Source organism: Tursiops truncatus, unplaced genomic scaffold (assembly GCF_011762595.2).
Source record: "Tursiops truncatus isolate mTurTru1 unplaced genomic scaffold, mTurTru1.mat.Y mat_scaffold_168_arrow_ctg1, whole genome shotgun sequence".
NCBI lineage: Eukaryota > Metazoa > Chordata > Mammalia > Artiodactyla > Delphinidae > Tursiops > Tursiops truncatus.
This window is the reverse complement of record NW_022983219.1, coordinates 12,566-84,045: the sequence shown is the minus strand read 5'-3', so window position 1 is coordinate 84,045 and position 71,480 is coordinate 12,566. Positions and strand designations below refer to the sequence as shown.

Genomic DNA, 71,480 nt, shown 5'->3' with positions numbered 1-71,480 from the left:
GTGAGGGCGCGGGTTAGTGTTAGCGTACGGGTTAGGATTAGGGGACGGGTGAGGGTCAGGCTTCGGGGAAGGGTTAGGGTTAGGGTTCGGGCTAGGGTTAGGGTTAGGGGACGGGGACGGTTTAGGGTCCAGGGGAGGGTACGACAACGCTTTAGGGGGAGCGTACGTGTGAGGGCGCGGGTTAGTGTTAGCGTACGGGTTAGGATTAGGGGACGGGTGAGGGTCAGGCTTCGGGGAAGGGTTAGGGTTAGGGTTCGGGCTAGGGTTAGGGTTAGGGGACGGGGACGGTTTAGGGTCCAGGGGAGGGTACGACAACGCTTTAGGGGGAGCGTACGTGTGAGGGCGCGGGTTAGTGTTAGCGTACGGGTTAGGATTAGGGGACGGGTGAGGGTCAGGCTTCGGGGAAGGGTTAGGGTTAGGGTTCGGGCTAGGGTTAGGGTTAGGGGACGGGGACGGTTTAGGGTCCAGGTGAGGGTACGACAACGCTTTAGGGGGAGCGTACGTGTGAGGGCGCGGGTTAGTGTTAGCGTACGGGTTAGGATTAGGGGACGGGTGAGGGTCAGGCTTCGGGGAAGGGTTAGGGTTAGGGTTCGGGCTAGGGTTAGGGTTAGGGGACGGGGACGGTTTAGGGTCCAGGTGAGGGTACGACAACGCTTTAGGGGGAGCGTACGTGTGAGGGCGCGGGTTAGTGTTAGCGTACGGGTTAGGATTAGGGGACGGGTGAGGGTCAGGCTTCGGGGAAGGGTTAGGGTTAGGGTTCGGGCTAGGGATAGGGTTAGGGGACGGGGACGGTTTAGGGTCCAGGTGAGGGTACGACAACGCTTTAGGGGGAGCGTACGTGTGAGGGCGCGGGTTAGTGTTAGCGTACGGGTTAGGATTAGGGGACGGGTGAGGGTCAGGCTTCGGGGAAGGGTTAGGGTTAGGGTTCGGGCTAGGGTTAGGGTTAGGGGACGGGGACGGTTTAGGGTCCAGGTGAGGGTACGACAACGCTTTAGGGGGAGCGTACGTGTGAGGGCGCGGGTTAGTGTTAGCGTACGGGTTAGGATTAGGGGACGGGTGAGGGTCAGGCTTCGGGGAAGGGTTAGGGTTAGGGTTCGGGCTAGGGTTAGGGTTAGGGGACGGGGACGGTTTAGGGTCCAGGTGAGGGTACGACAACGCTTTAGGGGGAGCGTACGTGTGAGGGCGCGGGTTAGTGTTAGCGTACGGGTTAGGATTAGGGGACGGGTGAGGGTCAGGCTTCGGGGAAGGGTTAGGGTTAGGGTTCGGGCTAGGGTTAGGGTTAGGGGACGGGGACGGTTTAGGGTCCAGGTGAGGGTACGACAACGCTTTAGGGGGAGCGTACGTGTGAGGGCGCGGGTTAGTGTTAGCGTACGGGTTAGGATTAGGGGACGGGTGAGGGTCAGGCTTCGGGGAAGGGTTAGGGTTAGGGTTCGGGCTAGGGTTAGGGTTAGGGGACGGGGACGGTTTAGGGTCCAGGGGAGGGTACGACAACGCTTTAGGGGGAGCGTACGTGTGAGGGCGCGGGTTAGTGTTAGCGTACGGGTTAGGATTAGGGGACGGGTGAGGGTCAGGCTTCGGGGAAGGGTTAGGGTTAGGGTTCGGGCTAGGGTTAGGGTTAGGGGACGGGGACGGTTTAGGGTCCAGGTGAGGGTACGACAACGCTTTAGGGGGAGCGTACGTGTGAGGGCGCGGGTTAGTGTTAGCGTACGGGTTAGGATTAGGGGACGGGTGAGGGTCAGGCTTCGGGGAAGGGTTAGGGTTAGGGTTCGGGCTAGGGTTAGGGTTAGGGGACGGGGACGGTTTAGGGTCCAGGTGAGGGTACGACAACGCTTTAGGGGGAGCGTACGTGTGAGGGCGCGGGTTAGTGTTAGCGTACGGGTTAGGATTAGGGGACGGGTGAGGGTCAGGCTTCGGGGAAGGGTTAGGGTTAGGGTTCGGGCTAGGGTTAGGGTTAGGGGACGGGGACGGTTTAGGGTCCAGGTGAGGGTACGACAACGCTTTAGGGGGAGCGTACGTGTGAGGGCGCGGGTTAGTGTTAGCGTACGGGTTAGGATTAGGGGACGGGTGAGGGTCAGGCTTCGGGGAAGGGTTAGGGTTAGGGTTCGGGCTAGGGTTAGGGTTAGGGGACGGGGACGGTTTAGGGTCCAGGGGAGGGTACGACAACGCTTTAGGGGGAGCGTACGTGTGAGGGCGCGGGTTAGTGTTAGCGTACGGGTTAGGATTAGGGGACGGGTGAGGGTCAGGCTTCGGGGAAGGGTTAGGGTTAGGGTTCGGGCTAGGGTTAGGGTTAGGGGACGGGGACGGTTTAGGGTCCAGGTGAGGGTACGACAACGCTTTAGGGGGAGCGTACGTGTGAGGGCGCGGGTTAGTGTTAGCGTACGGGTTAGGATTAGGGGACGGGTGAGGGTCAGGCTTCGGGGAAGGGTTAGGGTTAGGGTTCGGGCTAGGGTTAGGGTTAGGGGACGGGGACGGTTTAGGGTCCAGGGGAGGGTACGACAACGCTTTAGGGGGAGCGTACGTGTGAGGGCGCGGGTTAGTGTTAGCGTACGGGTTAGGATTAGGGGACGGGTGAGGGTCAGGCTTCGGGGAAGGGTTAGGGTTAGGGTTCGGGCTAGGGTTAGGGTTAGGGGACGGGGACGGTTTAGGGTCCAGGGGAGGGTACGACAACGCTTTAGGGGGAGCGTACGTGTGAGGGCGCGGGTTAGTGTTAGCGTACGGGTTAGGATTAGGGGACGGGTGAGGGTCAGGCTTCGGGGAAGGGTTAGGGTTAGGGTTCGGGCTAGGGTTAGGGTTAGGGGACGGGGACGGTTTAGGGTCCAGGTGAGGGTACGACAACGCTTTAGGGGGAGCGTACGTGTGAGGGCGCGGGTTAGTGTTAGCGTACGGGTTAGGATTAGGGGACGGGTGAGGGTCAGGCTTCGGGGAAGGGTTAGGGTTAGGGTTCGGGCTAGGGTTAGGGTTAGGGGACGGGGACGGTTTAGGGTCCAGGTGAGGGTACGACAACGCTTTAGGGGGAGCGTACGTGTGAGGGCGCGGGTTAGTGTTAGCGTACGGGTTAGGATTAGGGGACGGGTGAGGGTCAGGCTTCGGGGAAGGGTTAGGGTTAGGGTTCGGGCTAGGGTTAGGGTTAGGGGACGGGGACGGTTTAGGGTCCAGGTGAGGGTACGACAACGCTTTAGGGGGAGCGTACGTGTGAGGGCGCGGGTTAGTGTTAGCGTACGGGTTAGGATTAGGGGACGGGTGAGGGTCAGGCTTCGGGGAAGGGTTAGGGTTAGGGTTCGGGCTAGGGTTAGGGTTAGGGGACGGGGACGGTTTAGGGTCCAGGGGAGGGTACGACAACGCTTTAGGGGGAGCGTACGTGTGAGGGCGCGGGTTAGTGTTAGCGTACGGGTTAGGATTAGGGGACGGGTGAGGGTCAGGCTTCGGGGAAGGGTTAGGGTTAGGGTTCGGGCTAGGGTTAGGGTTAGGGGACGGGGACGGTTTAGGGTCCAGGTGAGGGTACGACAACGCTTTAGGGGGAGCGTACGTGTGAGGGCGCGGGTTAGTGTTAGCGTACGGGTTAGGATTAGGGGACGGGTGAGGGTCAGGCTTCGGGGAAGGGTTAGGGTTAGGGTTCGGGCTAGGGTTAGGGTTAGGGGACGGGGACGGTTTAGGGTCCAGGTGAGGGTACGACAACGCTTTAGGGGGAGCGTACGTGTGAGGGCGCGGGTTAGTGTTAGCGTACGGGTTAGGATTAGGGGACGGGTGAGGGTCAGGCTTCGGGGAAGGGTTAGGGTTAGGGTTCGGGCTAGGGTTAGGGTTAGGGGACGGGGACGGTTTAGGGTCCAGGTGAGGGTACGACAACGCTTTAGGGGGAGCGTACGTGTGAGGGCGCGGGTTAGTGTTAGCGTACGGGTTAGGATTAGGGGACGGGTGAGGGTCAGGCTTCGGGGAAGGGTTAGGGTTAGGGTTCGGGCTAGGGTTAGGGTTAGGGGACGGGGACGGTTTAGGGTCCAGGTGAGGGTACGACAACGCTTTAGGGGGAGCGTACGTGTGAGGGCGCGGGTTAGTGTTAGCGTACGGGTTAGGATTAGGGGACGGGTGAGGGTCAGGCTTCGGGGAAGGGTTAGGGTTAGGGTTCGGGCTAGGGTTAGGGTTAGGGGACGGGGACGGTTTAGGGTCCAGGGGAGGGTACGACAACGCTTTAGGGGGAGCGTACGTGTGAGGGCGCGGGTTAGTGTTAGCGTACGGGTTAGGATTAGGGGACGGGTGAGGGTCAGGCTTCGGGGAAGGGTTAGGGTTAGGGTTCGGGCTAGGGTTAGGGTTAGGGGACGGGGACGGTTTAGGGTCCAGGTGAGGGTACGACAACGCTTTAGGGGGAGCGTACGTGTGAGGGCGCGGGTTAGTGTTAGCGTACGGGTTAGGATTAGGGGACGGGTGAGGGTCAGGCTTCGGGGAAGGGTTAGGGTTAGGGTTCGGGCTAGGGTTAGGGTTAGGGGACGGGGACGGTTTAGGGTCCAGGGGAGGGTACGACAACGCTTTAGGGGGAGCGTACGTGTGAGGGCGCGGGTTAGTGTTAGCGTACGGGTTAGGATTAGGGGACGGGTGAGGGTCAGGCTTCGGGGAAGGGTTAGGGTTAGGGTTCGGGCTAGGGTTAGGGTTAGGGGACGGGGACGGTTTAGGGTCCAGGTGAGGGTACGACAACGCTTTAGGGGGAGCGTACGTGTGAGGGCGCGGGTTAGTGTTAGCGTACGGGTTAGGATTAGGGGACGGGTGAGGGTCAGGCTTCGGGGAAGGGTTAGGGTTAGGGTTCGGGCTAGGGTTAGGGTTAGGGGACGGGGACGGTTTAGGGTCCAGGGGAGGGTACGACAACGCTTTAGGGGGAGCGTACGTGTGAGGGCGCGGGTTAGTGTTAGCGTACGGGTTAGGATTAGGGGACGGGTGAGGGTCAGGCTTCGGGGAAGGGTTAGGGTTAGGGTTCGGGCTAGGGTTAGGGTTAGGGGACGGGGACGGTTTAGGGTCCAGGTGAGGGTACGACAACGCTTTAGGGGGAGCGTACGTGTGAGGGCGCGGGTTAGTGTTAGCGTACGGGTTAGGATTAGGGGACGGGTGAGGGTCAGGCTTCGGGGAAGGGTTAGGGTTAGGGTTCGGGCTAGGGTTAGGGTTAGGGGACGGGGACGGTTTAGGGTCCAGGGGAGGGTACGACAACGCTTTAGGGGGAGCGTACGTGTGAGGGCGCGGGTTAGTGTTAGCGTACGGGTTAGGATTAGGGGACGGGTGAGGGTCAGGCTTCGGGGAAGGGTTAGGGTTAGGGTTCGGGCTAGGGTTAGGGTTAGGGGACGGGGACGGTTTAGGGTCCAGGTGAGGGTACGACAACGCTTTAGGGGGAGCGTACGTGTGAGGGCGCGGGTTAGTGTTAGCGTACGGGTTAGGATTAGGGGACGGGTGAGGGTCAGGCTTCGGGGAAGGGTTAGGGTTAGGGTTCGGGCTAGGGTTAGGGTTAGGGGACGGGGACGGTTTAGGGTCCAGGGGAGGGTACGACAACGCTTTAGGGGGAGCGTACGTGTGAGGGCGCGGGTTAGTGTTAGCGTACGGGTTAGGATTAGGGGACGGGTGAGGGTCAGGCTTCGGGGAAGGGTTAGGGTTAGGGTTCGGGCTAGGGTTAGGGTTAGGGGACGGGGACGGTTTAGGGTCCAGGGGAGGGTACGACAACGCTTTAGGGGGAGCGTACGTGTGAGGGCGCGGGTTAGTGTTAGCGTACGGGTTAGGATTAGGGGACGGGTGAGGGTCAGGCTTCGGGGAAGGGTTAGGGTTAGGGTTCGGGCTAGGGTTAGGGTTAGGGGACGGGGACGGTTTAGGGTCCAGGGGAGGGTACGACAACGCTTTAGGGGGAGCGTACGTGTGAGGGCGCGGGTTAGTGTTAGCGTACGGGTTAGGATTAGGGGACGGGTGAGGGTCAGGCTTCGGGGAAGGGTTAGGGTTAGGGTTCGGGCTAGGGTTAGGGTTAGGGGACGGGGACGGTTTAGGGTCCAGGGGAGGGTACGACAACGCTTTAGGGGGAGCGTACGTGTGAGGGCGCGGGTTAGTGTTCGCGTAAGGGTTAGGATTAGGGGACGGGTGAGGGTCAGGCTTCGGGGAAGCTTTAGGGTTAGGGTTCGGGCTAGGGTTAGGGTTAGGGGATGGGGACGGTTTAGGGTCCAGGGGAGGGTACGGCAACGCTTTAGGGGTGCGAACGTGTGAGGGCGCGGGTTAGTGTTAGCGTACGGGTTAGGATTAGGGGACGGGTGAGGGTCAGGCTTCGGGTAGGCTTAGGTTAGGGTTCGGGCTAGGGTTAGTGTTAGGGGACGGGGACGGTTTAGGGTCCAGGGGAGGGTACGACAACGCTTTAGTGGGAGCGTACGTGTCAGGGCGCGGGTTAGTGTTAGCGTACGGGTTAGGAGTAGGGAACGGGTGAGGGTCAGGCTTATGGGAAGGCTTAGGGTTAGGGTTCGGGCTAGGGTTAGGGGACAGGGACGGGACGGTTTAGGGTCCAGGTGAGGGTACAACAACGCTTCAGGGGGAGCGTACGTGTGAGGGCGCGGGTTAGTGTTAGCGTACGGGTTAGGATTAGGGGACGGGTGAGGGTCAGGCTTCGGGGAAGGCTTAGGGTTAGGGTTCGGGCTAGGGTTAGGGTTAGGGGACGGGGACGGTTTAGGGTCCAGGGGAGGGTACGGCAACGCTTTAGGGGGAGCGTACGTGTGAGGGCGCGGGTTAGTGTTAGCGTACGGGTTAGGATTAGGGAACGGGAGAGGCTCAGGCTACGGGGAAGGGTTAGGGTTAGGGTTCGGGCTAGGGTTAGGGTTAGGGTACGGGGACGGTTTTAGGGTCAAGGGGAGGGTACGGCAACGCTTTAGGGGGAGCGTAGGTATGAGGGCGCGGGTTAGTGTTAGCGTACGGGTTAGGATTAGGGGACGGGTGAGGGTCCGGCTTCGGGGAAGGGTTTGGGTTAGGGTTAGGGCTAGGGTTAGGGTTAGGGGACGTTGACGGTTTAGGGTCCAGGGGAGGGTACGGCAACGCTTTAGGGGTAGCGTACGTGTGAGGGCGCGGGTTAGTGTTAGCGTACGGGTAGGATTAGGGGACGGGTGAGGGTCAGGCTTCCGGGAAGGGTTAGGGTTAGGGTTCGGCTAGGGTTAGGGTTAGGGGACGGGGACGTTTTAGTGTCCAGGGGAGGGTACGACAACGCTTTAGGGGGAGCGTACGTGTGAGGGCGCGGGTTAGTGTTAGCGTACGGGTTAGGATTAGGGGATGGGTGAGGGTCAGGCTTCGGGAAGGCTTAGGGTTAGGGTTCGGGCTAGGGTTAGGGTTAGGGGACGGGGACGGTTTAGGGTCCAGGGGAAGGTACGGCAACGCTTTAGGGGGAGCGTACGTGTGAGGGCGCGGGTTAGTGTTAACGTACTGGTTAGTATTAGGGGACGGGTGAGTGTCAGGCTTCGGGGAAGGCTTAGGGTTACGGTTCGGGCTAGGGTTAAGTTTAGGGGACGGGGACGGTTTAGGGTCCAGGGGAGGGTACGGCAACACTTTAGGGGGAGCGTACGTGTGAGGGCGTGGGTTAGTGTTAGCGTACGGGTTAGGATTAGGGGACGGGTGAGGGTCAGGCTTCGGGGAAGGGTTAGGGTTAGGGTTCGGGCTAGGGTTAGGGTTAGGCGACGGGTACGGTTTAGGGTCCAGGGGAGGGTACGGCAACGCTTTAGGGGGAGCGTATGTGTGAGGACGCGGGTTAGTGTTAGCGTACGGGTTAGGATTAGGGAACGGGTGAGGGTCAGGCTTATGGGAAGGCTTAGGGTTAGGATTCGGGCTAGGGTTAGGGTTAGGGAACGGGGACGGTTTAGGGTCCAGGGGAGGGTACGACAACGTTTTTGGGGGAGCGTACGTGTGAGGGCGCGGGTTAGTGTTGCGTACGGGTTAGGATTAGTGGATAGGTGAGGGTCAGGCTTCGGGGAAGGGTTAGGGTTTGGGTTCGGGCTAGGGTTAGGGTTAGGGGACGGGGACGGTTTAGGGTCCAGGGGAGGGTACGAAAATGCTTTAGGGGGAGCGTACGTGTGCGAGCGCGGGTTAGTGATCGCGTACGGGTTAGGATTAGGGGTCGGGTGAGGGTCAGGCTTCGGGGAAGGGTTAGGGTTAGGGTTCAGGCTAGGGTTAGGTTTAGGGCATGGGGATGGTTTAGGGTCCAGGGGAGGGTACAACAACGTTTTAAGAGGGAGCGTACGTGTGAGGGCGCGGGTTAGTGTTAGCGTATGGGTTAGGATTAGGGGACGGGTGAGGGTCAGGCTTCGGGGAAGGGTTAGGGTTATGGTTCGGGCTAGGGTTACGGTTAGGGGACGGGGACGGTTTAGGGTCCAGGGGAGGGTACGGCAACGCTTAAGGGGGAGCGTAGGTGTGAGGGCGCGGGTTAGTGTTAGTGTACGTGTTAGGATTAGGTGACGTGTGAGGGTCAGGCTACGGGGAAGGGTTAGGGTTTGGGTTCGGGCTAGGGTTAGGGTTAGGGGACGGGGACGGTTTAGGGTCCAGGTGAGGGTAAGACAACGCTTAGGGGGAGCGTACGTGTGAGGGCGCGGGTTAGTGTTAGCGTACGGGTTAGGATTAGGGGACGGTTGAGTGTCAGGCTTCGGAGAAGGGTTAGGTTTAGGGTTCGGGCTAGGGTTATGGTTAGGGGACGGGGACGGTTTAGGGTCCAGGGGAGGGTACGACAACGCTTTAGGGAGAGCGTACGTGTGAGGGCGCGGGTTAGTGTTAGCGTACGGGTTAGGATTAGGGGACGGGTGGGGGTCAGGCTTCGGGGAAGGCTTAGGGTTAGGGTTCGGGCTAGGGTTAGGGTTAGGAGATGGGGACGGTTTAGGGTCCAGGTGAGGGTACGACAACGCTTTAGCGGCAGCGTACGTGTGAGGGCGCGGGTTTGTGTTAGCGTACGGGTTAGGATTAGGGGACGGGTGAGTGTCAGGCTTCGGGGAAGGGTTAGGGTTAGGGTTCGTGCTAGGGTTAGGGTTAGGGTTAGGGGACGGTTTAGGGTCTAGGGGAGGGTACGACAACGCTTTATGGGGAGCGTAGGTGTGAGGGCGCGGGTTAGTGTGCGCCTACGGGTTAGGATTAGGGGACGGGTGAGGGTCAGGCTTCGGGGAAGGGTTAGGGTTAGGGTTCGGGTTAGGGTTAGGGTAAGTGCTAGGGTTAGGGTTAGGGGACGGGGACGGTTTACGGTCCAGGGGAGGGTGCGACAATGCTTTAGGGGGAGCAGACGTGTGAGGGCACGGGTTAGTGTTAGCGTACGCGTTAGGATTAGGGGACGGTTGAGGGTCAGGCTTCGGTGTAGGGTTAGGGTTAGGGTTCGGGTTAGGGTTAGGGTTAGGGGACGGGGACGGTTTAGGGTCCAGGTGAGGGCACGACAACGCTTTAGGGGGAGCGTACGCGTGAGGGCGCAGGTTAGTGTTAGCGTACGGGTTAGGATTAGGGGACGGGTGAGGGTCAGGCTTCGGGAAGGGTTAGGTTTAGGGTTCGGGCTAGGGTTAGGGTTAGGGGACGGGGACGGTTTAGGGTCCAGGGGAGGGTACGGCAACGCTTTAGGGGGAGCGTATGTGTGAGGGCGTGGGTAAGTGTTAGCGTACTGGTTAGGAATAGGGGTCGGGTGAGGGTCAGGCTTCTGGGAAGTGTTAGGGTTAGGGTTCGGGCTAGGGTTAGGGTTAGGGGACGGGGGACGGTTTAGGGTCCAGGGGAGGGTACGACAACGCTTTAGGGGGAGCGTACGTGTGAGGGCGCGGGTTAGTGTTAGCCTACGGGTTAGGATTAAGGGACGGGTGAGGGTCAGGCTTCGGGGAAGGTTTAGAGTTAGGGTTCGGGCTAGGGTTAGGGTTCGTGCTAGGGTTAGGGTTAGGGGACGGGGACGGTTTAGGGTCCAGGGGAGGGTACGACAACGCTTTAGGGGAGCGTACGTGTGAGGGCGCTCGTTAGTGTTAGCGTATGGGTTAGGATTCGGGGACGGGTGAGGGTCAGGCTTCGGGGAAGGGTTAGGGTTAGGGTTCGGGCTAGGGTTAGGGTTAGGGGACGGGGACGGTTTAGGGTCCATGGGAGGGTACGACAACGCTTTAGGGGGAGCGTACATGTGAGGGCGCGGGTTAGTGTTAGCGAACGGGTTAGGATTAGGGGACAGGTGAGGGTCAGGCTTCGGGGAAGGGTTAGGGTTAGGGTTCGGGTTAGGGTTAGGGTTCGTGCTAGGGTTAGGGTTAGGGACGGGGACGGTTCAGGTTCCAGGGCAGGGTACGACAACGCTTTAGGGGGAGCGTACGTGTGAGGGCGCGGGTTAGTGTTAGCCTATGGGTTAGGATTAGGGGACGGGTGAGGGTCAGGCTTCGGGGAAGGGTTAGGGTTAGGGTTCGGGCTAGGGTTACGGTTAAGGGACGGGGACGGTTTAGGGTCCAGGGGAGGGTACGACAATGCTTTAGAGGGAGCCTACGTGTGAGGGCGCGGCTTAGTGTTAGCGTACGGGTTAGGATTAGGGGACGGGTGAGGGTCAGGCTTCGGGGAAGGGTTAGGGTTAGGGTTCGGGCTAGGGTTAGGGTTAGGGGACGGGGACGGTTTTGGGTCCAGGGGAGGGTACTACAATGCTTTAGGGGGAGCGTACCTGTGAGGGTGCGGGTTAGTGTTAGCGTACAGGTTAGGATTAGGGGACGGGTGAGGGTCAGGCTTCGGGGAAGTGTCAGGGTTAGCGTTCGGGCTAGGGTTAGGGTTAGGGGACGGGGACGGTTTAGAGTCCAGGGGAGGGTACAACAATGCTTTAGGGGGAGCGTACATGTGAGGGCGCGGGTTAGAGTTAGCGTACGGTTTAGGATTAGCGGACAGGTGAGGGTCAGGCTTCGGGGAAGGGTTAGGTTTAGGGTTCGGGCTAGGGTTAGGTTTAGCAGACGGGGACGGTTTAGGGTCCAGGGGAGGGTACGACAACGCTTTAGGGGGAGCGTACGTGTGAGGGTGCGGGTTAGTGTTAGCGTACGGGTTAGGATTAGGGGTCAGTTGATGTTCAGGCTTCGGGGAAGGGCTAGGGTTAGGGTTCGGGCTACGGTTAGTGTTAGGGGACGGGGACGGTTTCGGGTCCAGGGGAGCGTACGACAACGCTTTAGGGGGAGCGTACGTGTGAGGGCGCGGGTTAGTGTTAGCGTACGGGTTAGGATTAGGGGACGGGTGAGGGTCAGGCTTCGGGAAGGTTTAGGGTTAGGATTCGGGCTAGGGTTAGGGTTAGGGGACGGGGACGGTTTAGGGTCCAGGGGAGGGTACGACAACGCTTTAGGGGGAGGGTACGTGTGAGTGCGCGGGTTAGTGTTAGCGTACGGGTTAGGATTAGGGGACGGGTGAGGGTCAGGCTTCGGGGAAGGGTTAGGGTTAGGTTTCTGGCTAGGGTTAGTGTTAGGGTTTGAGTACGGTTTAGGGTCCAGGTGCAGGTACGAAAACGGTTTAGGGTGAACGTACGTGTGAGGGCATGGGTTAGTGTTAGCGTACGGTTTAGGACTTGGGAATGGGTTAGGGTAAGGCTTCGGGGAAGGGTTAGGGTGGATCATACTCTGGGTTCCACATGCATGTTTTAGCTGAAGGAAGAATCCCTTAAACCTGGAGAGTTGAGACCCGTGGAATGGGTACCATGCAATATGACTTCAAAGGGTCTTCATTTGCTCACCGAACCTCTCCAATCCTATCACTGCTGTGTTTATGCCCCTGTACACACGCTTGATTCTCTTTCGGAGACATAGCAATCCATAGGTTTTAAGATACTTACTAGTCAGGTACATTCTTAGGCGTTTAATATGGGGTGTTGAGTCCATTTCGTTGTTCCAAGGAGTAGCTCTTGTCTATTCCATATTTGGCTTAAGGAACTTTATCTGTGCTCATTTCAATCTCTGGTTTTATGCAGCACCCCAACTCACCTTTCCCCTTAAGCAAGCATAAGTTGGTTTTCTAAATTTGAGACCCTGTTCTGTTTTGTATTTCCGTTCCTGTGTAGCCAAGTTTACATTCCGTGTATTAGTGATATCTTATGATGTTTCTTTTTCTGTGTGACTTATTTCAGTTAGAATCATGATACCTGAATCCACTCATTATGCTGCTCCGGGCCTGATGACATAGATTTCATTGCTGAGTGATATTGCATTGTACGTAAGTACCACATCTTCTTTATCCATTTTTCGTTTACTGCGATATTGAACTTGTACCGTAAACGAGGTTCTTGTAAACAGAGCTGTCCCAAACTTTGGGGTGGCTGTGTCTTTTTGATTTTAATTTCCCTAAGCTATAGGACCATAAGTGGAAGTGCCCTAGGCTCTGTTGCTTTGTTTTTTAGATGTTTCAGGAAACACCATACACTTCTCCAGAGTGGCTGTTGGCAATTTACATCCCGCCCATCAGCATAACAAGGCTCCCAGTTCTCCATGGCCTGTCCTGCCTTTCTGGATTTTACACTCTTTTCAGATGGCCCTTTTGACCAGGAGGAAGTGAGACTTCGTTGTAGTGCAGATTTCCTTTGCAAGCTTGCTTGGTTGGCCAAAAAGGGCTTATGCGTTTTTTCCTGAATATATTCAGGAAAAAACGCATACGCCCTTTTTGGCCAAGTGCATCATTGTCGAGGTTCTGACTTTCTTCATATGTTTTCAGTGCAATTCCAGTCTACCTCCTGAAATCGGTTTCCTGCAATTCTGCCTTGCTTTCAATGCTTCTTCATAGCCTTACCTCAATATATTTTTTGAAAATAGTTGGCCTTTATAACTCTGCAGGTTTTTGAATTGCAGTGGCCCTTAGTTCCATTTTTCAGCTCTTATTTTTGTGATCTTGCCCCATAACCACAGGATTCCTTGAAGCTCTATTCTTCTTCTGGGGCACCTTGCTGTGCCTTTGGTTAATTCTTCTTAGTGATGTGAAATTAGAGTGACATGTGCCCATTGAAACCGCTACAGCTAGTTTCTCACGGGTTCCCCCTATTCCCATTCATCCTCTGCACTAACTGCAGACTGTGCGATACCAGAACTTAAAGGCATTGACTCCATGTGGGGATGTTGTTAGTAAAGCGGCTGGAATGTCGATCCGGAGCCCCAGGAGAGGAAAAATGAGGTGTGCTTTAGAAACCTTTCCCGATCATATGGTATACCAGTCGCTGGGTTTCCCAAGCATGGTTTAGCTGTAGGAAGATTCCCTTCAACCTGGAGTGTTGGGACCCTTGGACTGAGTAGCATGAAGTATTGCATTAAACTTTCAGCAGTTGCTCACCAAAGCTCACCAATCCTCTCAGCCCCAAGTGTCCAGCCTTATGTCTTATCCAGCTGTGGGTTTATATGTGGTCAATCCAGGTTGCATCACAGCCCCTGAGCGAATTTTGTAAGAATTTTTCTCTCTTTCATTGTTTCAGCGTTTTGTTTTTAAAATTTATTTCTATAATGGGGTTTAGCTCATTTTCACTGCTGTGTTTGTGCCGCTCTGCACACACTTGATTCCCTTATGGAGATATATCAATACATGGGTTTTAAGATTCTTATTACTCAGATATATTTCTCTGCGGTGTATAGGGTGTGTTGAGGCCAGTTCATTGAGCAAGGTGTAGATCTTGTCTAATACCTATTTGGTTTATTGAACGGTATCTGTGCTAATTTCAAACTCTGGTTTTATGCATCACCCCACCTCTCCTTTCCCCTTAAGCTGACATAAGTGTGTTTTCTAAATGTGAGACACTGTTCTGTTCTGTAATTCATTTCTTGTGCAGCCATATTTACCCTCCCTCTATAAGTGATATCTTATGATATGTTTCTTTTTCTGTTTGACTTATTTCAAGTAGTATTATCGGACCTAAATCCACTCTTTATCCTTCTACTAGCCTTATTACATTGATTTCATGGTGAAGAGATATTCCATTGTACATAAGTACCACATCTTCTTTATCCATTGTTCTCTTTCCTGGGATATTTAAGGTGTACTGAAGTTGAGGTTCTTGTAAACAGAGTAGCCCTAAACTGTGGTGTGCTTGTGTCTTGTTGATTTTTAGACTTCCCTAGATATACTCCCATGATTGGAAGTGTCCTATGCTCTGTAGCTCTGTTTTTTAGATGATTTAGGAACCACCATACACTTCTCCAGAGTGGCTCTCGGCAGTTCACACACTGCCCATCAGCGTATAAAGGCTCCCTGTTACTCCATGGCCTGTCCTGCATTTCTGGTTTTTACAATTTTTTAGGATGGCCCTTTTGACCGGTGGGAAGTGAGACTTCTTTGTTGTGCACATTTGCATTGCTTGCTTGCTTCGTTGCCCATAAAGTGCGTATGCGTTTTTTCCTGGATATAATCAGGAAAAAACGCATACGCCCTTTTGGGCCAACTGCATCATTGTCGAAATTCTGCCGCTTTTCATGTGCGTTAAAGACGAGTCCAATCTATCTCTTGAAATCTGTTTCTTGCAATTCTGTCTTGCATTCAGATCCTCTTCTTTGCCTTACCTCAACATATTTTTGGACGTTAGTTTTCATTTATAACTCTGCAGGTTTGTGAATTGCAGTGACCCTGAGCTCCATTTTTTAAGTTGCTCTTTTGTGAGCTGGCCTCAAACCCGCAGGATTGCTTCAGGCCCTATTTTGGCTCCGGCGAGGCAGGGCTGAGCCTTTCTTTAATTCTTATTCTTAATGGGAAATTAGAGTGATATGTGCCCGTCCAAACCCCTACAACTATTCTCTCATTGGTTCCCCCTCTTCCCGTTCATCCTCCTCACAATTTGCAAAATGTGTGAAACAGAAGTTTAAATGTGCTGATTCTCCAAGTGGGGAGATTCTAAGTAGCGTGGCTGGAATGGTGAACAGGAGCACCAGGAGAGGATAAATGAGGTGCATTTTAGACACATCTCCCGATCACATGGTGTACAGTCCTCTGGGTTTTCCATGCATGTTTTAGCTGTAGGAAGATCCCTTGAACCTGCAGATTTGGGACCCATTGAATGGGTACCAGGTAGTATTACTTTAAAGGGTGTGCATTTCCTCACCCAACCTCACATTTCTCTTAGCGCAAACAGTTTCCAGCCTTATGTCTCATCCTGCTGTGGGTCTAGATGTGTTCAATCCATGTTGCATCACCGTCCCTGAGGAAAAGTTGTAAGAGGTTTTCTCTGTCTCTCTGTCGTTTATTTTTTTCAATTTATTACTATATTGGTTACAGCTGATTTTCAAAGCTCTGTTTCTTGCTGCTGTACATCCACTTGATTCACGTACAGAGAGACATCAGTAAATTCTTTTTCAGATTCTTACCAGTCGTATATATTCTTTTCCGGTGACTTGAGTGTGCTGAGTGCAGTTCTTTTAGCTACCGTGTAGGCCTTGTTGATTATCAGTTTGGTATTTGGAATGGTATCTTTGCTAATTTCAACCTCCTGGATGATGCCTCACCCCTCCCCACCTTTCCCGTTTAGCAGCCTTATGCGTGTTTTCTACATATTTGACTATGTTTTTGTTTTGTAATTTATTTCATGTGTAGCCATTTTGGATTCCACCTTTAAGTGATATCTTATGATATGTGTCTTTTTCTTTTTGAATTATGTCACTTAGAATGATCATACGTAACTCCTCCGGAGTTGTTACAACTGGCCATATTTCATTGATTTCCAGGCTGAATAATATTCCACTCTACCTAAGTACCACATCTCTATCCATTTTTTCCCTCCAGAGACATTTAAGTTATATCCTAGTCGAGGATCTTTTAAACAGAGAGGGGGTAAACATTGGGGTGCCTGTGTCCTCTCGATTTTTGTTTTTCCCAAGATATACGCCCATGAGTGCAAGTGCCCTATGCTCTGTAGCTCATTTTTTAGATGCTTTAGTAAACACAATACACTTCTCCAGAATGGCCGTTGGCAATATACATTTCCACTATAAGTCTCACAGGGCTCCCTCTTCTCGTTGCCCTGTCCTGCATTTCTGTTGTTTACGCTTTATGAGGATGGCTCTTCTGACTGATGCGAAGTGATATCTTTTGTAGTATTGACTTCCAGTGCCCACCTGTTTGGTTGGCTAAAAAAGTGTATGCCCTTTTCTTGAATATATACAGAAAAAAACGCATACACCCTTTTTGGCCAACTGCAATGTTGGCAATGTTCAGCTCCTTTTCTTGTGCTTAATGGCGAGTCCTTTCTACCTCCTCAAATCCCTTTCCTGCCATTCTCCCTTGCTTACAAGTCCTTTTCTCTGACTTTCCTCAAGACATTTTTCAGTGATGGATATTTTCAACTCTGCAGTTTTGTGAATTTTACTGCCCCTGAGTTCCATTGTTCAACTTGTGTTTATGGGAACTGGCCACAAAGCAGCGGGATTTCCTCAAGCCCTATACTGTTTCCATGGGCAACCCTAGCCTTTGGTCAATTCGTCTTCCTGATTGGAAATTAGAGTGACATGTGCCTGTCTGAACACCTAGGACTTGTCTCTCATTGTTCCTCATCCTTCCGCTTCATCCTCTGGACAAATTCCAAACTGTACGCAACAGGATGTTGACAGTGCTGACATCTCCAAGTGGGGAGACTGTTAGTAAAGACGCTGGAGGGGTGAACCCGAGCACCAGGAGATGAGGAGATGAGATGCCTTTTCCAAACTCTTCCCGATCAGACGGTATACCATCCTCTGGGTGTGACAGACATGTTTTAGCAGTAGGAAGAGTCCCATTCATGTAAGGAGAACACCAGGGCTTTTTCAAAATCAGTGTCTCCCCGAAACCCAAACTGGGGAAGTTTTTAAGCTACGGCTACACATATGTTCATTAAGGGCCTTGGGAAGTAGGCAGAGTCCAAACTTTAGATGATTGAAGTCTTCAGGGTCAGAAGCACTCACCACCAGCTTCCCTTAGGCTACACTTTAACTGTCATTGATAGATGATGTCAATAAAAATATCTATTCTTTTTCAGATTATTTCCCCTTATAGGTTATTGCAAAATGTTGAGTGTAGTTCCCTGTGCTATACAGTAGTTCCTTGTTGATGATCTATTTTATACATAGCAGTGTGTATGTGTTAATCCCAAACTGTTAATTTATCCCTCCTCCCACCTTTCCCCTTTGGTAATAATAAATTATAAGATTTTATACTTCTCAGAAATGGGGGAGCTGAAAGAGAGGTATCATTTTCAATGGAAAAGCATTTAAAACAAGATTGAAGGTTTAACCAAGATTATTAGATGTACATCCTTGGAAAGAAATCACTTCGTTTCTCTAATATTGACCTGACAAATAAGACAAACCCTTTCACTGAACTTGCTTATAATAAAGTGATGGAAATATCAAATGGAAGTGTTAGAAACATCTTATTTTACCCGAGCCTTATACACTGTTCTATGTTAACTACAGTTTGGCTCACACATCTGTTCATTGAGGTTACAATAGTCTCAATTTCTGTTACTGATCCTCCAGAGTGGACCCCAACAAGTGTCCCCCTGCCCAGTGTCATTGGGGCCAACAGATCGAGACTGAGTTTGGTTCACAAGCAAAGGAAACTTTATATTTTGATCAGAGAATGGAGAGGTGAGAGCATGCACTACCCCGTGGGCTGTGGGCTGGGCTGCTGTGTAGAGATCCTGTCAGAGTCAGTGGGAGGGAGGGGGCGGAGCTCTCGAGGGCCGGGTTGGCTGTAGCTCAGGCTCTATATCGCGGAGTCTGCACTGGGCCCCAGGAGCTGAGGTGTCGACCCAGCCATTCTGCACTAGGAAATCTGGTCTGAAGTGCCGGGTGTGGAACCTCTGCATGCGGGACCCTAGGAGCACAGTGAAATTAGACAAAGCACAAAGGATAAAAAAGGTTAGACTTGACTTTATTGCCCAGATTCTATTTTTATCTCCCAGGGATTTTTAATGGGCTTTGCTGGGGACAAACCCCTCCTCTGCCTTTTGTCCCGTTCCTCATTCTTGGAGTGCTGAGGGTGCAGACCCTTCTTCTGTAACTGCTGAGTGCTGAGTTGGGAGCCCTCATACCCTGGGGCGAGGGTCAGAGCTTCTCCCCAGCAGCCTCCAGGTGACGTTGATTGTCCCCAGGACCCCTGCCTCCCTGCTCGTCCACCTGAGCACCAGCATTGGAAGTGTTATAGATTCTAATGACCTTTAAGGGTCCAGGAAAGAGATGTGCAGAGACGCTGTGGGGGCCGGTTTCACCCCGCCCCACATTTGTTCGGCCACCTTAGGCTGACCGTTTCTGCCAGCCTAGATGCTCTGACCAGTAGTCTGCGCTTTCTTCAATTAGGCCCCTGAATTAACTGTACAAACAGCACCAGGTGTCAGAGCCCTGCCCGCTCAACTCCCAGACAGTCCAGGGTCAGTGGTGATCAAGGACCATGATGGCTACTGAGTCAACAGCCTTTTGAAGTAAACAGGAGTCCAGCCGGTCTTATTGGCCACCATCATCACGGTGTCTGTAGGCTTTTCTATGGTGACAGTGTGGTATACTGTTCCCCCGCCAAGATTATTAGCTCCCCTCTGGGTGCAGTAAGTCCTGCAAGCAGTAGTCTACTCTTTTGGGACACACTCTTGTTGTTTTATGAGAGAAACTCCAGGTCAAGTGATGTTCACACAAGTCGTCATGGTGCCCTGTTGCCCCCGGTTATCTCTCTGGATGTTGGAGTTGGAGGGCCTCCTCACTCGAGGTCGGTGTGCCCACGGAGCGAACCCTGCAACTTCAGGGCATGGTTGGTGGTTAGGATCACCACGTGGGGTCCTTTTCCCTTAGGAGGGAGGTGGCCTTTTGGGCTGCTGATTTCCAGGTTTTTAGATACCGCCAGTATCTTGGCCAGATGTGGCAGTGGGCCAAGCCCCTTGGTGACCGTAGTTTATCCTACCTGGATGGCATTCTTGCATTGTTCCATTTCAAGTGGTCCCAGTTTTTGCACTAATTCTCCAATGGCGATTCACCTTTCACCGGGAATGTAAAGGTCAAAGGGTTTAGCTAAATTAGGGAGTTCCAGGGCAAGGGTCTGAATTGACTGCTCTTTCCATTCTTGAAAGGCCACTTCTGGATTCTATTCAAAAGGATCATCATCTTTTCCTTTCAGTGTTTCATATAGAGGCCCAGCTAGTAGACTGTAGTTAGGGATCCAGAAGCAGCAAACCCTGGCCTCCCCAGGAACCCCTAAGCTGTCTTCTAGTTTTAGAAAGGGGTAAGGCTGAAAATGGTTTCTTCCCTTTCCTGGGATGGGCTTCTCTGACCTTCTGTGAGAATGAAGCCCAGGCAGGATCACCGCAGTCTGTGATATTTGAGCTTTTTCTTGGACAACTTCTATCCTTTATTGGCTTGGTAGTTCAGAGGCCTCCTTAGTAGGGCTGGCGATCAGAATGTCGTCTGCATATTGAAGGAGGGTTTCCTTTTCCAGAGGTAGAACTTTTAGGTCTTTAGCTAAGCTTTCCCCAAAGATGGTGTGGGAATTTTTGCACCCTTGGGGCCAGACGGCCCGGAAGTATTGTTTTAGTTGTATGTTGAGTCCTGCCACTCACAAGCCAAAATTTCTTGTGACTCTGGGACTAATGGAATACAAAAGAAGGCATCATTGAAGACTAATACAGAATACCATGTCCTGGTGGTTGGTAGAATGACCAGCAGGGTGTAGGAATTAGGAGCAACTGGAGGTATATCCTCGGTGGCTTCACTGACTGTCCTGACATCCTTTACCAGGTCCCCAGCAGCCCATGGGGCTCTCGTGGTCAGACCAATCCCAGAATATGGAGCTCACCTGGGCAGGTACCCCACCCCCACCCCAGCCCACGGGGCTCTCGTGGTCAGGCCCCTCCCAGGATACAGAGCTACCCTTGCAGGTACCGTGGCAGGGCTGGGCACACAGGAACCGTGCACATAGCCCTCATTGCAGAGCACCCCCAGCTCACCTGTCGCTCAGAGCTGACACAGAGCACCTCAGAGCAGGACTTGAACTAACAAACAGCAGCTGCGACAGGTCTGTGACCCTGGGCATCACTCCGTGAGGCCTCCCTCCACCTGGTCTTCCAGAGACTTCCACTGCACCCGGGGCACCAGGCCTCTGTCTCCAACCACCACCCACCCCTCCTCTCCCTGACTCCTGGGTTCCTCTCATTAGGAGAGTGTTTTCTTGAAGTTGTCTCCCACTCATGGGCCAGATAAAATGATTAGAAAACAAGCCAAAGCTGCAGCCCCTTGTCTATCCTGACTCTCAGGAGCCCACACCTGTTCCTTGGACCTGGCCGGTTCAGCAAGTTCCATTTTCTGCAACTGTGAGCCCCTGAGGGGTGATGATTGGCTGACCTGGGCAGCCTTACCGTGCCGGCCAGCCCTCCCCAGGTGTGCCTGGGTTGAGATCAATATAAATACCACTCCAGGCAGCAAGAGCCCCTGCAGCCGTGCCTGACGCCATTTTCTCTGCCCTGTCAGCAGTCTCGGGGCTGGGCTGGTGGGAGGGAGTGAGAGGCCACGGCTTTGTGGGTGGCCCAGTGTGAGTGGGGCTCTGCTGGACTTTCTGCAGCAGTTGCCAGGCTGCCACCTGCTAAAGAAGAGGATGTGTCACCCATACCTGCTGCTGGAATTTCTCCCTGGGCAGAGGTGAGGAAGGAAAAAAGCAGTGGGGGCAGGGACAGGACGGGTATCTCAGGCAGGGAAATGGAAATCTTCCAGAAGAGCACCCAGGGCCAGGACCATCCTGGCTGGCCTGCAGGCACCAAGTCGGCCGGCATGCTGTCACTCGTGTGGCTCTATGGCCCTTCCTCTAGGCTTTCAAGTCCTTGTATATATTCAGGTGTTTTACCTGGGACGGGTGGGAATAGTTCAGCAGCAACTGGCCTGGGGCTCAGCTCACGTTTACTCACAGATGCCTCGGCACGGTGCCCCAGCTTTGCAATGAGGACGCTTGTTGCGTGGGGGCTGCTGGCTGAATGGGAGACGATTCCCCACCACTGACCAACTTCAGAATTGTTTACAACTGGAGCAAGTGCCCTGATACGGTTTTCCTCTGTGGAACTGGTGGGTTCTGTGTTTTTTTTCTCTTTTTCGTTTTTGGTTCAAGGTAGATTTTATTCCTCTTTTTTGTATTTACAGATATAAGCATGGAAATAATTTATTCATATAAATACATGTATGTGCAGGGAATAATTGTTTTTTCTGTTTTATTTTTTAAATTTTATTTCTTTTTAATTTTGAATTTTATTTTATATTTTTATACAGCAGGTTCTTATTGGTTATCTATTTTATACATATAAATGTATACATGCCAATCCCAGTCTCTCAACTCCTCCCACCACCACCCCCCCAACAGCTTTCCCCCCTTGTTGTCCATACGTTTGTTGTCTACATCTGTTGCTCTATTTATGCCTTGCAAAATGGTTAATCTGTACAGTTTTTCTAGGTTCCACATATATGCATGAATATACAAGATTTGTTTTTCTCTTTCTGACTTACTTCACTCTGTATGACAGTCTCTAGATCCATCGACGTCTCTACAAATGACCCAATTTCATTCCTTTTCATGGCTTAGTAATATTCCATTTTATATATGTACCACAGCTTTATGCATTCGTCTGTCTGTGGGCATTTAGGTTGCTTCCATTACCTCGATATTGTAAATAGTGATGCAATGAACATTGCGGTGAATGATCTCTTTTTGATTTATGGTTTTGTCTGGGTATATGTCCAGTACTGGGATTGCTGTATCATATGGTAATTCTATTGTTAGTTTCTTAAGAAATTCCATATTGTTCTCCATAATGACTGTATCAATTTATATTCCCAACAATAGTGGAAGAGGGTTCCTTTTCTCCACACCCTTTCCAGCATTTTTTGTTTGTAGATTTTCTGATGATGCCCATTCAATCAGATGTGAGGTGATACCTCATTGTTGAGTCCATTTCGTTGAGCAAGGGGTAGGTCTTGTCTATTACATATTTGGCTTATGGAACGGTATCTGTGCTAATTTCAAACTCTGCTTTTATGCAGCACCCCAACTCACCTTCCCCCTTAAGCAAGCATAAGTTGGTTTTCCAAAATTGAGACCCTGTTCTGTTTTGTAATTCAGTTCATGTGTAGCCAAGTTCACATTCCATGTATTAGTGATACCTTATGATGTTTCTTTTTCTGTGTGACTTATTTCACTTAGAATCATCGTGCCTCAATCCACTATTATGCTGGTACGGGCCTGGTGACATAGATTTCATTGCTGAGTGATATTGCATTGTACGTAAGTACCGCAACTTCTTTATCCATTATTTGCTCTCTGGGATATTTAACTTGTGCTGCAGAAGAGATTCCTGTAAAAAGAGCCGTCCCAAACTTTGGGGTGGCTGTGTCTTTTTGATTTTAATTTCCCTAAGCTATAGGACCATAAGTGGAAGTGCCCTAGGCTCTGTTGCTTTGTTTTTTAGATGTTTCAGGAAACACCATACACTTCTCCCGAGTGTCTGTTGGCAATTTACATCCCGCCCATCAGCATAACAAGGCTCCCAGTTCTCCATGGCCTGTCCTGCCTTTCTGGATTTTACACTTTTTTCAGATGGCCCTTTTGACCGGGGGGAAGTGAGACTTCATTGTAGTGCAGATTTCCTTTGCAAGCTTGCTTGGTTGGCCAAAAAGGGCGTATGCGTTTTTTCCTGAATATATTCAGGAAAAAACGCATACGCCCTTTTTGGCCAAGTGCATCATTGTGGACGTTCTGCCTCTTTTCCTATGCTTTCAATGCAATTCCAGTCTACCTCCTGAAATCGGTTTCCTGCAATTCTGCCCCGCTTTCAAGTCCTCTTGGCAGCCTTACTTCAGTATATTTTTGGACGATAGCTGTCATTTATAACTCTGCAGGTTTGTGAATTACAGTGCCCCTGAGCTCCTTTCTTCAACTCGCTTTCTTGTGAGCTGGCCGCAACACCGCAGGATGGCTTCAGGCCCTAATCTGGTTCCGGCACGGCACGCTGAGCCTTTGGTTAATTCCTCTTCCTGGTGGGAAATGAGAGTTAAATTTGCCCGTCCAGACACCTCCAGCTAGTCTCTCATTGGTTCTCCCTATTCCTGTTCATCTTCCGCAGAAATTGCAAACTGGGCCAAACAGGAGGTTAAAGGCACTGACTCTCCAAGTCGGGAGAGTGTTAGTAAAGCGTCTGGAATGTTGCACCCGAGTACCAGGGGACGAAAACTGAGACATATTTGAACACGTCTCCCGATCACACGGTTGATCATACTCTGGGTTCCACATGCATGTTTTAGCTGAAGGAAGAATACCTTAAACCTGGAGAGTTGAGACCCGTGGAATGGGTACCATGCAATATGACTTCAAAGGGTCTTCATTTGCTCACCGAACCTCTCCAATCCTATCACTGCTGCGTTTATGCCCCTGTACACATGCTTGATTCTCTTTCGGAGACATAGCAATCCATAGGTTTTAAGATACTTACTAGTCAGGTACATTCTTAGGCGTTTAATATGGGGGTTGAGTCCATTTCGTTGAGCAAGGAGTAGCTCTTGTCTATTCCATATTTGGCTTAAGGAACTTTATCTGTGCTCATTTCAATCTCTGGTTTTATGCAGCACCCCAACTCACCTTTCCCCTTAAGCAAGCATAAGTTGGTTTTCTAAATTTGAGACCCTGTTCTGTTTTGTAATTCAGTTCCTGTGTAGCCAAGTTTACATTCCGTGTATTAGTGATATCTTATGATGTTTCTTTTTCTGTGTGACTTATTTCAGTTAGAATCATCATACCTGAATCCACTCATTATGCTGCTACGGGCCTGATGACATAGATTTCATTGCTGAGTGATACTGCATTGTACGTAAGTACCACAAGTTCTTTATCCATTTTTCACTTTCTGTGATATTGAACTTGTACGGTAAACGAGGTTCTTGTAAACAGAGGCGTCCCAAACTTTGGGGTGGCTGTGTCTTTTTGATTTTAATTTCCCTAAGCTATAGGACCATAAGTGGAAGTGCCCTAGGCTCTGTTGCTTTGTTTTTTAGATGTTTCAGGAAACACCATACACTTCTCCCGAGTGTCTGTTGGCAATTTACATCCCGCCCATCAGCATAACAAGGCTCCCAGTTCTCCATGGCCTGTCCTGCCTTTCTGGATTTTACACTTTTTTCAGATGGCCCTTTTGACCGGGGGGAAGTGAGACTTCATTGTAGTGCAGATTTCCTTTGCAAGCTTGCTTGGTTGGCCAAAAAGGGCGTATGCGTTTTTTCCTGAATATATTCAGGAAAAAACGCATACGCCCTTTTTGGCCAAGTGCATCATTGTGGACGTTCTGCCTCTTTTCCTATGCTTTCAATGCAATTCCAGTCTACCTCCTGAAATCGGTTTCCTGCAATTCTGCCCCGCTTTCAAGTCCTCTTGGCAGCCTTACTTCAGTATATTTTTGGACGATAGCTGTCATTTATAACTCTGCAGGTTTGTGAATTACAGTGCCCCTGAGCTCCTTTCTTCAACTCGCTTTCTTGTGAGCTGGCCGCAACACCGCAGGATGGCTTCAGGCCCTAATCTGGTTCCGGCACGGCACGCTGAGCCTTTGGTTAATTCCTCTTCCTGGTGGGAAATGAGAGTTAAATTTGCCCGTCCAGACACCTCCAGCTAGTCTCTCATTGGTTCTCGCTATTCCTGTTCATCTTCCGCAGAAATTGCAAACTGGGCCAAACAGGAGGTTAAAGGCACTGACTCTCCAAGTCGGGAGAGTGTTAGTAAAGCGTCTGGAATGTTGCACCCGAGTACCAGGGGAGGAAAACTGAGACATATTTGAACACGTCTCCCGATTTACATGGTTGATCATACTCTGGGTTCCACATGCATGTTTTAGCTGAAGGAAGAATACCTTAAACCTGGATAGTTGAGACCCGTGGAATGGGTACCATGCAATATGACTTCAAAGGGTCTTCATTTGCTCACCGAACCTCTCCAATCCTATCACTGCTGCGTTTATGCCCCTGTACACACGCTTGATTCTCTTTCGGAGACATAGCAATCCATAGGTTTTAAGATACTTACTAGTCAGGTACATTCTTAGGCGTTTAATATGGGGTGTTGAGTCCATTTCGTTGAGCAAGGAGTAGCTCTTGTCTATTCCATATTTGGCTTAAGGAACTTTATCTGTGCTCATTTCAATCTCTGGTTTTATGCAGCACCCCAACTCACCTTTCCCCTTAAGCAAGCATAAGTTGGTTTTCTAAATTTGAGACCCTGTTCTGTTTTGGAATTCAGTTCCTGTGTAGCCAAGTTTACATTCCGTGTATTAGTGATATCTTATGATGTTTCTTTTTCTGTGTGACTTATTTCAGTTAGAATCATCGTACCTGAATCCACTCATTGATGCTGCTACGGGCCTGATGACATAGATTTCATTGCTGAGTGATACTGCATTGTACGTAAGTACCACAAGTTCTTTATCCATTTTTCACTTTCTGTGATATTGAACTTGTACGGTAAACGAGGTTCTTGTAAACAGAGGCGTCCCAAACTTTGGGGTGGCTGTGTCTTTTTGATTTTAATTTCCCTAAGCTATAGGACCATAAGTGGAAGTGCCCTAGGCTCTGTTGCTTTGTTTTTTAGATGTTTCAGGAAACACCATACACTTCTCCCGAGTGTCTGTTGGCAATTTACATCCCGCCCATCAGCATAACAAGGCTCCCAGTTCTCCATGGCCTGTCCTGCCTTTCTGGATTTTACACTTTTTTCAGATGGCCCTTTTGACCGGGGGGAAGTGAGACTTCATTGTAGTGCAGATTTCCTTTGCAAGCTTGCTTGGTTGGCCAAAAAGGGCGTATGCGTTTTTTCCTGAATATATTCAGGAAAAAACGCATACGCCCTTTTTGGCCAAGTGCATCATTGTGGACGTTCTGCCTCTTTTCCTATGCTTTCAATGCAATTCCAGTCTACCTCCTGAAATCGGTTTCCTGCAATTCTGCCCCGCTTTCAAGTCCTCTTGGCAGCCTTACTTCAGTATATTTTTGGACGATAGCTGTCATTTATAACTCTGCAGGTTTGTGAATTACAGTGCCCCTGAGCTCCTTTCTTCAACTCGCTTTCTTGTGAGCTGGCCGCAACACCGCAGGATGGCTTCAGGCCCTAATCTGGTTCCGGCACGGCACGCTGAGCCTTTGGTTATTTCCTCTTCCTGGTGGGAAATGAGAGTTAAATTTGCCCGTCCAGACACCTCCAGCTAGTCTCTCATTGGTTCTCGCTATTCCTGTTCATCTTCCGCAGAAATTGCAAACTGGGCCAAACAGGAGGTTAAAGGGACTGACTCTCCAAGTCGGGAGAGTGTTAGTAAAGCGTCTGGAATGTTGCACCCGAGTACCAGGGTACGAAAACTGAGACATATTTGAACACGTCTCCCGATCACATGGTTGATCATACTCTAGGTTCCACATGCATGTTTTAGCTGAAGGAAGAATACCTTAAACCTGGGTAGTTGAAACCCGTGGAATGGGTACCATGCAATATGACTTCAAAGGGTCTTCATTTGCTCACCGAACCTCTCCAATCCTATCACTGCTGCGTTTATGCCCCTGTACACATGCTTGATTCTCTTTCGGAGACATAGCAATCCATAGGTTTTAAGATACTTACTAGTCAGGTACATTCTTAGGCGTTTAATATGGGTGTTGAGTCCATTTCGTTGAGCAAGGAGTAGCTCTTGTCTATTCCATATTTGGCTTAAGGAACTTTATCTGTGCTCATTTCAATCTCTGGTTTTATGCAGCACCCCAACTCACCTTTCCCCTTAAGCAAGCATAAGTTGGTTTTCTAAATTTGAGACCCTGTTCTGTTTTGGAATTCAGTTCCTGTGTAGCCAAGTTTACATTCCGTGTATTAGTGATATCTTATGATGTTTCTTTTTCTGTGTGACTTATTTCAGTTAGAATCATCGTACCTGAATCCACTCATTGATGCTGCTACGGGCCTGATGACATAGATTTCATTGCTGAGTGATACTGCATTGTACGTAAGTACCACAAGTTCTTTATCCATTTTTCACTTTCTGTGATATTGAACTTGTACGGTAAACGAGGTTCTTGTAAACAGAGGCGTCCCAAACTTTGGGGTGGCTGTGTCTTTTTGATTTTAATTTCCCTAAGCTATAGGACCATAAGTGGAAGTGCCCTAGGCTCTGTTGCTTTGTTTTTTAGATGTTTCAGGAAACACCATACACTTCTCCCGAGTGTCTGTTGGCAATTTACATCCCGCCCATCAGCATAACAAGGCTCCCAGTTCTCCATGGCCTGTCCTGCCTTTCTGGATTTTACACTTTTTTCAGATGGCCCTTTTGACCGGGGGGAAGTGAGACTTCATTGTAGTGCAGATTTCCTTTGCAAGCTTGCTTGGTTGGCCAAAAAGGGCGTATGCGTTTTTTCCTGAATATATTCAGGAAAAAACGCATACGCCCTTTTTGGCCAAGTGCATCATTGTGGACGTTCTGCCTCTTTTCCTATGCTTTCAATGCAATTCCAGTCTACCTCCTGAAATCGGTTTCCTGCAATTCTGCCCCGCTTTCAAGTCCTCTTGGCAGCCTTACTTCAGTATATTTTTGGACGATAGCTGTCATTTATAACTCTGCAGGTTTGTGAATTACAGTGCCCCTGAGCTCCTTTCTTCAACTCGCTTTCTTGTGACCTGGCCGCAACACCGCAGGATGGCTTCAGGCCCTAATCTGGTTCCGGCACTGCACGCTGAGCCTTTGGTTATTTCCTCTTCCTGGTGGGAAATGAGAGTTAAATTTGCCCGTCCAGACACCTCCAGCTAGTCTCTCATTGGTTCTCGCTATTCCTGTTCATCTTCCGCAGAAATTGCAAACTGGGCCAAACAGGAGGTTAAAGGGACTGACTCTCCAAGTCGGGAGAGTGTTAGTAAAGCGTCTGGAATGTTGCACCCGAGTACCAGGGTACGAAAACTGAGACATATTTGAACACGTCTCCCGATCACATGGTTGATCATACTCTAGGTTCCACATGCATGTTTTAGCTGAAGGAAGAATACCTTAAACCTGGGTAGTTGAAACCCGTGGAATGGGTACCATGCAATATGACTTCAAAGGGTCTTCATTTGCTCACCGAACCTCTCCAATCCTATCACTGCTGCGTTTATGCCCCTGTACACATGCTTGATTCTCTTTCGGAGACATAGCAATCCATAGGTTTTAAGATACTTACTAGTCAGGTACATTCTTAGGCGTTTAATATGGGGTGTTGAGTCCATTTCGTTGAGCAAGGAGTAGCTCTTGTCTATTCCATATTTGGCTTAAGGAACTTTATCTGTGCTCATTTCAATCTCTGGTTTTATGCAGCACCCCAACTCACCTTTACCCTTAAGCAAGCATAAGTTGGTTTTCTAAATTTGAGACCCTGTTCTGTTTTGGAATTCAGTTCCTGTGTAGCCAAGTTTACATTCCGTGTATTAGTGATATCTTATGATGTTTCTTTTTCTGTGTGACTTATTTCAGTTAGATTCATCGTACTTAATCCACTCATTATGCTGCTACGGGTCTGATGACATAGATTTCATTGCTGAGTGATATTGCATTGTACGTAAGTACCACAACTTCTTTATCCATTTTTCACTTTCTGCGATATTGAACTTGTACCATAAACGAGGTTCTTGTAAACAGAGCCGTCCCAAACTTTGGGGTGGCTGTGTCTTTTTGATTTTAATTTCCCTAATCTATAGGACCATAAGTGGAAGTGCCCTAGGCTCTGTTGCTTTGTTTTTTAGATGTTTCAGGAAACACCATACACTTCTCCAGAGTGGCTGTTGGCAATTTACATCCCGCCCATCAGCATAAGAAGGCTCCCAGTTCTCCATGGCCTGTCGTGCCTTTCATGGATTTTACACTTTTTTCAGATGGCCCTTTTGACCAGGTGGAAGTGAGACTTCATTGTAGTGCAGATTTCCTTTGCAAGCTTGCTTGGTTGGCCAAAAAGTGCGTATGCGTTTTTTCCTGAATATATTCAGGAAAAAACGCATACGCCCTTTTTGGCCAAGTGCATCATTGTCGAGGTTCTGACTCTCTTCATATGTTTTCAATGCAATTCCAGTCTACCTCCTGAAATCGGTTTCCTGCAATTCTGCCTTGCTTTCAATGTCTCTTCATAGCCTTACCTCAATATATTTTTTGAAAATAGTTGGCCTTTATAACTCTGCAGGTTTTTGAATTGCAGTGGCCCTTAGCCCCATTTTTCAGCTCTTATTTTTGTGGTCTTGCCCCATAACCACAGGATTCCTTGAAGCCCTATTTTTCTTCTGGGGCACCTTGCTGTGCCTTTGGTTAATTCTTCTTACTGATGTGACATTAGAGTGACATGTGCCCATTGAAACCGCTACAGCTAGTTTCTCACTGGTTCCCCCTATTCCCATTCATCCTCTGCACTAACTGCAGACTGTGCGATACCAGAACTTAAAGGCATGGACTCCATGTGGGGATGTTGTTAGTAAAGCGGCTGGAATGTCGATCCGGAGCCCCAGGAGAGGAAAAATGAGGTGTGTTTTAGAAACCTTTCCCGATCATATGGTATACCAGTCGCTGGGTTTCCCAAGCATGGTTTAGCTGTAGGAAGATTCCCTTCAACCTGGAGTGTTGGGACCCTTGGACTGAGTAGCATGAAGTATTGCATTAAACTTTCGGCAGTTGCTCACCAAAGCTCACCAATCCTCTCAGCCCCAAGTGTCCAGCCTTATGTCTTATCCAGCTGTGGGTTTATATGTGGTCAATCCAGGTTGCATCACAGCCCCTGAGCGAATTTTGTAAGAATTTTTCTCTCTTTCATTGTTTCAGCGTTTTGTTTTTAAAATTTATTTCTATAATGGGGTTTAGCTCATTTTCACTGCTGTGTTTGTGCCGCTCTGCACACACTTGATTCCCTTATGGAGATATATCAATACATGGGTTTTAAGATTCTTATTACTCAGATATATTTCTCTGCGGTGTATAGGGTGTGTTGAGGCCAGTTCATTGAGCAAGGTGTAGATCTTGTCTAATACCTATTTGGTTTATTGAACGGTATCTGTGCTAATTTCAAACTCTGGTTTTATGCATCACCCCACCTCTCCTTTCCCCTTAAGCTGACATAAGTGTGTTTTCTAAATGTGAGACACTGTTCTGTTCTGTAATTCATTTCTTGTGCAGCCATATTTACCCTCCCTCTATAAGTGATATCTTATGATATGTTTCTTTTTCTGTTTGACTTATTTCAAGTAGTATTATCGGACCTAAATCCACTCTTTATCCTTCTACTAGCCTTATTACATTGATTTCATGGTGAAGAGATATTCCATTGTACATAAGTACCACATCTTCTTTATCCATTGTTCTCTTTCCTGGGATATTTAAGGTGTACTGAAGTTGAGGTTCTTGTAAACAGAGTAGCCCTAAACTGTGGTGTGCTTGTGTCTTGTTGATTTTTAGACTTCCCTAGATATACTCCCATGATTGGAAGTGTCCTATGCTCTGTAGCTCTGTTTTTTAGATGATTTAGGAACCACCATACACTTCTCCAGAGTGGCTCTCGGCAGTTCACACACTGCCCATCAGCGTATAAAGGCTCCCTGTTACTCCATGGCCTGTCCTGCATTTCTGGTTTTTACAATTTTTTAGGATGGCCCTTTTGACCGGTGGGAAGTGAGACTTCTTTGTTGTGCACATTTGCATTGCTTGCTTGCTTCGTTGCCCATAAAGTGCGTATGCGTTTTTTCCTGGATATAATCAGGAAAAAACGCATACGCCCTTTTGGGCCAACTGCATCATTGTCGAAATTCTGCCGCTTTTCATGTGCGTTAAAGACGAGTCCAATCTATCTCTTGAAATCTGTTTCTTGCAATTCTGTCTTGCATTCAGATCCTCTTCTTTGCCTTACCTCAACATATTTTTGGACGTTAGTTTTCATTTATAACTCTGCAGGTTTGTGAATTGCAGTGACCCTGAGCTCCATTTTTTAAGTTGCTCTTTTGTGAGCTGGCCTCAAACCCGCAGGATTGCTTCAGGCCCTATTTTGGCTCCGGCGAGGCAGGCTGAGCCTTTCTTTAATTCTTATTCTTAATGGGAAATTAGAGTGATATGTGCCCGTCCAAACCCCTACAACTATTCTCTCATTGGTTCCCCCTCTTCCCGTTCATCCTCCTCACAATTTGCAAAATGTGTGAAACAGAAGTTTAAATGTGCTGATTCTCCAAGTGGGGAGATTCTAAGTAGCGTGGCTGGAATGGTGAACAGGAGCACCAGGAGAGGATAAATGAGGTGCATTTTAGACACATCTCCCGATCACATGGTGTACAGTCCTCTGGGTTTTCCATGCATGTTTTAGCTATAGGAAGATCCCTTGAACCTGCAGATTTGGGACCCATTGAATGGGTACCAGGTAGTATTACTTTAAAGGGTGTGCATTTCCTCACCCAACCTCACATTTCTCTTAGCGCAAACAGTTTCCAGCCTTATGTCTCATCCTGCTGTGGGTCTAGATGTGTTCAATCCATGTTGCATCACCGTCCCTGAGGAAAAGTTGTAAGAGGTTTTCTCTGTCTCTCTGTCGTTTATTTTTTTCAATTTATTACTATATTGGTTACAGCTGATTTTCAAAGCTCTGTTTCTTGCTGCTGTACATCCACTTGATTCACGTACAGAGAGACATCAATAAATTCTTTTTCAGATTCTTACCAGTCGTATATATTCTTTTCCGGTGACTTGAGTGTGCTGAGTGCAGTTCTTTTAGCTACCGTGTAGGCCTTGTTGATTATCAGTTTGGTATTTGGAATGGTATCTTTGCTAATTTCAACCTCCTGGATGATGCCTCACCCCTCCCCACCTTTCCCGTTTAGCAGCCTTATGCGTGTTTTCTACATATTTGACTATGTTTTTGTTTTGTAATTTATTTCATGTGTAGCCATTTTGGATTCCACCTTTAAGTGATATCTTATGATATGTGTCTTTTTCTTTTTGAATTCTGTCACTTAGAATGATCATACGTAACTCCTCCGGAGTTGTTACAACTGGCCATATTTCATTGATTTCCAGGCTGAATAATATTCCACTCTACCTAAGTACCACATCTCTATCCATTTTTTCCCTCCAGAGACATTTAAGTTATATCCTAGTCGAGGATCTTTTAAACAGAGAGGGGGTAAACATTGGGGTGCCTGTGTCCTCTCGATTTTTGTTTTTCCCAAGATATACGCCCATGAGTGCAAGTGCCCTATGCTCTGTAGCTCATTTTTTAGATGCTTTAGTAAACACAATACACTTCTCCAGAATGGCCGTTGGCAATATACATTTCCACTATAAGTCTCACAGGGCTCCCTCTTCTCGTTGCCCTGTCCTGCATTTCTGTTGTTTACGCTTTATGAGGATGGCTCTTCTGACTGATGCGAAGTGATATCTTTTGTAGTATTGACTTCCAGTGCCCACCTGTTTGGTTGGCTAAAAAAGTGTATGCCCTTTTCTTGAATATATACAGAAAAAAACGCATACACCCTTTTTGGCCAACTGCAATGTTGGCAATGTTCAGCTCCTTTTCTTGTGCTTAATGGCGAGTCCTTTCTACCTCCTCAAATCCCTTTCCTGCCATTCTCCCTTGCTTACAAGTCCTTTTCTCTGACTTTCCTCAAGACATTTTTCAGTGATGGATATTTTCAACTCTGCAGTTTTGTGAATTTTACTGCCCCTGAGTTCCATTGTTCAACTTGTGTTTATGGGAACTGGCCACAAAGCAGCGGGATTTCCTCAAGCCCTATACTGTTTCCATGGGCAACCCTAGCCTTTGGTCAATTCGTCTTCCTGATTGGAAATTAGAGTGACATGTGCCTGTCTGAACACCTAGGACTTGTCTCTCATTGTTCCTCATCCTTCCGCTTCATCCTCTGGACAAATTCCAAACTGTACGCAACAGGATGTTGACAGTGCTGACATCTCCAAGTGGGGAGACTGTTAGTAAAGACGCTGGAGGGGTGAACCCGAGCACCAGGAGATGAGGAGATGAGATGCCTTTTCCAAACTCTTCCCGATCAGACGGTATACCATCCTCTGGGTGTGACAGACATGTTTTAGCAGTAGGAAGAGTTCCATTCATGTAAGGAGAACACCAGGGCTTTTTCAAAATCAGTGTCTCCCCGAAACCCAAACTGGGGAAGTTTTTAAGCTACGGCTACACATATGTTCATTAAGGGCCTTGGGAAGTAGGCAGAGTCCAAACTTTAGATGATTGAAGTCTTCAGGGTCAGAAGCACTCACCACCAGCTTCCCTTAGGCTACACTTTAACTGTCATTGATAGATGATGTCAATAAAAATATCTATTCTTTTTCAGATTATTTCCCCTTATAGGTTATTGCAAAATGTTGAGTGTAGTTCCCTGTGCTATACAGTAGTTCCTTGTTGATGATCTATTTTATACATAGCAGTGTGTATGTGTTAATTCCAAACTGTTAATTTATCCCTCCTCCCACCTTTCCCCTTTGGTAATAATAAATTATAAGATTTTATACTTCTCAGAAATGGGGGAGCTGAAAGAGAGGTATCATTTTCAATGGAAAAGCATTTAAAACAAGATTGAAGGTTTAACCAAGATTATTAGATGTACATCCTTGGAAAGAAATCACTTCGTTTCTCTAATATTGACCTGACAAATAAGACAAACCTTTTCACTGAACTTGCTTATAAAAAGTGATGGAAATATCAAATGGAAGTGTTAGAAACATCTTATTTTACCCGAGCCTTATACACTGTTCTATGTTAACTACAGTTTGGCTCACACATCTGTTCATTGAGGTTACAATAGTCTCAATTTCTGTTACTGATCCTCCAGAGTGGACCCCAACAAGTGTCCCCCTGCCCAGTGTCATTGGGGCCAACAGATCGAGACTGAGTTTGGTTCACAAGCAAAGGAAACTTTATATTTTGATCAGAGAATGGAGAGGTGAGAGCATGCACTACCCCGTGGGCTGTGGGCTGGGCTGCTGTGTAGAGATCCTGTCAGAGTCAGTGGGAGGGAGGGAGGCGGCGGAGCTCTCGAGGGCCGGGTTGGCTGTAGCTCAGGCTCTATATCGTGGAGTCTGCACTGGGCCCCAGGAGCTGAGGTGTCGACCCAGCCATTCTGCACTAGGAAATCTGGTCTGAAGTGCCGGGTGTGGAACCTCTGCATGCGGGACCCTAGGAGCATGTGAAATTAGACAAAGCACAAAGGATAAAAAAGGTTAGACTTGACTTTATTGCCCAGATTCTATTTTTATCTCCCAGGGATTTTTAATGGGCTTTGCTGGGGACAAACCCCTCCTCTGCCTTTTGTCCCGTTCCTCATTCTTGGAGTGCTGAGGGTGCAGACCCTTCTTCTGTAACTGCTGAGTGCTGAGTTGGGAGCCCTCATACCCTGGGGCGAGGGTCAGAGCTTCTCCCCAGCAGCCTCCCGGTGACGTTGATTGTCCCCAGGACCCCTGCCTCCCTGCTCGTCCACCTGAGCACCAGCATTGGAAGTGTTATAGATTCTAATGACCTTTAAGGGTCCAGGAAAGAGATGTGCAGAGACGCTGTGGGGGCCGGTTTCACCCCGCCCCACATTTGTTCAGCCACCTTAGGCTGACCGTTTCTGCCAGCCTAGATGCTCTGACCAGTAGTCTGCGCTTTCTTCAATTAGGCCCCTGAATTAACGTACAAACAGCACCAGGTGTCAGAGCCCTGCCCGCTCAACTCCCAGACAGTCCAGGGTCAGTGGTGATCAAGGACCATGATGGCTACTGAGTCAACAGCCTTTTGAAGTAAACAGGAGTCCAGCCGGTCTTATTGGCCACCATCATCACGGTGTCTGTAGGCTTTTCTATGGTGACAGTGTGGTATACTGTTCCCCCGCCAAGATTATTAGCTCCCCTCTGGGTGCAGTAAGTCCTGCAAGCAGTAGTCTACTCTTTTGGGACACACCCTTGTTGTTTTATGAGAGAAACTCCAGGTCAAGTGATGTTCACACGAGTCGTCATGGTGCCCTGTTGCCCCCGGTTATCTCTCTGGATGTTGGAGTTGGAGGGCCTCCTCACTCGAGGTCGGTGTGCCCACGGAGCGAACCCTGCAACTTCAGGGCATGGTTGGTGGTTAGGATCACCACGTGGGGTCCTTTTCCCTTAGGAGGGAGGTGGCCTTTTGGGCTGCTGATTTCCAGGTTTTTAGATACCGCCAGTATCTTGGCCAGATGTGGCAGTGGGCCAAGCCCCTTGTGACCGTAGTTTATCCTACCTGGATGGCATTCTTGCATTGTTCCATTTCAAGTGGTCCCAGTTTTTGCACTAATTCTCCAATGGCGATTCACCTTTCACCGGGAATGTAAAGGTCAAAGGGTTTAGCTAAATTAGGGAGTTCCAGGGCAAGGGTCTGAATTGACTGCTCTTTCCATTCTTGAAAGGCCACTTCTGGATTCTATTCAAAAGGATCATCATCTTTTCCTTTCAGTGTTTCATATAGAGGCCCAGCTAGTAGACTGTAGTTAGGGATCCAGAAGCAGCAAACCCTGGCCTCCCCAGGAACCCCTAAGCTGTCTTCTAGTTTTAGAAAGGGGTAAGGCTGAAAATGGTTTCTTCCCTTTCCTGGGATGGGCTTCTCTGACCTTCTGTGAGAATGAAGCCCAGGCAGGTCACCGCAGTCTGTGATATTTGAGCTTTTTCTTGGACAACTTCTATCCTTTATTGGCTTGGTAGTTCAGAGGCCTCCTTAGTAGGGCTGGCGATCAGAATGTCGTCTGCATATTGAAGGAGGGTTTCCTTTTCCAGAGGTAGAACTTTTAGGTCTTTAGCTAAGCTTTCCCCAAAGACGGTGTGGGAATTTTTGCACCCTTGGGGCCAGACGGCCCGGAAGTATTGTTTTAGTTGTATGTTGAGTCCTGCCACTCACAAGCCAAAATTTCTTGTGACTCTGGGACTAATGGAATACAAAAGAAGGCATCATTGAAGACTAATACAGAATACCATGTCCTGGTGGTTGGTAGAATGACCAGCAGGGTGTAGGAATTAGGAGCAACTGGAGGTATATCCTCGGTGGCTTCACTGACTGTCCTGACATCCTTTACCAGGTCCCCAGCAGCCCATGGGGCTCTCGTGGTCAGACCAATCCCAGAATATGGAGCTCACCTGGGCAGGTACCCCACCCCCACCCCAGCCCACGGGGCTCTCATGGTCAGGCCCCTCCCAGGATACAGAGCTACCCTTGCAGGTACCGTGGCAGGGCTGGGCACACAGGAACCGTGCACATAGCCCTCATTGCAGAGCACCCCCAGCTCACCTGTCGCTCAGAGCTGACACAGAGCACCTCAGAGCAGGACTTGAACTAACAAACAGCAGCTGCGACAGGTCTGTGACCCTGGGCATCACTCCGTGAGGCCTCCCTCCACCTGGTCTTCCAGAGACTTCCACTGCACCCGGGACACCAGGCCTCTGTCTCCAACCACCACCCACCCCTCCTCTCCCTGACTCCTGGGTTCCTCTCATTAGGAGAGGGTTTTCTTGAAGTTGTCTCCCACTCATGGGCCAGATAAAATGATTAGAAAACAAGCCAAAGCTGCAGCCCCTTGTCTATCCTGACTCTCAGGAGCCCACACCTGTTCCTTGGACCTGGCCGGTTCAGCAAGTTCCATTTTCTGCAACTGTGAGCCCCTGAGGGGTGATGATTGGCTGACCTGGGCAGCCTTACCGTGCCGGCCAGCCCTCCCCAGGTGTGCCTGGGTTGAGATCAATATAAATACCACTCCAGGCAGCAAGAGCCCCTGCAGCCGTGCCTGACGCCATTTTCTCTGCCCTGTCAGCAGTCTCGGGGCTGGGCTGGTGGGAGGGAGTGAGAGGCCACGGCTTTGTGGGTGGCCCAGTGTGAGTGGGGCTCTGCTGGACTTTCTGCAGCAGTTGCCAGGCTGCCACCTGCTAAAGAAGAGGATGTGTCACCCATACCTGCTGCTGGAATTTCTCCCTGGGCAGAGGTGAGGAAGGAAAAAAGCAGTGGGGGCAGGGACAGGACGGGTATCTCAGGCAGGGAAATGGAAATCTTCCAGAAGAGCACCCAGGGCCAGGACCATCCTGGCTGGCCTGCAGGCACCAAGTCGGCCAGCATGCTGTCACTCGTGTGGCTCTATGGCCCTTCCTCTAGGCTTTCAAGTCCTTGTATATATTCAGGTGTTTTACCTGGGACGGGTGGGAATAGTTCAGCAGCAACTGGCCTGGGGCTCAGCTCACGTTTACTCACAGATGCCTCAGCACGGTGCCCCAGCTTTGCAATGAGGACGCTTGTTGCGTGGGGGCTGCTGGCTGAATGGGAGACGATTCCCCACCACTGACCAACTTCAGAATTGTTTACAACTGGAGCAAGTGCCCTGATACGGTTTTCCTCTGTGTAACTGGTGGGTTCTGTGTTTTTTTCTCTTTTTCGTTTTTGGTTCAAGGTAGATTTTATTCCTCTTTTTTGTATTTACAGATATAAGCATGGAAATAATTTATTCATATAAATACATGTATGTGCAGGGAATAATTGTTTTTTCTGTTTTATTTTTTAAATTTTATTTCTTTTTAATTTTGAATTTTATTTTATATTTTTATACAGCAGGTTCTTATTGGTTATCTATTTTATACATATAAATGTATACATGCCAATCCCAGTCTCTCAACTCCTCCCACCACCACCCCCCCAACAGCTTTCCCCCCTTGTTGTCCATACGTTTGTTGTCTACATCTGTTGCTCTATTTATGCCTTGCAAAATGGTTAATCTGTACAGTTTTTCTAGGTTCCACATATATGCATGAATATACAAGATTTGTTTTTCTCTTTCTGACTTACTTCACTCTGTATGACAGTCTCTAGATCCATCGACGTCTCTACAAATGACCCAATTTCATTCCTTTTCATGGCTTAGTAATATTCCATTTTATATATGTACCACAGCTTTATGCATTCGTCTGTCTGTGGGCATTTAGGTTGCTTCCATTACCTCGATATTGTAAATAGTGATGCAATGAACATTGCGGTGAATGACTCTTTTTGATTTATGGTTTTGTCTGGGTATATGTCCAGTACTGGGATTGCTGTATCATATGGTAATTCTATTGTTAGTTTCTTAAGAAATTCCATATTGTTCTCCATAATGACTGTATCAATTTATATTCCCAACAATAGTGGAAGAGGGTTCCTTTTCTCCACACCCTTTCCAGCATTTTTTGTTTGTAGATTTTCTATGATGCCTATTCTACCAGGTGTGAGGTGATACCTCATTGTTGAATCCATTTCGTTGAGCAAGGGGTAGGTCTTGTCTATTACATACTTTGGCTTATGGAACGGTATCTGTGCTAATTTCAAACTCTGCTTTTATGCAGCACCCCAACTCACCTTCCCCCTTAAGCAAGCATAAGTTGGTTTTCTAAATTTGAGACCCTGTTCTGTTTTGTAATTCAGTTCATGTGTAGCCAAGTTCACATTCCGTGTATTAGTGATACCTTATGATGTTTCTTTTTCTGTGTGACTTATTTCACTTAGAATCATCGTGCCTCAATCCACTCATTATGCTGGTACGGGCCTGGTGACATAGATTTCATTGCTGAGTGGTATTCTGTTGTACATAAGTACCGCAACTTCTTTATCCATTATTTGCTCTCTGGCATATTTAACTTGTGCCGCAGAAGAGATTCCTGTAAAAAGAGCCGTCCCAAATTTTGGGGTGGCTGTGTCTTTTTGATTTTAATTTCCCTAAGCTATAGGACCATAAGTGGAAGTGCCCTAGGCTCTGTTGCTTTGTTTTTTAGATGTTTCAGGAAACACCATACACTTCTCCAGAGTGTCTGTTGGCAATTTACATCCCGCCCATCAGCATAACAAGGCTCCCAGTTCTCCATGGCCTGTCCTGCCTTTCTGGATTTTACACTTTTTTCAGATGGCCCTTTTGACCGGGGGGAAGTGAGACTTCATTGTAGTGCAGATTTCCTTTGCAAGCTTGCTTGGTTGGCCAAAAAGGGCGTATGCGTTTTTTCCTGAATATATTCAGGAAAAATATGCATACGCCCTTTTTGGCCAAGTGCATCATTGTGGACGTGCTGCCTCTTTTCCTGTGTTTTAAATGCAATCCAATTCCGATTCCTCCTGAAATCGGTTTCCTGCAATTCTGCCCCGCATTCAAGTCCTCTTGGCAGCCCTACTTCAGTATATTTTTGGACAATAGCTGTCATTTATAAATCTGCAGGTTTGTGAATTACAGTGCCCCTGAGCTCCTTTCTTCAACTCGCTTTCTTGTGAGCTGGCCACAACACCGCAGGATTGCTTCAGGCCCTAATCTGGTTCCGGCACGGCATGCTGAGCCTTTGGTTTATTCCTCTTCCCTGTGGGAAATGAGAGTTAAATTTGCCCGTCCAGACACCTCCAGCTAGTCTCTCATTGGTTCTCCCTATTCCTGTTCATCTTCCGCAGAAATTGCAAACTGGGCCAAACAGGAGGTTAAAGGCGCTGACTCTCCAAGTCGGGAGAGTGTTAGTAAAGCGTCTGGAATGTTGCACCCGAGTACCAGGGAACGAAAAGTGAGACACATTTGAACACGTTTCTCGATCACACGGTGGATCATACTCTGGGTTCCACATGCATGTTTTAGCTGAAGGAAGAATCCCTTAAACCTGGAGAGTTGAGACCCATGGAATGGGTACCATGCAATATGACTTCAAAGGGTCTGCATTTGCTCACCGAACCTCACCAATCTTATGAGCCCCAAGTGTCCAGCCTTATGTGTCACCCAGCTCTGGGTGTAGATATGGTAAATGCAGGTTGCATCAGAAGCCTTGAATGAATTACTTAAGTATTGCTCTCTATTTCACTGTCATTGTGTTTTGTTTAAGAAATTTATTTTTAATATGGGATTTAGCTGATTTTCACTGCTTTAATGCCGCTGTACACACTCTTGATTCTCTTACAGAGATATATAAATCCATAGCTTTTATGATTCTTACTAGTCAGGTATATTCCTAGGCGTTGAATATGGGGTGTTGAGTCCATTTCGTTGAGCAAGGAGTAGCTCTTGTCTATTCCATATTTGGCTTATAGAACTTTATCTGTGCTCATTTCAATCTCTGGTTTTATGCAGCACCCCAACTCACCTTTCCCCTTAAGCAAGCATAAGTTGGTTTTCTAAATTTGAGACCCTGTTCTGTTTTGGAATTCAGTTCCTGTGTAGCCAAGTTTACATTCCGTGTATTAGTGATATCTTATGATGTTTCTTTTTCTGTGTGACTTATTTCAGTTAGATTCATCGTACTTAATCCACTCATTATGCTGCTACGGGCCTGATGACATAGATTTCATTGCTGAGTGATATTGCATTGTACGTAAGTACCACAACTTCTTTATCCATTTTTCACTTTCTGCGATATTGAACTTGTACCGTATATGAGGTTCTTGTAAACAGAGCCATCCCAAACTTTGGGGTGGCTGTGTCTTTTTGATTTTAATTTCCCTAAACTATAGGACCATAAGTGGAAGTGCCCTAGGCTCTGTTGCTTTGTTTTTTAGATGTTTCAGGAAACACCATACACTTCTCCAGAGTGGCTGTTGGCAATTTACATCCCGCCCATCAGCATAACAAGGCTCCCACTTCTCCATGGCCTGTCGTGCCTTTATGGATTTTACACTTTTTTCAGATGGCCCTTTTGACCAGGGGAAAGTGAGACTTCATTGTAGTGCAGATTTCCTTTGCAAGCTTGCTTGGTTGGCCAAAAAGTGTGTATGCGTTTTTTCCTGACTATATTCAGGAAAAAACGCATACGCCCTTTTTGGCCAAGTGCATCATTGTCGAGGTTCTGACTCTCTTCATATGTTTTCAATGCAATTCCAGTCTACCTCCTGAAATCGGTTTCCTGCAATTCTGCCTTGCTTTCAATGCTTCTTCATAGCCTTACCTCAATATATTTTTTGAAAATAGTTGGCCTTTATAACTCTGCAGGTTTTTGAATTGCAGTGGCCCTTAGCTCCATTTTTCAGCTCTTATTTTTGTGATCTTGCCCCATAACCACAGGATTCCTTGAAGCTCTATTCTTCTTCTGGGGCACCTTGCTGTGCCTTTGGTTAATTCTTCTTACTGATGTGAAATTAGAGTGACATGTGCCCATTGAAACCGCTACAGCTAGTTTCTCACTGGTTCCCCCTATTCCCATTCATCCTCTGCACTAACTGCAGACTGTGCGATACCAGAACTTAAAGGCATTGACTCCATGTGGGGATGTTGTTAGTAAAGCGGCTGGAATGTCGATCCGGAGCCCCAGGAGAGGAAAAATGAGGTGTGTTTTAGAAACCTTTCCCGATCATATGGTATACCAGTCGCTGGGTTTCCCAAGCATGGTTTAGCTGTAGGAAGATTCCCTTCAACCTGGAGTGTTGGGACCCTTGGACTGAGTAGCATGAAGTATTGCATTAAACTTTCGGCAGTTGCTCACCAAAGCTCACCAATCCTCTCAGCCCCAAGTGTCCAGCCTTATGTCTTATCCAGCTGTGGGTTTATATGTGGTCAATCCAGGTTGCATCACAGCCCCTGAGCGAATTTTGTAAGAATTTTTCTCTCTTTCATTGTTTCAGCGTTTTGTTTTTAAAATTTATTTCTATAATGGGGTTTAGCTCATTTTCACTGCTGTGTTTGTGCCGCTCTGCACACACTTGATTCCCTTATGGAGATATATCAATACATGGGTTTTAAGATTCTTATTACTCAGATATATTTCTCTGCGGTGTATAGGGTGTGTTGAGGCCAGTTCATTGAGCAAGGTGTAGATCTTGTCTAATACCTATTTGGTTTATTGAACGGTATCTGTGCTAATTTCAAACTCTGGTTTTATGCATCACCCCACCTCTCCTTTCCCCTTAAGCTGACATAAGTGTGTTTTCTAAATGTGAGACACTGTTCTGTTCTGTAATTCATTTCTTGTGCAGCCATATTTACCCTCCCTCTATAAGTGATATCTTATGATATGTTTCTTTTTCTGTTTGACTTATTTCAAGTAGTATTATCGGACCTAAATCCACTCTTTATCCTTCTACTAGCCTTATTACATTGATTTCATGGTGAAGAGATATTCCATTGTACATAAGTACCACATCTTCTTTATCCATTGTTCTCTTTCCTGGGATATTTAAGGTGTACTGAAGTTGAGGTTCTTGTAAACAGAGTAGCCCTAAACTGTGGTGTGCTTGTGTCTTGTTGATTTTTAGACTTCCCTAGATATACTCCCATGATTGGAAGTGTCCTATGCTCTGTAGCTCTGTTTTTTAGATGATTTAGGAACCACCATACACTTCTCCAGAGTGGCTCTCGGCAGTTCACACACTGCCCATCAGCGTATAAAGGCTCCCTGTTCTCCATGGCCTGTCCTGCATTTCTGGTTTTTACAATTTTTTAGGATGGCCCTTTTGACCGGTGGGAAGTGAGACTTCTTTGTTGTGCACATTTGCATTGCTTGCTTGCTTCGTTGCCCATAAAGTGCGTATGCGTTTTTTCCTGGATATAATCAGGAAAAAACGCATACGCCCTTTTGGGCCAACTGCATCATTGTCGAAATTCTGCCGCTTTTCATGTGCGTTAAAGACGAGTCCAATCTATCTCTTGAAATCTGTTTCTTGCAATTCTGTCTTGCATTCAGATCCTCTTCTTTGCCTTACCTCAACATATTTTTGGACGTTAGTTTTCATTTATAACTCTGCAGGTTTGTGAATTGCAGTGACCCTGAGCTCCATTTTTTAAGTTGTTCTTTTGTGAGCTGGCCTCAAACCCGCAGGATTGCTTCAGGCCCTATTTTGGCTCCGGCGAGGCAGGCTGAGCCTTTCTTTAATTCTTATTCTTAATGGGAAATTAGAGTGATATGTGCCCGTCCAAACCCCTACAACTATTCTCTCATTGGTTCCCCCTCTTCCCGTTCATCCTCCTCACAATTTGCAAAATGTGTGAAACAGAAGTTTAAATGTGCTGATTCTCCAAGTGGGGAGATTCTAAGTAGCGTGGCTGGAATGGTGAACAGGAGCACCAGGAGAGGATAAATGAGGTGCATTTTAGACACATCTCCCGATCACATGGTGTACAGTCCTCTGGGTTTTCCATGCATGTTTTAGCTATAGGAAGATCCCTTGAACCTGCAGATTTGGGACCCATTGAATGGGTACCAGGTAGTATTACTTTAAAGGGTGTGCATTTCCTCACCCAACCTCACATTTCTCTTAGCGCAAACAGTTTCCAGCCTTATGTCTCATCCTGCTGTGGGTCTAGATGTGTTCAATCCATGTTGCATCACCGTCCCTGAGGAAAAGTTGTAAGAGGTTTTCTCTGTCTCTCTGTCGTTTATTTTTTTCAATTTATTACTATATTGGTTACAGCTGATTTTCAAAGCTCTGTTTCTTGCTGCTGTACATCCACTTGATTCACATACAGAGAGACATCAATAAATTCTTTTTCAGATTCTTACCAGTCGTATATATTCTTTTCCGGTGACTTGAGTGTGCTGAGTGCAGTTCTTTTAGCTACCGTGTAGGCCTTGTTGATTATCAGTTTGGTATTTGGAATGGTATCTTTGCTAATTTCAACCTCCTGGATGATGCCTCACCCCTCCCCACCTTTCCCGTTTAGCAGCCTTATGCGTGTTTTCTACATATTTGACTATGTTTTTGTTTTGTAATTTATTTCATGTGTAGCCATTTTGGATTCCACCTTTAAGTGATATCTTATGATATGTGTCTTTTTCTTTTTGAATTCTGTCACTTAGAATGATCATACGTAACTCCTCCGGAGTTGTTACAACTGGCCATATTTCATTGATTTCCAGGCTGAATAATATTCCACTCTACCTAAGTACCACATCTCTATCCATTTTTTCCCTCCAGAGACATTGAAGTTATATCCTAGTCGAGGATCTTTTAAACAGAGAGGGGGTAAACATTGGGGTGCCTGTGTCCTCTCGATTTTTGTTTTTCCCAAGATATACGCCCATGAGTGCAAGTGCCCTATGCTCTGTAGCTCATTTTTTAGATGCTTTAGTAAACACAATACACTTCTCCAGAATGGCCGTTGGCAATATACATTTCCACTATAAGTCTCACAGGGCTCCCTCTTCTCGTTGCCCTGTCCTGCATTTCTGTTGTTTACGCTTTATGAGGATGGCTCTTCTGACTGATGCGAAGTGATATCTTTTGTAGTATTGACTTCCAGTGCCCACCTGTTTGGTTGGCTAAAAAAGTGTATGCCCTTTTCTTGAATATATACAGAAAAAAACGCATACACCCTTTTTGGCCAACTGCAATGTTGGCAATGTTCAGCTCCTTTTCTTGTGCTTAATGGCGAGTCCTTTCTACCTCCTCAAATCCCTTTCCTGCCATTCTCCCTTGCTTACAAGTCCTTTTCTCTGACTTTCCTCAAGACATTTTTCAGTGATGGATATTTTCAACTCTGCAGTTTTGTGAATTTTACTGCCCCTGAGTTCCATTGTTCAACTTGTGTTTATGGGAACTGGCCACAAAGCAGCGGGATTTCCTCAAGCCCTATACTGTTTCCATGGGCAACCCTAGCCTTTGGTCAATTCGTCTTCCTGATTGGAAATTAGAGTGACATGTGCCTGTCTGAACACCTAGGACTTGTCTCTCATTGTTCCTCATCCTTCCGCTTCATCCTCTGGACAAATTCCAAACTGTACGCAACAGGATGTTGACAGTGCTGACATCTCCAAGTGGGGAGACTGTTAGTAAAGACGCTGGAGGGGTGAACCCGAGCACCAGGAGATGAGGAGATGAGATGCCTTTTCCAAACTCTTCCCGATCAGACGGTATACCATCCTCTGGGTGTGACAGACATGTTTTAGCAGTAGGAAGAGTCCCATTCATGTAAGGAGAACACCAGGGCTTTTTCAAAATCAGTGTCTCCCCGAAACCCAAACTGGGGAAGTTTTTAAGCTACGGCTACACATATGTTCATTAAGGGCCTTGGGAAGTAGGCAGAGTCCAAACTTTAGATGATTGAAGTCTTCAGGGTCAGAAGCACTCACCACCAGCTTCCCTTAGGCTACACTTTAACTATCATTGATAGATGATGTCAATAAAAATATCTATTCTTTTTCAGATTATTTCCCCTTATAGGTTATTGCAAAATGTTGAGTGTAGTTCCCTGTGCTATACAGTAGTTCCTTGTTGATGATCTATTTTATACATAGCAGTGTGTATGTGTTAATCCCAAACTGTTAATTTATCCCTCCTCCCACCTTTCCCCTTTGGTAATAATAAATTATAAGATTTTATACTTCTCAGAAATGGGGGAGCTGAAAGAGAGGTATCATTTTCAATGGAAAAGCATTTAAAACAAGATTGAAGGTTTAACCAAGATTATTAGATGTACATCCTTGGAAAGAAATCACTTCGTTTCTCTAATATTGACCTGACAAATAAGACAAACCTTTTCACTGAACTTGCTTATAAAAAGTGATGGAAATATCAAATGGAAGTGTTAGAAACATCTTATTTTACCCGAGCCTTATACACTGTTCTATGTTAACTACAGTTTGGCTCACACATCTGTTCATTGAGGTTACAATAGTCTCAATTTCTGTTACTGATCCTCCAGAGTGGACCCCAACAAGTGTCCCCCTGCCCAGTGTCATTGGGGCCAACAGATCGAGACTGAGTTTGGTTCACAAGCAAAGGAAACTTTATATTTTGATCAGAGAATGGAGAGGTGAGAGCATGCACTACCCCGTGGGCTGTGGGCTGGGCTGCTGTGTAGAGATCCTGTCAGAGTCAGTGGGAGGGAGGGAGGCGGCGGAGCTCTCGAGGGCCGGGTTGGCTGTAGCTCAGGCTCTATATCGTGGAGTCTGCACTGGGCCCCAGGAGCTGAGGTGTCGACCCAGCCATTCTGCACTAGGAAATCTGGTCTGAAGTGCCGGGTGTGGAACCTCTGCATGCGGGACCCTAGGAGCACGTGAAATTAGACAAAGCACAAAGGATAAAAAAGGTTAGACTTGACTTTATTGCCCAGATTCTATTTTTATCTCCCAGGGATTTTTAATGGGCTTTGCTGGGGACAAACCCCTCCTCTGCCTTTTGTCCCGTTCCTCATTCTTGGAGTGCTGAGGGTGCAGACCCTTCTTCTGTAACTGCTGAGTGCTGAGTTGGGAGCCCTCATACCCTGGGGCGAGGGTCAGAGCTTCTCCCCAGCAGCCTCCCGGTGACGTTGATTGTCCCCAGGACCCCTGCCTCCCTGCTCGTCCACCTGAGCACCAGCATTGGAAGTGTTATAGATTCTAATGACCTTTAAGGGTCCAGGAAAGAGATGTGCAGAGACGCTGTGGGGGCCGGTTTCACCCCGCCCCACATTTGTTCGGCCACCTTAGGCTGACCGTTTCTGCCAGCCTAGATGCTCTGACCAGTAGTCTGCGCTTTCTTCAATTAGGCCCCTGAATTAACGTACAAACAGCACCAGGTGTCAGAGCCCTGCCCGCTCAACTCCCAGACAGTCCAGGGTCAGTGGTGATCAAGGACCATGATGGCTACTGAGTCAACAGCCTTTTGAAGTAAACAGGAGTCCAGCCGGTCTTATTGGCCACCATCATCACGGTGTCTGTAGGCTTTTCTATGGTGACAGTGTGGTATACTGTTCCCCCGCCAAGATTATTAGCTCCCCTCTGGGTGCAGTAAGTCCTGCAAGCAGTAGTCTACTCTTTTGGGACACACCCGTGTTGTTTTATGAGAGAAACTCCAGGTCAAGTGATGTTCACACGAGTCGTCATGGTGCCCTGTTGCCCCCGGTTATCTCTCTGGATGTTGGAGTTGGAGGGCCTCCTCACTCGAGGTCGGTGTGCCCACGGAGCGAACCCTGCAACTTCAGGGCATGGTTGGTGGTTAGGATCACCACGTGGGGTCCTTTTCCCTTAGGAGGGAGGTGGCCTTTTGGGCTGCTGATTTCCAGGTTTTTAGATACCGCCAGTATCTTGGCCAGATGTGGCAGTGGGCCAAGCCCCTTAGTGACCGTAGTTTATCCTACCTGGATGGCATTCTTGCATTGTTCCATTTCAAGTGGTCCCAGTTTTTGCACTAATTCTCCAATGGCGATTCACCTTTCACCGGGAATGTAAAGGTCAAAGGGTTTAGCTAAATTAGGGAGTTCCAGGGCAAGGGTCTGAATTGACTGCTCTTTCCATTCTTGAAAGGCCACTTCTGGATTCTATTCCAAAGGATCATCATCTTTTCCTTTCAGTGTTTCATATAGAGGCCCAGCTAGTAGACTGTAGTTAGGGATCCAGAAGCAGCAAACCCTGGCCTCCCCAGGAACCCCTAAGCTGTCTTCTAGTTTTAGAAAGGGGTAAGGCTGAAAATGGTTTCTTCCCTTTCCTGGGATGGGCTTCTCTGACCTTCTGTGAGAATGAAGCCCAGGCAGGTCACCGCAGTCTGTGATATTTGAGCTTTTTCTTGGACAACTTCTATCCTTTATTGGCTTGGTAGTTCAGAGGCCTCCTTAGTAGGGCTGGCGATCAGAATGTCGTCTGCATATTGAAGGAGGGTTTCCTTTTCCAGAGGTAGAACTTTTAGGTCTTTAGCTAAGCTTTCCCCAAAGACGGTGTGGGAATTTTTGCACCCTTGGGGCCAGACGGCCCGGAAGTATTGTTTTAGTTGTATGTTGAGTCCTGCCACTCACAAGCCAAAATTTCTTGTGACTCTGGGACTAATGGAATACAAAAGAAGGCATCATTGAAGACTAATACAGAATACCATGTCCTGGTGGTTGGTAGAATGACCAGCAGGGTGTAGGAATTAGGAGCAACTGGAGGTATATCCTCGGTGGCTTCACTGACTGTCCTGACATCCTTTACCAGGTCCCCAGCAGCCCATGGGGCTCTCGTGGTCAGACCAATCCCAGAATATGGAGCTCACCTGGGCAGGTACCCCACCCCCACCCCAGCCCACGGGGCTCTCGTGGTCAGGCCCCTCCCAGGATACAGAGCTACCCTTGCAGGTACCGTGGCAGGGCTGGGCACACAGGAACCGTGCACATAGCCCTCATTGCAGAGCACCCCCAGCTCACCTGTCGCTCAGAGCTGACACAGAGCACCTCAGAGCAGGACTTGAACTAACAAACAGCAGCTGCGACAGGTCTGTGACCCTGGGCATCACTCCGTGAGGCCTCCCTCCACCTGGTCTTCCAGAGACTTCCACTGCACCCGGGGCACCAGGCCTCTGTCTCCAACCACCACCCACCCCTCCTCTCCCTGACTCCTGGGTTCCTCTCATTAGGAGAGGGTTTTCTTGAAGTTGTCTCCCACTCATGGGCCAGATAAAATGATTAGAAAACAAGCCAAAGCTGCAGCCCCTTGTCTATCCTGACTCTCAGGAGCCCACACCTGTTCCTTGGACCTGGCCGGTTCAGCAAGTTCCATTTTCTGCAACTGTGAGCCCCTGAGGGGTGATGATTGGCTGACCTGGGCAGCCTTACCGTGCCAGCCAGCCCTCCCCAGGTGTGCCTGGGTTGAGATCAATATAAATACCACTCCAGGCAGCAAGAGCCCCTGCAGCCGTGCCTGACGCCATTTTCTCTGCCCTGTCAGCAGTCTCGGGGCTGGGCTGGTGGGAGGGAGTGAGAGGCCACGGCTTTGTGGGTGGCCCAGTGTGAGTGGGGCTCTGCTGGACTTTCTGCAGCAGTTGCCAGGCTGCCACCTGCTAAAGAAGAGGATGTGTCACCCATACCTGCTGCTGGAATTTCTCCCTGGGCAGAGGTGAGGAAGGAAAAAAGCAGTGGGGGCAGGGACAGGACGGGTATCTCAGGCAGGGAAATGGAAATCTTCCAGAAGAGCACCCAGGGCCAGGACCATCCTGGCTGGCCTGCAGGCACCAAGTCGGCCGGCATGCTGTCACTCGTGTGGCTCTATGGCCCTTCCTCTAGGCTTTCAAGTCCTTGTATATATTCAGGTGTTTTACCTGGGACGGGTGGGAATAGTTCAGCAGCAACTGGCCTGGGGCTCAGCTCACGTTTACTCACAGATGCCTCGGCACGGTGCCCCAGCTTTGCAATGAGGACGCTTGTTGCGTGGGGGCTGCTGGCTGAATGGGAGACGATTCCCCACCACTGACCAACTTCAGAATTGTTTACAACTGGAGCAAGTGCCCTGATACGGTTTTCCTCTGTGTAACTGGTGGGTTCTGTGTTTTTTTCTCTTTTTCGTTTTTGGTTCAAGGTAGATTTTATTCCTCTTTTTTGTATTTACAGATATAAGCATGGAAATAATTTATTCATATAAATACATGTATGTGCAGGGAATAATTGTTTTTTCTGTTTTATTTTTTAAATTTTATTTCTTTTTAATTTTGAATTTTATTTTATATTTTTATACAGCAGGTTCTTATTGGTTATCTATTTTATACATATAAATGTATACATGCCAATCCCAGTCTCTCAACTCCTCCCACCACCACCCCCCCAACAGCTTTCCCCCCTTGTTGTCCATACGTTTGTTGTCTACATCTGTTGCTCTAGTTATGCCTTGCAAAATGGTTAATCTGTACAGTTTTTCTAGGTTCCACATATATGCATGAATATACAAGATTTGTTTTTCTCTTTCTGACTTACTTCACTCTGTATGACAGTCTCTAGATCCATCGACGTCTCTACAAATGACCCAATTTCATTCCTTTTCATGGCTTAGTAATATTCCATTTTATATATGTACCACAGCTTTATGCATTCGTCTGTCTGTGGGCATTTAGGTTGCTTCCATTACCTCGATATTGTAAATAGTGATGCAATGAACATTGCGGTGAATGACTCTTTTTGATTTATGGTTTTGTCTGGGTATATGTCCAGTACTGGGATTGCTGTATCATATGGTAATTCTATTGTTAGTTTCTTAAGAAATTCCATATTGTTCTCCATAATGACTGTATCAATTTATATTCCCAACAATAGTGGAAGAGGGTTCCTTTTCTCCACACCCTTTCCAGCATTTTCTGTTTGTAGATTTTCTATGATGCCTATTCTACCAGGTGTGAGGTGATACCTCATTGTTGAATCCATTTCGTTGAGCAAGGGGTAGGTCTTGTCTATTACATATTTGGCTTATGGAACGGTATCTGTGCTAATTTCAAACTCTGCTTTTATGCAGCACCCCAACTCACCTTCCCCCTTAAGCAAGCATAAGTTGGTTTTCTAAATTTGAGACCCTGTTCTGTTTTGTAATTCAGTTCATGTGTAGCCAAGTTCACATTCCGTGTATTAGTGATACCTTATGATGTTTCTTTTTCTGTGTGACTTATTTCACTTAGAATCATCGTGCCTCAATCCACTCATTATGCTGGTACGGGCCTGGTGACATAGATTTCATTGCTGAGTGGTATTCTGTTGTACATAAGTACCGCAACTTCTTTATCCATTATTTGCTCTCTGGGATATTTAACTTGTGCCGCAGAAGAGATTCCTGTAAAAAGAGCCGTCCCAAATTTTGGGGTGGCTGTGTCTTTTTGATTTTAATTTCCCTAAGCTATAGGACCATAAGTGGAAGTGCCCTAGGCTCTGTTGCTTTGTTTTTTAGATGTTTCAGGAAACACCATACACTTCTCCCGAGTGTCTGTTGGCAATTTACATCCCGCCCATCAGCATAACAAGGCTCCCAGTTCTCCATGGCCTGTCCTGCCTTTCTGGATTTTACACTTTTTTCAGATGGCCCTTTTGACCGGGGGGAAGTGAGACTTCATTGTAGTGCAGATTTCCTTTGCAAGCTTGCTTGGTTGGCCAAAAAGGGCGTATGCGTTTTTTCCTGAATATATTCAGGAAAAAACGCATACGCCCTTTTTGGCCAAGTGCATCATTGTGGACGTTCTGCCTCTTTTCCTATGCTTTCAATGCAATTCCAGTCTACCTCCTGAAATCGGTTTCCTGCAATTCTGCCCCGCTTTCAAGTCCTCTTGGCAGCCTTACTTCAGTATATTTTTGGACGATAGCTGTCATTTATAACTCTGCAGGTTTGTGAATTACAGTGCCCCTGAGCTCCTTTCTTCAACTCGCTTTCTTGTGACCTGGCCGCAACACCGCAGGATGGCTTCAGGCCCTAATCTGGTTCCGGCACGGCACGCTGAGCCTTTGGTTATTCCTCTTCCTGGTGGGAAATGAGAGTTAAATTTGCCCGTCCAGACACCTCCAGCTAGTCTCTCATTGGTTCTCCCTATTCCTGTTCATCTTCCGCAGAAATTGCAAACTGGGCCAAACAGGAGGTTAAAGGCGCTGACTCTCCAAGTGGGGAGAGTGTTAGTAAAGCGTCTGGAATGTTGCACCCGAGTACCAGGGGAGGAAAACTGAGACATATTTGAACACGTCTCCCGTTCACACGGTTGATCATACTCTGGGTTCCACATGCATGTTTTAGCTGAAGGAAGAATACCTTAAACCTGGAGAGTTGAGACCCGTGTAATGGGTACCATGCAATATGACTTCAAAGGGTCTTCATTTGCTCACCGAACCTCTCCAATCCTATCACTGCTGCGTTTATGCCCCTGTACACACGCTTGATTCTCTTTTAGAGACATAGCAATCCATAGGTTTTAAGATACTTACTAGTCAGGTACATTCTTAGGCGTTTAATATGGGGTGTTGAGTCCATTTCGTTGAGCAAGGAGTAGCTCTTGTCTATTCCATATTTGGCTTAAGGAACTTTATCTGTGCTCATTTCAATCTCTGGTTTTATGCAGCACCCCAACTCACCTTTCCCCTTAAGCAAGCATAAGTTGGTTTTCTAAATTTGAGACCCTGTTCTGTTTTGGAATTCAGTTCCTGTGTAGCCAAGTTTACATTCCGTGTATTAGTGATATCTTATGATGTTTCTTTTTCTGTGTGACTTATTTCAGTTAGAATCATCGTACCTGAATCCACTCATTATGCTGCTAAGGGCCTGATGACATAGATTTCATTGCTGAGTGATACTGCATTGTACGTAAGTACCACAAGTTCTTTATCCATTTTTCACTTTCTGTGATATTGAACTTGTACGGTAAACGAGGTTCTTGTAAACAGAGGCGTCCCAAACTTTGGGGTGGCTGTGTCTTTTTGATTTTAATTTCCCTAAGCTATAGGACCATAAGTGGAAGTGCCCTAGGCTCTGTTGCTTTGTTTTTTAGATGTTTCAGGAAACACCATACACTTCTCCCGAGTGTCTGTTGGCAATTTACATCCCGCCCATCAGCATAACAAGGCTCCCAGTTCTCCATGGCCTGTCCTGCCTTTCTGGATTTTACACTTTTTTCAGATGGCCCTTTTGACCAGGGGGAAGTGAGACTTCATTGTAGTGCAGATTTCCTTTGCAAGCTTGCTTGGTTGGCCAAAAAGGGCGTATGCGTTTTTTCCTGAATATATTCAGGAAAAAACGCATACGCCCTTTTTGGCCAAGTGCATCATTGTGGACGTTCTGCCTCTTTTCCTATGCTTTCAATGCAATTCCAGTCTACCTCCTGAAATCGGTTTCCTGCAATTCTGCCCCGCTTTCAAGTCCTCTTGGCAGCCTTACTTCAGTATATTTTTGGACGATAGCTGTCATTTATAACTCTGCAGGTTTGTGAATTACAGTGCCCCTGAGCTCCTTTCTTCAACTCGCTTTCTTGTGACCTGGCCGCAACACCGCAGGATGGCTTCAGGCCCTAATCTGGTTCCGGCACGGCACGCTGAGTCTTTGGTTATTTCCTCTTCCTGGTGGGAAATGAGAGTTAAATTTGCCCGTCCAGACACCTCCAGCTAGTCTCTCATTGGTTCTCGCTATTCCTGTTCATCTTCCGCAGAAATTGCAAACTGGGCCAAACAGGAGGTTATAGGGACTGACTCTCCAAGTCGGGAGAGTGTTAGTAAAGCGTCTGGAATGTTGCACCCGAGTACCAGGGTACGAAAACTGAGACATATTTGAACACGTCTCCCGATCACATGGTTGATCATACTCTAGGTTGCACATGCATGTTTTAGCTGAAGGAAGAATACCTTAAACCTGGGTAGTTGAAACCCGTGGAATGGGTACCATGCAATATGACTTCAAAGGGTCTTCATTTGCTCACCGAACCTCTCCAGTCCTATCACTGCTGCGTTTATGCCCCTGTACACATGCTTGATTCTCTTTCAGAGACATAGCAATCCATAGGTTTTAAGATACTTACTAGTCAGGTATATTGCTTGGCAGTTAATATGGGGTGTTGAGTCCATTTCGTTGAGCAAGGAGTAGCTCTTGTCTATTCCATATTTGGCTTAAGGAACTTTATCTGTGCTCATTTCAATCTCTGGTTTTATGCAGCACCCCAACTCACCTTTCCCCTTAAGCAAGCATAAGTTGGTTTTCTAAATTTGAGACCCTGTTCTGTTTTGGAATTCAGTTCCTGTGTAGCCAAGTTTACATTCCGTGTATTAGTGATATCTTATGATGTTTCTTTTTCTGTGTGACTTATTTCAGTTAGATTCATCGTACTTAATCCACTCATTATGCTGCTACGGGCCTGATGACATAGATTTCATTGCTGAGTGATATTGCATTGTACGTAAGTACCACAACTTCTTTATCCATTTTTCACTTTCTGCGATATTGAACTTGTACCGTAAACGAGGTTCTTGTAAACAGAGCCGTCCCAAACTTTGGGGTGGCTGTGTCTTTTTGATTTTAATTTCCCTAAGCTATAGGACCATAAGTGGAAGTGCCCTAGGCTCTGTTGCTTTGTTTTTTAGATGTTTCAGGAAACACCATACACTTCTCCAGAGTGGCTGTTGGCAATTTACATCCCGCCCATCAGCATAAGAAGGCTCCCAGTTCTCCATGGCCTGTCGTGCCTTTATGGATTTTACACTTTTTTCAGATGGCCCTTTTGACCAGGTGGAAGTGAGACTTCATTGTAGTGCAGATTTCCTTTGCAAGCTTGCTTGGTTGGCCAAAAAGTGCGTATGCGTTTTTTCCTGAATATATTCAGGAAAAAACACATACGCCCTTTTTGGCCAAGTGCATCATTGTCGAGGTTCTGACTCTCTTCATATGTTTTCAATGCAATTCCAGTCTACCTCCTGAAATCGGTTTCCTGCAATTCTGCCTTGCTTTCAATGTCTCTTCATAGCCTTACCTCAATATATTTTTTGAAAATAGTTGGCCTTTATAACTCTGCAGGTTTTTGAATTGCAGTGGCCCTTAGCCCCACTTTTCAGCTCTTATTTTTGTGGTCTTGCCCCATAACCACAGGATTCCTTGAAGCCCTATTTTTCTTCTGGGGCACCTTGCTGTGCCTTTGGTTAATTCTTCTTACTGATGTGACATTAGAGTGACATGTGCCCATTGAAACCGCTACAGCTAGTTTCTCACTGGTTCCCCCTATTCCCATTCATCCTCTGCACTAACTGCAGACTGTGCGATACCAGAACTTAAAGGCATTGACTCTCCATGTGGGGATGTTGTTAGTAAAGCGGCTGGAATGTCGATCCGGAGCCCCAGGAGAGCAAAAATGAGGTGTGTTTTAGAAACCTTTCCCGATCATATGGTATACCAGTCGCTGGGTTTCCCAAGCATGGTTTAGCTGTAGGAAGATTCCCTTCAACCTGGAGTGTTGGGACCCTTGGACTGAGTAGCATGAAGTATTGCATTAAACTTTCGGCAGTTGCTCACCAAAGCTCACCAATCCTCTCAGCCCCAAGTGTCCAGCCTTATGTCTTATCCAGCTGTGGGTTTATATGTGGTCAATCCAGGTTGCATCACAGCCCCTGAGCGAATTTTGTAAGAATTTTTCTCTCTTTCATTGTTTCAGCGTTTTGTTTTTAAAATTTATTTCTATAATGGGGTTTAGCTCATTTTCACTGCTGTGTTTGTGCCGCTCTGCACACACTTGATTCCCTTATGGAGATATATCAATACATGGGTTTTAAGATTCTTATTACTCAGATATATTTCTCTGCGGTGTATAGGGTGTGTTGAGGCCAGTTCATTGAGCAAGGTGTAGATCTTGTCTAATACCTATTTGGTTTATTGAACGGTATCTGTGCTAATTTCAAACTCTGGTTTTATGCATCACCCCACCTCTCCTTTCCCCTTAAGCTGACATAAGTGTGTTTTCTAAATGTGAGACACTGTTCTGTTCTGTAATTCATTTCTTGTGCAGCCATATTTACCCTCCCTCTATAAGTGATATCTTATGATATGTTTCTTTTTCTGTTTGACTTATTTCAAGTAGTATTATCGGACCTAAATCCACTCTTTATCCTTCTACTAGCCTTATTACATTGATTTCATGGTGAAGAGATATTCCATTGTACATAAGTACCACATCTTCTTTATCCATTGTTCTCTTTCCTGGGATATTTAAGGTGTACTGAAGTTGAGGTTCTTGTAAACAGAGTAGCCCTAAACTGTGGTGTGCTTGTGTCTTGTTGATTTTTAGACTTCCCTAGATATACTCCCATGATTGGAAGTGTCCTATGCTCTGTAGCTCTGTTTTTTAGATGATTTAGGAACCACCATACACTTCTCCAGAGTGGCTCTCGGCAGTTCACACACTGCCCATCAGCGTATAAAGGCTCCCTGTTACTCCATGGCCTGTCCTGCATTTCTGGTTTTTACAATTTTTTAGGATGGCCCTTTTGACCGGTGGGAAGTGAGACTTCTTTGTTGTGCACATTTGCATTGCTTGCTTGCTTCGTTGCCCATAAAGTGCGTATGCGTTTTTTCCTGGATATAATCAGGAAAAAACGCATACGCCCTTTTGGGCCAACTGCATCATTGTCGAAATTCTGCCGCTTTTCATGTGCGTTAAAGACGAGTCCAATCTATCTCTTGAAATCTGTTTCTTGCAATTCTGTCTTGCATTCAGATCCTCTTCTTTGCCTTACCTCAACATATTTTTGGACGTTAGTTTTCATTTATAACTCTGCAGGTTTGTGAATTGCAGTGACCCTGAGCTCCATTTTTTAAGTTGTTCTTTTGTGAGCTGGCCTCAAACCCACAGGATTGCTTCAGGCCCTATTTTGGCTCCGGCGAGGCAGGCTGAGCCTTTCTTTAATTCTTATTCTTAATGGGAAATTAGAGTGATATGTGCCCGTCCAAACCCCTACAACTATTTTCTCATTGGTTCCCCCTCTTCCCGTTCATCCTCCTCACAATTTGCAAAATGTGTGAAACAGAAGTTTAAATGTGCTGATTCTCCAAGTGGGGAGATTCTAAGTAGCGTGGCTGGAATGGTGAACAGGAGCACCAGGAGAGGATAAATGAGGTGCATTTTAGACACATCTCCCGATCACATGGTGTACAGTCCTCTGGGTTTTCCATGCATGTTTTAGCTATAGGAAGATCCCTTGAACCTGCAGATTTGGGACCCATTGAATGGGTACCAGGTAGTATTACTTTAAAGGGTGTGCATTTCCTCACCCAACCTCACATTTCTCTTAGCGCAAACAGTTTCCAGCCTTATGTCTCATCCTGCTGTGGGTCTAGATGTGTTCAATCCATGTTGCATCACCGTCCCTGAGGAAAAGTTGTAAGAGGTTTTCTCTGTCTCTCTGTCGTTTATTTTTTTCAATTTATTACTATATTGGTTACAGCTGATTTTCAAAGCTCTGTTTCTTGCTGCTGTACATCCACTTGATTCACGTACAGAGAGACATCAATAAATTCTTTTTCAGATTCTTACCAGTCGTATATATTCTTTTCCGGTGACTTGAGTGTGCTGAGTGCAGTTCTTTTAGCTACCGTGTAGGCCTTGTTGATTATCAGTTTGGTATTTGGAATGGTATCTTTGCTAATTTCAACCTCCTGGATGATGCCTCACCCCTCCCCACCTTTCCCGTTTAGCAGCCTTATGCGTGTTTTCTACATATTTGACTATGTTTTTGTTTTGTAATTTATTTCATGTGTAGCCATTTTGGATTCCACCTTTAAGTGATATCTTATGATATGTGTCTTTTTCTTTTTGAATTCTGTCACTTAGAATGATCATACGTAACTCCTCCGGAGTTGTTACAACTGGCCATATTTCATTGATTTCCAGGCTGAATAATATTCCACTCTACCTAAGTACCACATCTCTATCCATTTTTTCCCTCCAGAGACATTTAAGTTATATCCTAGTCGAGGATCTTTTAAACAGAGAGGGGGTAAACATTGGGGTGCCTGTGTCCTCTCGATTTTTGTTTTTCCCAAGATATACGCCCATGAGTGCAAGTGCCCTATGCTCTGTAGCTCATTTTTTAGATGCTTTAGTAAACACAATACACTTCTCCAGAATGGCCGTTGGCAATATACATTTCCACTATAAGTCTCACAGGGCTCCCTCTTCTCGTTGCCCTGTCCTGCATTTCTGTTGTTTACGCTTTATGAGGATGGCTCTTCTGACTGATGCGAAGTGATATCTTTTGTAGTATTGACTTCCAGTGCCCACCTGTTTGGTTGGCTAAAAAAGTGTATGCCCTTTTCTTGAATATATACAGAAAAAAACGCATACACCCTTTTTGGCCAACTGCAATGTTGGCAATGTTCAGCTCCTTTTCTTGTGCTTAATGGCGAGTCCTTTCTACCTCCTCAAATCCCTTTCCTGCCATTCTCCCTTGCTTACAAGTCCTTTTCTCTGACTTTCCTCAAGACATTTTTCAGTGATGGATATTTTCAACTCTGCAGTTTTGTGAATTTTACTGCCCCTGAGTTCCATTGTTCAACTTGTGTTTATGGGAACTGGCCACAAAGCAGCGGGATTTCCTCAAGCCCTATACTGTTTCCATGGGCAACCCTAGCCTTTGGTCAATTCGTCTTCCTGATTGGAAATTAGAGTGACATGTGCCTGTCTGAACACCTAGGACTTGTCTCTCATTGTTCCTCATCCTTCCGCTTCATCCTCTGGACAAATTCCAAACTGTACGCAACAGGATGTTGACAGTGCTGACATCTCCAAGTGGGGAGACTGTTAGTAAAGACGCTGGAGGGGTGAACCCGAGCACCAGGAGATGAGGAGATGAGATGCCTTTTCCAAACTCTTCCCGATCAGACGGTATACCATCCTCTGGGTGTGACAGACATGTTTTAGCAGTAGGAAGAGTCCCATTCATGTAAGGAGAACACCAGGGCTTTTTCAAAATCAGTGTCTCCCCGAAACCCAAACTGGGGAAGTTTTTAAGCTACGGCTACACATATGTTCATTAAGGGCCTTGGGAAGTAGGCAGAGTCCAAACTTTAGATGATTGAAGTCTTCAGGGTCAGAAGCACTCACCACCAGCTTCCCTTAGGCTACACTTTAACTATCATTGATAGATGATGTCAATAAAAATATCTATTCTTTTTCAGATTATTTCCCCTTATAGGTTATTGCAAAATGTTGAGTGTAGTTCCCTGTGCTATACAGTAGTTCCTTGTTGATGATCTATTTTATACATAGCAGTGTGTATGTGTTAATCCCAAACTGTTAATTTATCCCTCCTCCCACCTTTCCCCTTTGGTAATAATAAATTATAAGATTTTATACTTCTCAGAAATGGGGGAGCTGAAAGAGAGGTATCATTTTCAATGGAAAAGCATTTAAAACAAGATTGAAGGTTTAACCAAGATTATTAGATGTACATCCTTGGAAAGAAATCACTTAGTTTCTCTAATATTGATCCTGACAAATAAGACAAACCTTTTCACTGAACTTGCTTATAAAAAGTGATGGAAATATCAAATGGAAGTGTTAGAAACATCTTATTTTACCCGAGCCTTATACACTGTTCTATGTTAACTACAGTTTGGCTCACACATCTGTTCATTGAGGTTACAATAGTCTCAATTTCTGTTACTGATCCTCCAGAGTGGACCCCAACAAGTGTCCCCCTGCCCAGTGTCATTGGGGCCAACAGATCGAGACTGAGTTTGGTTCACAAGCAAAGGAAACTTTATATTTTGATCAGAGAATGGAGAGGTGAGAGCATGCACTACCCCGTGGGCTGTGGGCTGGGCTGCTGTGTAGAGATCCTGTCAGAGTCAGTGGGAGGGAGGGAGGCGGCGGAGCTCTCGAGGGCCGGGTTGGCTGTAGCTCAGGCTCTATATCGTGGAGTCTGCACTGGGCCCCAGGAGCTGAGGTGTCGACCCAGCCATTCTGCACTAGGAAATCTGGTCTGAAGTGCCGGGTGTGGAACCTCTGCATGCGGGACCCTAGGAGCACGTGAAATTAGACAAAGCACAAAGGATAAAAAAGGTTAGACTTGACTTTATTGCCCAGATTCTATTTTTATCTCCCAGGGATTTTTAATGGGCTTTGCTGGGGACAAACCCCTCCTCTGCCTTTTGTCCCGTTCCTCATTCTTGGAGTGCTGAGGGTGCAGACCCTTCTTCTGTAACTGCTGAGTGCTGAGTTGGGAGCCCTCATACCCTGGGGCGAGGGTCAGAGCTTCTCCCCAGCAGCCTCCCGGTGACGTTGATTGTCCCCAGGACCCCTGCCTCCCTGCTCGTCCACCTGAGCACCAGCATTGGAAGTGTTATAGATTCTAATGACCTTTAAGGGTCCAGGAAAGAGATGTGCAGAGACGCTGTGGGGGCCGGTTTCACCCCGCCCCACATTTGTTCAGCCACTTTAGGCTGACCGTTTCTGCCAGCCTAGATGCTCTGACCAGTAGTCTGCGCTTTCTTCAATTAGGCCCCTGAATTAACGTACAAACAGCACCAGGTGTCAGAGCCCTGCCCGCTCAACTCCCAGACAGTCCAGGGTCAGTGGTGATCAAGGACCATGATGGCTACTGAGTCAACAGCCTTTTGAAGTAAACAGGAGTCCAGCCGGTCTTATTGGCCACCATCATCACGGTGTCTGTAGGCTTTTCTATGGTGACAGTGTGGTATACTGTTCCCCCGCCAAGATTATTAGCTCCCCTCTGGGTGCAGTAAGTCCTGCAAGCAGTAGTCTACTCTTTTGGGACACACCCTTGTTGTTTTATGAGAGAAACTCCAGGTCAAGTGATGTTCACACGAGTCGTCATGGTGCCCTGTTGCCCCCGGTTATCTCTCTGGATGTTGGAGTTGGAGGGCCTCCTCACTCGAGGTCGGTGTGCCCACGGAGCGAACCCTGCAACTTCAGGGCATGGTTGGTGGTTAGGATCACCACGTGGGGTCCTTTTCCCTTAGGAGGGAGGTGGCCTTTTGGGCTGCTGATTTCCAGGTTTTTAGATACCGCCAGTATCTTGGCCAGATGTGGCAGTGGGCCAAGCCCCTTGGTGACCGTAGTTTATCCTACCTGGATGGCATTCTTGCATTGTTCCATTTCAAGTGGTCCCAGTTTTTGCACTAATTCTCCAATGGCGATTCACCTTTCACCGGGAATGTAAAGGTCAAAGGGTTTAGCTAAATTAGGGAGTTCCAGGGCAAGGGTCTGAATTGACTGCTCTTTCCATTCTTGAAAGGCCACTTCTGGATTCTATTCAAAAGGATCATCATCTTTTCCTTTCAGTGTTTCATATAGAGGCCCAGCTAGTAGACTGTAGTTAGGGATCCAGAAGCAGCAAACCCTGGCCTCCCCAGGAACCCCTAAGCTGTCTTCTAGTTTTAGAAAGGGGTAAGGCTGAAAATGGTTTCTTCCCTTTCCTGGGATGGGCTTCTCTGACCTTCTGTGAGAATGAAGCCCAGGCAGGTCACCGCAGTCTGTGATATTTGAGCTTTTTCTTGGACAACTTCTATCCTTTATTGGCTTGGTAGTTCAGAGGTCCTCCTTAGTAGGGCTGGCGATCAGAATGTCGTCTGCATATTGAAGGAGGGTTTCCTTTTCCAGAGGTAGAACTTTTAGGTCTTTAGCTAAGCTTTCCCCAAAGACGGTGTGGGAATTTTTGCACCCTTGGGTCCAGACGGCCCGGAAGTATTGTTTTAGTTGTATGTTGAGTCCTGCCACTCACAAGCCAAAATTTCTTGTGACTCTGGGACTAATGGAATACAAAAGAAGGCATCATTGAAGACTAATACAGAATACCATGTCCTGGTGGTTGGTAGAATGACCAGCAGGGTGTAGGAATTAGGAGCAGCTGGAGGTATATCCTCGGTGGCTTCACTGACTGTCCTGACATCCTTTACCAGGTCCCCAGCAGCCCATGGGGCTCTCGTGGTCAGACCAATCCCAGAATATGGAGCTCACCTGGGCAGGTACCCCACCCCCACCCCAGCCCACGGGGCTCTCGTGGTCAGGCCCCTCCCAGGATACAGAGCTACCCTTGCAGGTACCGTGGCAGGGCTGGGCACACAGGAACCGTGCACATAGCCCTCATTGCAGAGCACCCCCAGCTCACCTGTCGCTCAGAGCTGACACAGAGCACCTCAGAGCAGGACTTGAACTAACAAACAGCAGCTGCGACAGGTCTGTGACCCTGGGCATCACTCCGTGAGGCCTCCCTCCACCTGGTCTTCCAGAGACTTCCACTGCACCCGGGGCACCAGGCCTCTGTCTCCAACCACCACCCACCCCTCCTCTCCCTGACTCCTGGGTTCCTCTCATTAGGAGAGGGTTTTCTTGAAGTTGTCTCCCACTCATGGGCCAGATAAAATGATTAGAAAACAAGCCAAAGCTGCAGCCCCTTGTCTATCCTGACTCTCAGGAGCCCACACCTGTTCCTTGGACCTGGCCGGTTCAGCAAGTTCCATTTTCTGCAACTGTGAGCCCCTGAGGGGTGATGATTGGCTGACCTGGGCAGCCTTACCGTGCCGGCCAGCCCTCCCCAGGTGTGCCTGGGTTGAGATCAATATAAATACCACTCCAGGCAGCAAGAGCCCCTGCAGCCGTGCCTGACGCCATTTTCTCTGCCCTGTCAGCAGTCTCGGGGCTGGGCTGGTGGGAGGGAGTGAGAGGCCACGGCTTTGTGGGTGGCCCAGTGTGAGTGGGGCTCTGCTGGACTTTCTGCAGCAGTTGCCAGGCTGCCACCTGCTAAAGAAGAGGATGTGTCACCCATACCTGCTGCTGGAATTTCTCCCTGGGCAGAGGTGAGGAAGGAAAAAAGCAGTGGGGGCAGGGACAGGACGGGTATCTCAGGCAGGGAAATGGAAATCTTCCAGAAGAGCACCCAGGGCCAGGACCATCCTGGCTGGCCTGCAGGCACCAAAGTCGGCCGGCATGCTGTCACTCGTGTGGCTCTATGGCCCTTCCTCTAGGCTTTCAAGTCCTTGTATATATTCAGGTGTTTTACCTGGGACGGGTGGGAATAGTTCAGCAGCAACTGGCCTGGGGCTCAGCTCACGTTTACTCACAGATGCCTCGGCACGGTGCCCCAGCTTTGCAATGAGGACGCTTGTTGCGTGGGGGCTGCTGGCTGAATGGGAGACGATTCCCCACCACTGACCAACTTCAGAATTGTTTACAACTGGAGCAAGTGCCCTGATACGGTTTTCCTCTGTGGAACTGGTGGGTTCTGTGTTTTTTTCTCTTTTTCGTTTTTGGTTCAAGGTAGATTTTATTCCTCTTTTTTGTATTTACAGATATAAGCATGGAAATAATTTATTCATATAAATACATGTATGTGCAGGGAATAATTGTTTTTTCTGTTTTATTTTTTAAATTTTATTTCTTTTTAATTTTGAATTTTATTTTATATTTTTATACAGCAGGTTCTTATTGGTTATCTATTTTATACATATAAATGTATACATGCCAATCCCAGTCTCTCAACTCCTCCCACCACCACCCCCCCAACAGCTTTCCCCCCTTGTTGTCCATACGTTTGTTGTCTACATCTGTTGCTCTGTTTATGCCTTGCAAAATGGTTAATCTGTACAGTTTTTCTAGGTTCCACATATATGCATGAATATACAAGATTTGTTTTTCTCTTTCTGACTTACTTCACTCTGTATGACAGTCTCTAGATCCATCGACGTCTCTACAAATGACCCAATTTCATTCCTTTTCATGGCTTAGTAATATTCCATTTGATATATGTACCACAGCTTTATGCATTCGTCTGTCTGTGGGCATTTAGGTTGCTTCCATTACCTCGATATTGTAAATAGTGATGCAATGAACATTGCGGTGAATGACTCTTTTTGATTTATGGTTTTGTCTGGGTATATGTCCAGTACTGGGATTGCTGTATCATATGGTAATTCTATTGTTAGTTTCTTAAGAAATTCCATATTGTTCTCCATAATGACTGTATCAATTTATATTCCCAACAATAGTGGAAGAGGGTTCCTTTTCTCCACACCCTTTCCAGCATTTTCTGTTTGTAGATTTTCTATGATGCCTATTCTACCAGGTGTGAGGTGATACCTCATTGTTGAATCCATTTTGTTGAGCAAGGGGTAGGTCTTGTCTATTACATACTTGGCTTATGGAACGGTATCTGTGCTAATTTCAAACTCTGCTTTTATGCAGCACCCCAACTCACCTTCCCCCTTAAGCAAGCATAAGTTGGTTTTCTAAATTTGAGACCCTGTTCTGTTTTGTAATTCAGTTCATGTGTAGCCAAGTTCACATTCCGTGTATTAGTGATACCTTATGATGTTTCTTTTTCTGTGTGACTTATTTCACTTAGAATCATCGTGCCTCAATCCACTCATTATGCTGGTACGGGCCTGGTGACATAGATTTCATTGCTGAGTGGTATTCTGTTGTACATAAGTACCGCAACTTCTTTATCCATTATTTGCTCTCTGGCATATTTAACTTGTGCCGCAGAAGAGATTCCTGTAAAAAGAGCCGTCCCAAATTTTGGGGTGGCTGTGTCTTTTTGATTTTAATTTCCCTAAGCTATAGGACCATAAGTGGAAGTGCCCTAGGCTCTGTTGCTTTGTTTTTTAGATGTTTCAGGAAACACCATACACTTCTACAGAGCGTCTGTTGGCAATTTACATCCCGCCCATCAGCATAACAAGGCTCCCAGTTCTCCATGGCCTGTCCTGCCTTTCTGGATTTTACACTTTTTTCAGATGGCCCTTTTGACCGGGGGGAAGTGAGACTTCATTGTAGTGCAGATTTCCTTTGCAAGCTTGCTTGGTTGGCCAAAAAGGGCGTATGCGTTTTTTCCTGAATATATTCAGGAAAATACGCATACGCCCTTTTTGGCCAAGTGCATCATTGTGGACGCTCTGCCTCTTTTCCTGTGTTTTAAATGCAATCCAATTCCGATTCCTCCTGAAATCGGTTTCCTGCAATTCTGCCCCGCATTCAAGTCCTCTTGGCAGCCCTACTTCAGTATATTTTTGGACAATAGCTGTCATTTATAAATCTGCAGGTTTGTGAATTACAGTGCCCCTGAGCTCCTTTCTTCAACTCGCTTTCTTGTGAGCTGGCCACAACACCGCAGGATTGCTTCAGGCCCTAATCTGGTTCCGGCACGGCATGCTGAGCCTTTGGTTTATTCCTCTTCCCTGTGGGAAATGAGAGTTAAATTTGCCCGTCCAGACACCTCCAGCTAGTCTCTCATTGGTTCTCCCTATTCCTGTTCATCTTCCGCAGAAATTGCAAACTGGACCAAACAGGAGGTTAAAGGGACTGACTCTCCAAGTCAGGGAGAGTGTTAGTAAAGCGTCTGGAATGTTGCACCCGAGTACAAGGGAACGAAAAGTGAGACACATTTGAACACGTTTCTCGATCACACGGTGGATCATACTCTGGGTTCCACATGCATGTTTTAGCTGAAGGAAGAATCCCTTAAACCTGGAGAGTTGAGACCCATGGAATGGGTACCATGCAATATGACTTCAAATGGTCTGCATTTGCTCACCGAACCTCACCAATCTTATGAGCCCCAAGTGTCCAGCCTTATGTGTCACCCAGCTCTGGGTGTAGATATGGTAAATGCACGTTGCATCAGAAGCCTTGAATGAATTACTTAAATATTGCTCTCTATTTCACTGTCATTGTGTTTTGTTTAAGAAATTTATTTTTAATATGGGATTTAGCTGATTTTCACTGCTTTAATGCCGCTGTACACACTCTTGATTCTCTTACAGAGATATATAAATCCATAGCTTTTATGATTCTTACTAGTCAGGTATATTCCTAGGCGTTGAATATGGGGTGTTGAGTCCATTTCGTTGAGCAAGGAGTAGCTCTTGTCTATTCCATATTTGGCTTATAGAACTTTATCTGTGCTCATTTCAATCTCTGGTTTTATGCAGCACCCCAACTCACCTTTCCCCTTAAGCAAGCATAAGTTGGTTTTCTACATTTGAGACCCTGTTCTGTTTTGGACTTCAGTTCCTGTGTAGCCAAGTTTACATTCCATGTATTAGTGATATCTTATGATGTTTCTTTTTCTGTGTGACTTATTTCAGTTAGATTCATCGTACTTAATCCACTCATTATGCTGCTACGGGCCTGATGACATAGATTTCATTGCTGAGTGATATTGCATTGTACGTAAGTACCACAACTTCTTTATCCATTTTTCACTTTCTGCGATATTGAACTTGTACCATATATGAGCTTCTTGTAAACAGAGCCATCCCAAACTTTGGGGTGGCTGTGTCTTTTTGATTTTAATTTCCCTAAACTATAGGACCATAAGTGGAAGTGCCCTAGGCTCTGTTGCTTTGTTTTTTAGATGTTTCAGGAAACACCATACACTTCTCCAGAGTGGCTGTTGGCAATTTACATCCCGCCCATCAGCATAAGAAGGCTCCCACTTCTCCATGGCCTGTCGTGCCTTTATGGATTTTACACTTTTTTCAGATGGCCCTTTTGACCAGGGGGAAGTGAGACTTCATTGTAGTGCAGATTTCCTTTGCAAGCTTGCTTGGTTGGCCAAAAAGTGTGTATGCGTTTTTTCCTGACTATATTCAGGAAAAAACGCATACGCCCTTTTTGGCCAAGTGCATCATTGTCGAGGTTCTGACTCTCTTCATATGTTTTCAGTGCAATTCCATTCTACCTCCTGAAATCGGTTTCCTGCAATTCTGCCTTGCTTTCAATGCTTCTTCATAGCCTTACCTCAATATATTTTTTGAAAATAGTTGGCCTTTATAACTCTGCAGGTTTTTGAATTGCAGTGGCCCTTAGTTCCATTTTTCAGCTCTTATTTTTGTGATCTTGCCCCATAACCACAGGATTCCTTGAAGCTCTATTCTTCTTCTGGGGCACCTTGCTGTGCCTTTGGTTAATTCTTCTTAGTGATGTGAAATTAGAGTGACATGTGCCCATTGAAACCGCTACAGCTAGTTTCTCACGGGTTCCCCCTATTCCCATTCATCCTCTGCACTAACTGCAGACTGTGCGATACCAGAACTTAAAGGCATTGACTCCATGTGGGGATGGTTTATTGAACGGTATCTGTGCTAATTTCAAACTCTGGTTTTATGCATCACCCCACCTCTCCTTTCCCCTTAAGCTGACATAAGTGTGTTTTCTAAATGTGAGACACTGTTCTGTTCTGTAATTCATTTCTTGTGCAGCCATATTTACCCTCCCTCTATAAGTGATATCTTATGATATGTTTCTTTTTCTGTTTGACTTATTTCAAGTAGTATTATCGGACCTAAATCCACTCTTTATCCTTCTACTAGCCTTATTACATTGATTTCATGGTGAAGAGATATTCCATTGTACATAAGTACCACATCTTCTTTATCCATTGTTCTCTTTCCTGGGATATTTAAGGTGTACTGAAGTTGAGGTTCTTGTAAACAGAGTAGCCCTAAACTGTGGTGTGCTTGTGTCTTGTTGATTTTTAGACTTCCCTAGATATACTCCCATGATTGGAAGTGTCCTATGCTCTGTAGCTCTGTTTTTTAGATGATTTAGGAACCACCATACACTTCTCCAGAGTGGCTCTCGGCAGTTCACACACTGCCCATCAGCGTATAAAGGCTCCCTGTACTCCATGGCCTGTCCTGCATTTCTGGTTTTTACAATTTTTTAGGATGGCCCTTTTGACCGGTGGGAAGTGAGACTTCTTTGTTGTGCACATTTGCATTGCTTGCTTGCTTCCTTGCCCATAAAGTGCGTATGCGTTTTTTCCTGGATATAATCAGGAAAAAACGCATACGCCCTTTTGGGCCAACTGCATCATTGTCGAAATTCTGCCGCTTTTCATGTGCGTTAAAGACGAGTCCAATCTATCTCTTGAAATCTGTTTCTTGCAATTCTGTCTTGCATTCAGATCCTCTTCTTTGCCTTACCTCAACATATTTTTGGACGTTAGTTTTCATTTATAACTCTGCAGGTTTGTGAATTGCAGTGACCCTGAGCTCCATTTTTTAAGTTGTTCTTTTGTGAGCTGGCCTCAAACCCGCAGGATTGCTTCAGGCCCTATTTTGGCTCCGGCGAGGCAGGCTGAGCCTTTCTTTAATTCTTATTCTTAATGGGAAATTAGAGTGATATGTGCCCGTCCAAACCCCTACAACTATTCTCTCATTGGTTCCCCCTCTTCCCGTTCATCCTCCTCACAATTTGCAAAATGTGTGAAACAGAAGTTTAAATGTGCTGATTCTCCAAGTGGGGAGATTCTAAGTAGCGTGGCTGGAATGGTGAACAGGAGCACCAGGAGAGGATAAATGAGGTGCATTTTAGACACATCTCCCGATCACATGGTGTACAGTCCTCTGGGTTTTCCATGCATGTTTTAGCTATAGGAAGATCCCTTGAACCTGCAGATTTGGGACCCATTGAATGGGTACCAGGTAGTATTACTTTAAAGGGTGTGCCTTTCCTCACCCAACCTCACATTTCTCTTAGCGCAAACAGTTTCCAGCCTTATGTCTCATCCTGCTGTGGGTCTAGATGTGTTCAATCCATGTTGCATCACCGTCCCTGAGGAAAAGTTGTAAGAGGTTTTCTCTGTCTCTCTGTCGTTTATTTTTTTCAATTTATTACTATATTGGTTACAGCTGATTTTCAAAGCTCTGTTTCTTGCTGCTGTACATCCACTTGATTCACGTACAGAGAGACATCAATAAATTCTTTTTCAGATTCTTACCAGTCGTATATATTCTTTTCCGGTGACTTGAGTGTGCTGAGTGCAGTTCTTTTAGCTACCGTGTAGGCCTTGTTGATTATCAGTTTGGTATTTGGAATGGTATCTTTGCTAATTTCAACCTCCTGGATGATGCCTCACCCCTCCCCACCTTTCCCGTTTAGCAGCCTTATGCGTGTTTTCTACATATTTGACTATGTTTTTGTTTTGTAATTTATTTCATGTGTAGCCATTTTGGATTCCACCTTTAAGTGATATCTTATGATATGTGTCTTTTTCTTTTTGAATTCTGTCACTTAGAATGATCATACGTAACTCCTCCGGAGTTGTTACAACTGGCCATATTTCATTGATTTCCAGGCTGAATAATATTCCACTCTACCTAAGTACCACATCTCTATCCATTTTTTCCCTCCAGAGACATTTAAGTTATATCCTAGTCGAGGATCTTTTAAACAGAGAGGGGGTAAACATTGGGGTGCCTGTGTCCTCTCGATTTTTGTTTTTCCCAAGATATACGCCCATGAGTGCAAGTGCCCTATGCTCTGTAGCTCATTTTTTAGATGCTTTAGTAAACACAATACACTTCTCCAGAATGGCCGTTGGCAATATACATTTCCACTATAAGTCTCACAGGGCTCCCTCTTCTCATTGCCCTGTCCTGCATTTCTGTTGTTTACGCTTTATGAGGATGGCTCTTCTGACTGATGCGAAGTGATATCTTTTGTAGTATTGACTTCCAGTGCCCACCTGTTTGCTTGGCTAAAAAAGTGTATGCCCTTTTCTTGAATATATACAGAAAAAAACGCATACACCCTTTTTGGCCAACTGCAATGTTGGCAATGTTCAGCTCCTTTTCTTGTGCTTAATGGCGAGTCCTTTCTACCTCCTCAAATCCCTTTCCTGCCATTCTCCCTTGCTTACAAGTCCTTTTCTCTGACTTTCCTCAAGACATTTTTCAGTGATGGATATTTTCAACTCTGCAGTTTTGTGAATTTTACTGCCCCTGAGTTCCATTGTTCAACTTGTGTTTATGGGAACTGGCCACAAAGCAGCGGGATTTCCTCAAGCCCTATACTGTTTCCATGGGCAACCCTAGCCTTTGGTCAATTCGTCTTCCTGATTGGAAATTAGAGTGACATGTGCCTGTCTGAACACCTAGGACTTGTCTCTCATTGTTCCTCATCCTTCCGCTTCATCCTCTGGACAAATTCCAAACTGTACGCAACAGGATGTTGACAGTGCTGACATCTCCAAGTGGGGAGACTGTTAGTAAAGACGCTGGAGGGGTGAACCCGAGCACCAGGAGATGAGGAGATGAGATGCCTTTTCCAAACTCTTCCCGATCAAACGGTATACCATCCTCTGGGTGTGACAGACATGTTTTAGCAGTAGGAAGAGTTCCATTCATGTAAGGAGAACACCAGGGCTTTTTCAAAATCAGTGTCTCCCCGAAACCCAAACTGGGGAAGTTTTTAAGCTACGGCTACACATATGTTCATTAAGGGCCTTGGGAAGTAGGCAGAGTCCAAACTTTAGATGATTGAAGTCTTCAGGGTCAGAAGCACTCACCACCAGCTTCCCTTAGGCTACACTTTAACTATCATTGATAGATGATGTCAATAAAAATATCTATTCTTTTTCAGATTATTTCCCCTTATAGGTTATTGCAAAATGTTGAGTGTAGTTCCCTGTGCTATACAGTAGTTCCTTGTTGATGATCTATTTTATACATAGCAGTGTGTATGTGTTAATTCCAAACTGTTAATTTATCCCTCCTCCCACCTTTCCTCTTTGGTAATAATAAATTATAAGATTTTATACTTCTCAGAAATGGGGGAGCTGAAAGAGAGGTATCATTTTCAATGGAAAAGCATTTAAAACAAGATTGAAGGTTTAACCAAGATTATTAGATGTACACCCTTGGAAAGAAATCACTTCGTTTCTCTAATATTGATCTGACAAATAAGACAAACCTTTTCACTGAACTTGCTTATAAAAAGTGATGGAAATATCAAATGGAAGTGTTAAAAACATCTTATTTTACCCGAGCCTTATACACTGTTCTATGTTAACTACAGTTTGGCTCACACATCTGTTCATTGAGGTTACAATAGTCTCAATTTCTGTTACTGATCCTCCAGAGTGGACCCCAACAAGTGTCCCCCTGCCCAGTGTCATTGGGGCCAACAGATCGAGACTGAGTTTGGTTCACAAGCAAAGGAAACTTTATATTTTGATCAGAGAATGGAGAGGTGAGAGCATGCACTACCCCGTGGGCTGTGGGCTGGGCTGCTGTGTAGAGATCCTGTCAGAGCCAGTGGGAGGGAGGGAGGCGGCGGAGCTCTTGAGGGCCGGGTTGGCTGTAGCTCAGGCTCTATATCGTGGAGTCTGCACTGGGCCCCAGGAGCTGAGGTGTCGACCCAGCCATTCTGCACTAGGAAATCTGGTCTGAAGTGCCGGGTGTGGAACCTCTGCATGCGGGACCCTAGGAGCACGTGAAATTAGACAAAGCACAAAGGATAAAAAAGGTTAGACTTGACTTTATTGCCCAGATTCTATTTTTATCTCCCAGGGATTTTTAATGGGCTTTGCTGGGGACAAACCCCTCCTCTGCCTTTTGTCCCGTTCCTCATTCTTGGAGTGCTGAGGGTGCAGACCCTTCTTCTGTAACTGCTGAGTGCTGAGTTGGGAGCCCTCATACCCTGGGGCGAGGGTCAGAGCTTCTCCCCAGCAGACTCCCGGTGACGTTGATTGTCCCCAGGACCCCTGCCTCCCTGCTCGTCCACCCGAGCACCAGCATTGGAAGTGTTATAGATTCTAATGACCTTTAAGGGTCCAGGAAAGAGATGTGCAGAGACGCTGTGGGGGCCGGTTTCACCCCGCCCCACATTTGTTCGGCCACCTTAGGCTGACCGTTTCTGCCAGCCTAGATGCTCTGACCAGTAGTCTGCGCTTTCTTCAATTAGGCCCCTGAATTAACGTACAAACAGCACCAGGTGTCAGAGCCCTGCCCGCTCAACTCCCAGACAGTCCAGGGTCAGTGGTGATCAAGGACCATGATGGCTACTGAGTCAACAGCCTTTTGAAGTAAACAGGAGTCCAGCCGGTCTTATTGGCCACCATCATCACGGTGTCTGTAGGCTTTTCTATGGTGACAGTGTGGTATACTGTTCCCCCGCCAAGATTATTAGCTCCCCTCTGGGTGCAGTAACTCCTGCAAGCAGTAGTCTACTCTTTTGGGACACACCCTTGTTGTTTTATGAGAGAAACTCCAGGTCAAGTGATGTTCACACGAGTCGTCATTGTGCCCTGTTGCCCCCGGTTATCTCTCTGGATGTTGGAGTTGGAGGGCCTCCTCACTCGAGGTCGGTGTGCCCACGGAGCGAACCCTGCAACTTCAGGGCATGGTTGGTGGTTAGGATCACCACGTGGGGTCCTTTTCCCTTAGGAGGGAGGTGGCCTTTTGGGCTGCTGATTTCCAGGTTTTTAGATACCGCCAGTATCTTGGCCAGATGTGGCAGTGGGCCAAGCCCCTTTGTGACCGTAGTTTATCCTACCTGGATGGCATTCTTGCATTGTTCCATTTCAAGTGGTCCCAGTTTTTGCACTAATTCTCCAATGGCGATTCACCTTTCACCGGGAATGTAAAGGTCAAAGGGTTTAGCTAAATTAGGGAGTTCCAGGGCAAGGGTCTG

At 47.2% G+C, this 71,480-nt stretch overlaps 1 long non-coding RNA gene across 1 annotated transcript; it reads left to right on the top strand.

Annotated features, from left to right (window-relative positions):
• The first annotated feature begins 26,877 nt into the window (after window positions 1-26,877).
• On the top strand, window positions 26,878-53,412 carry LOC141277727 (uncharacterized). Its single transcript, XR_012329489.1, has 3 exons — window positions 26,878-26,917; window positions 51,789-51,874; window positions 53,369-53,412. It is a non-coding gene; the product is annotated as an uncharacterized lncRNA (long non-coding RNA).
• Window positions 53,413-71,480: the final 18,068 nt, after the last annotated feature.